This window comes from Arachis stenosperma, chromosome 9 (genome assembly GCF_014773155.1).
Source record: "Arachis stenosperma cultivar V10309 chromosome 9, arast.V10309.gnm1.PFL2, whole genome shotgun sequence".
NCBI classification, from domain to species: Eukaryota; Viridiplantae; Streptophyta; class Magnoliopsida; order Fabales; family Fabaceae; genus Arachis; species Arachis stenosperma.
Genome location: NC_080385.1, coordinates 158,285,874 through 158,341,471, shown reverse-complemented (window position 1 = coordinate 158,341,471; position 55,598 = coordinate 158,285,874). Strand labels below are relative to the sequence as shown.

At 35.1% G+C, this 55,598-nt stretch overlaps 7 protein-coding genes across 10 annotated transcripts; 4 read left to right on the top strand and 3 right to left on the bottom strand.

Moving 5' to 3' along the window:
- Window positions 1–6,769: 6,769 nt before the first annotated feature.
- Window positions 6,770–8,366, top strand: LOC130950281 (protein MAINTENANCE OF MERISTEMS-like). Its single transcript, XM_057878795.1, has one exon. The coding sequence runs from the start codon at window positions 6,780–6,782 to the stop codon at window positions 8,364–8,366; it is 1,587 nt and encodes a 528-aa protein (XP_057734778.1). The 5' UTR covers window positions 6,770–6,779.
- A 49-nt stretch (window positions 8,367–8,415) lies between these two features.
- LOC130951223 (uncharacterized) lies at window positions 8,416–11,335 on the top strand. The gene is made up of 6 exons (XM_057879857.1): window positions 8,416–8,609; window positions 9,199–9,326; window positions 9,627–9,796; window positions 9,927–10,004; window positions 10,410–10,554; window positions 10,658–11,335. Exons 1-6 carry the CDS (start codon window positions 8,492–8,494, stop codon window positions 11,072–11,074), a joined length of 1,056 nt encoding a protein of 351 aa, XP_057735840.1. The 5' UTR covers window positions 8,416–8,491; the 3' UTR covers window positions 11,075–11,335.
- Window positions 11,336–12,282: 947 nt separating this feature from the next.
- Window positions 12,283–14,431, top strand: LOC130948079 (uncharacterized protein At2g39795, mitochondrial-like). Its single transcript, XM_057876784.1, has 3 exons — window positions 12,283–12,526; window positions 12,609–12,952; window positions 14,043–14,431. Exons 1-3 carry the CDS (start codon window positions 12,338–12,340, stop codon window positions 14,224–14,226), a joined length of 717 nt encoding a protein of 238 aa, XP_057732767.1. The 5' UTR covers window positions 12,283–12,337; the 3' UTR covers window positions 14,227–14,431.
- Window positions 14,432–23,817: 9,386 nt separating this feature from the next.
- On the bottom strand, window positions 23,818–27,498 carry LOC130950918 (uncharacterized). 3 transcript variants are annotated; one of them, XR_009073769.1, is made up of 8 exons: window positions 27,184–27,498; window positions 27,033–27,079; window positions 26,468–26,636; window positions 26,174–26,363; window positions 25,603–25,732; window positions 25,258–25,428; window positions 24,908–25,170; window positions 23,818–24,202 (listed from the first exon to the last, which is right to left on the bottom strand). XR_009073769.1 is itself a non-coding variant. In XM_057879520.1 (7 exons), the coding sequence occupies exons 1-7, from the start codon at window positions 27,389–27,391 to the stop codon at window positions 25,012–25,014; spliced, it is 1,074 nt and encodes a 357-aa protein (XP_057735503.1). In that variant the 5' UTR covers window positions 27,392–27,498; the 3' UTR covers window positions 24,240–25,011. The 3 variants fall into 3 exon arrangements, 2 of the variants coding, with proteins under 2 accessions (XP_057735503.1, XP_057735504.1); XM_057879520.1 differs by lacking the exon at window positions 23,818–24,202 and having other exon boundaries at window positions 24,240–25,170; XM_057879521.1 differs by lacking the exon at window positions 23,818–24,202 and having other exon boundaries at window positions 24,243–25,170; window positions 26,477–26,636.
- A 715-nt stretch (window positions 27,499–28,213) lies between these two features.
- Window positions 28,214–30,613, bottom strand: LOC130948044 (mitochondrial pyruvate carrier 1). The gene is made up of 5 exons (XM_057876754.1): window positions 30,406–30,613; window positions 29,344–29,457; window positions 29,154–29,208; window positions 28,931–29,066; window positions 28,214–28,585 (listed from the first exon to the last, which is right to left on the bottom strand). The coding sequence occupies exons 2-5, from the start codon at window positions 29,437–29,439 to the stop codon at window positions 28,546–28,548; spliced, it is 327 nt and encodes a 108-aa protein (XP_057732737.1). The 5' UTR covers window positions 29,440–29,457; window positions 30,406–30,613; the 3' UTR covers window positions 28,214–28,545.
- Window positions 30,614–31,679: 1,066 nt separating this feature from the next.
- LOC130951765 (uncharacterized) lies at window positions 31,680–34,044 on the top strand. 2 transcript variants are annotated; one of them, XM_057880488.1, is made up of 6 exons: window positions 31,680–32,194; window positions 32,300–32,348; window positions 32,476–32,527; window positions 32,880–33,040; window positions 33,161–33,274; window positions 33,583–34,044. In XM_057880488.1, exons 1-6 carry the CDS (start codon window positions 31,836–31,838, stop codon window positions 33,742–33,744), a joined length of 897 nt encoding a protein of 298 aa, XP_057736471.1. In that variant the 5' UTR covers window positions 31,680–31,835; the 3' UTR covers window positions 33,745–34,044. The 2 variants fall into 2 exon arrangements, with proteins under 2 accessions (XP_057736471.1, XP_057736472.1); XM_057880489.1 differs by having other exon boundaries at window positions 31,686–32,194; window positions 33,586–34,036.
- A 65-nt stretch (window positions 34,045–34,109) lies between these two features.
- Window positions 34,110–47,041, bottom strand: LOC130951764 (protein transport protein SEC24 C-like). The gene is made up of 25 exons (XM_057880487.1): window positions 46,797–47,041; window positions 45,677–46,617; window positions 45,105–45,341; window positions 44,719–44,793; window positions 44,198–44,296; window positions 43,623–43,734; window positions 42,874–43,001; window positions 42,200–42,319; window positions 41,715–41,795; window positions 41,121–41,198; window positions 40,890–40,982; window positions 40,388–40,442; window positions 39,573–39,649; window positions 39,382–39,453; window positions 39,166–39,249; window positions 38,713–38,832; window positions 38,562–38,630; window positions 37,949–38,026; window positions 37,666–37,804; window positions 37,320–37,484; window positions 36,569–36,714; window positions 36,056–36,235; window positions 35,494–35,582; window positions 35,372–35,403; window positions 34,110–34,748 (listed from the first exon to the last, which is right to left on the bottom strand). Exons 2-25 carry the CDS (start codon window positions 46,529–46,531, stop codon window positions 34,639–34,641), a joined length of 3,294 nt encoding a protein of 1,097 aa, XP_057736470.1. The 5' UTR covers window positions 46,532–46,617; window positions 46,797–47,041; the 3' UTR covers window positions 34,110–34,638.
- Window positions 47,042–55,598: the final 8,557 nt, after the last annotated feature.

The following is a 55,598-nucleotide window of genomic DNA, read 5'->3' as shown; positions in this document are numbered from 1 at the left end:
AGGAGAATATGTTTCTTCATAATCTATACCAGGCTTTTGTGAAAAATCTTGTGCCACGAGTCGAGCTTTGTAACGTACAACTTTATTTTTCTCATTTCGTTTTCTCACAAATACCCATCTGTATCCAACAGGTTTTACATCATATGGTGTACGGACTACAGGTCCAAAGACTTCACGTTTTGCAAGTGAGTCTAACTCAGCCTTCATAACTTCTTCCCATTTTAGCCAATCATTTCTTTGTCGACATTCTTCGACTGTTCTTGGCTCAAGATCTTTACTTTTATGCATGATATTTAGTGCCACATTATATGCAAATATTTCATTGACAATTGTCTTATTTCGGTCCCATTTTTCTCCTGTAAAGACACAATTTATCGAGATCTCGTCATTTTCACAATTTTCAGGTACCTGAACGTCTTTTGGCGTTGAAACTATATCAGAATTTTAGACAACTGCATGTGTCTTTACTATGTCTTTATCTTTTTCAACAGGAATAGTATTTACCTCTTTTCTTTTTTGAGGATTTTTGTCTTTAGAACCGACAGGCCTAACACGCTTCTGACGTGAATTTATTTCGGTGGCTCTTTGTCTGACTGAGACATCAATTCGAATTGGAGCATTTTTAGCTGGTATATAGGATTTAGTTATCCTTTTCATATCAAAAAATGTATCAGAAAATTCATTTGCTATTCTTTACACATGTATAATCTTTTGAACTTCTAGTTCACATTGTCTTGATAGAGGATCTAAATGTATCAAGGATGATGCATTCCAATTAATTTCTCTTTTAGGAAGCTTATTCTATTTCCCTAATGTTGGAAATTTTGATTCATCAAAATGACAATCTGCAAATTGGACTTTAAATATATCTCTAGAGATACCTCATTATAGAGGGAGAATCATATCCAACATATATTCCCAATTTTCTTTGGAGTCCCATTTTGGTGTGAGAAGATGGTGCAATGGGAATATATATCGCACACCCAAATATTCTTAAATGAGAAATATTTGGCTGCTAGCCAAAACTAATTGCATGGGAAAGAACTGATGGTAACTTGTTGGCCTCAAACGAAGAAGTGCTGTGGCATGTAAAATAGCATGCCTCCAAACCGGGGTTGGGAGATTTGTTCTCATAAGTAAGGGTCTAGCATTTAATAAGTGATTCCGCTAACCTATTTTGTGTGTGAACATGAGCTACTGAATATTCAATGCTTATTCCGTTATCCATACAATAAGCATCAAAGGCTTGGGAAGTAAATTCACCAACATTATCAAGACAAATTGCTTTGATTGGATTTTCTGGAAATTGTGCTTTTAATTGAATAATTTGAGCAAGTAATCTCGCAAACGCCAAATTGCGAGAAGACAATAAGTACACATGTGATCATCTCAAAGATGCATCTATTAGGACCATAAAATATCTAAAAGATCCACATGATAGATGAATAGGTCCACATATATCGCCGTGAATCCTTTCTAGGAATGCAGGAGACTCAAATCCAATCTTTACTAGTGATGGCCTTAAAATTAACTTTCCCTGAGAACGTGCAGCACAAAAAAATTCACTAGATTTAAGAATCTTCTAGTTCTTTAATGAATGTCCATGGAAGTTTTCAATAATTCTCAGCATCATAGTTGTTCCCGGATGACCCAATCGCTTATGCCAAGTTATGAATTCATTTGAGCTGGTAAACTTCAGGTTTACAATGGCATGTGATTCAATTGCACTAATTTTAGTATAATATAATCCAGATAAAAGTGAGGGTAAGTTTTCTAATATAACCATTTTATTTGAATCATGAGTTGTGATACATAAGTACTCATAATTTTCCTCATTCATTATTTCAATATGATACCCATTTCGGCGAATATCTTTAAAACTCAGTTTCTTAGAGACTTGGTAGACAATAGTGCATTATTTATTATGAATTTTGTTCTTCTGAGAAAAATATTATTTCTCTTCTGGAGCCTTCTATCATATTGTCTGAGCCAATAATAGTATTAACATATTCTTCTTTTGGTACAATATGTGTAAAATATATATTACTTTTGAGAATGGTATGCGAACTGACACTATCTGCAAGGCAAACATCTTCATTATATGTCCTTGTTATTTTCTTCAAAGACAAATAATAATAATAATAAAATGAGTAAAAGTATATGTGTAGTAAAATTATTTTCTTGATTGTTTTTCTAAAAAATACTATGCATAGTATCATATACTAAAAATTTTATTATTATTATTTTAGAACTTGGCATATTTAGTAATTTTGAAATTCATAAACATAAATATTTTATTAAATATTATTTATATACATCACACTTGAAATTCAAATACATAGGGAATAAAACTTAATTTTTATTTTATTTTATTTATTTACATGAGTACTTAACAAACCCACATATTAAATTTTTTATCATTGATTAAATGACCAATATTTCCTTCAGGACCATCAAAGAAATAAGATACATCATAATGAGTGGTATAATTTTCAGCAGCATCATTTGAAACAAATTTCGTCTCCTTTCCTTTGTCGTCCTTTTTCAAAGATGCTTGATAAAGATTGACTAAGTGCCTTGGAGTACGACAAGTACGCGACCAATGACTCTTTCCATCACAACGGAAATATTTATCCTCTGTTGATTTATTTTTCCCATTGTTTCTTTCTTTATCCGACTTTTGGTGATATCCTTTATTGTGAACATAATTTTTCTTCCTTCTATAATTTTTCTTGTTTCCAAAACCTTGCCATTCACCTCTTATGGGGTTATGATTTGCAACATTTGCTTCAGGAAATGGGATGGCGCCAGCTGGACGCGCTTCATGATTTTTTGAAAGCAACTCATTGTTGCCTTCAGTAACAAGAATGTAAGAAATTAATTTAGAATATTTTTTAAATCCTTTTTCTCGATACTACTGCTGCAGGAGCACATTCGAGGCATGGAAGATCGAGAAAGTTTTCTCTAACATATCATTATCAGTTATCTTTTCTCCACATAATTTCATTCGTGAGGAGATTCGAAACATTGCTGAATTATATTCATTTATGGATTTAAAATCCTATAGACGCAAGTGCGTTCATTCATATCGGGCTTGAGGAAGTATCACTGTCTTTTGATGATTATACCTTTCTTCAAGATTTTTTCACAGATCTATAAGATCTTTTAATGTGAGATATTCATTTTTCAATCTTTCGTCAAGATGACGATGAAGGAAGATCATGGCTTTGGCTTTATCCTTTTGGGATGCATTGTTTTCAGCCTTAATAGTATCTCCAAGATCCATTGAATCAAGATGGATTTCAACATCTAATATCCATGATAAGTAGTTATTTCCAGATATATCAAGAGCATTAAATTCAAGATGAGTGAGTTTTGACATAATGAAAATTTATTACCTGAGTCTTCCTAAATTTTGATCAAGTCTCGTACTGATAACATGTTGTAAAATAAATAAACAAGGAAGATATAATATAAAATAAAAAATATAAATAGAAGAGTAGAGTATTGATATTCACTAATATAATTATCTCATTATAATATAAGTAATTTATATATTTACTAGTATATTGCAATTTTAAAAAATTCACGAAGAGAAAAGAGAATTTTATATGTTATTGCAATGTAATGGGAGAGAGAGAGGAAAGTATTTGTTATTATTATTTTTCTGTGTTATTAACGGAGATTTAACTTCCTATTTATACACATATTAGGCTTTGATTTTTCAAACTTCATTAAAGCCTTCTTTCATTAAGAAACTCACCCGCCCAAATATTAATGAACATCCAACTCATCCCTTATCACAACATTTATTTCTAATTTCGTGAGTTTTAACTTTTATTGACAAAATTATTGATAGATTCTTGATTCTATCATTGGAATTTCATTAAAAATTCATCATCTTACTTTTTTATTGATGGAAAATCTGTTGCAAATCTTGACGATAATTTCAATTGCCAAAATTTGTCGGTAAAATCCATCGGGATAGTTAGTTATTTTCTAATAGCGATTACCATTAAATTTTGGAATAATTCTCCACATACAAGTGTTTTTTTATACAAGTCTTTACAAGTCATTTATATTAACGCACTTCGAACCATTACTACACTTTTTCACTGGACTTTCTTCTTCTTCTTGTTGCACGTTCTTCTTCCTCTTCCTCTTCTTCTTCTTATTCTTCTTTTCTTTCGTTTCTTGCATTCTCTTTCTCCTTCTTCATTTACGTGCTTTTTCTTTCTGTTTTCTTTCTTCGTTATTCTTGATTTCCATTGTTTTTTGACATCAAGCTCTGAAATCATTTTTGAAGAAGAAGAAGCAGCTGAAGATGAGGAAGAGAAAGAGGAAGAGTTCTGAATTATGCATAAGGTGTACTTCAACAAATTTTGGGTGTATTTCTTAAATCCTTTGGGTGTATTTCTTAAACCCTTTGGGTATATTTTTGTAATCGTTTGGGTGAATTTTTGTAATCCTTTGGGTGTATTTCTGTAATCCTTTGGGTGTATTTCAGTAGCTCATGTTCACACACAAAATAGGTTAGCGGAATCACTTATTAAATGCTAGACCCTTACTTATGAGAACAAATCTCCCAACCCCGGTTTGGAGGCATGCTATTTTACATGTCACAGCACTTCTTCGTTTGAGGCCAACAAGTTACCATCAGTTCTTTCCCATGCAATTAGTTTTGGCTAGCAGCCAAATATTTCTCATTTAAGAATATTTGGGTGTGCGATATATATTCCCATTGCACCATCTTCTCACACCAAAATGGAACTCCAAAGAAAATTGGGAATATATGTTGGATATGATTCTCCCTCTATAATGAGGTATCTCTAGAGATATATTTAAAGTCCAATTTGCAGATTGTCATTTTGATGAATCAAAATTTTCAACATTAGGGAAATAGAATAAGCTTCCTAAAAGGGAAATTAATTGGAATGCATCATCCTTGATACATTTAGATCCTCTATCAAGACAATGTGAACTAGAAGTTCAAAAGATTATACATGTGTAAAGAATAGCAAATGAATTTTCTGATACATTTTTTGATATGAAAAGGATAACTAAATCCTATATACCAGCTAAAAATGCTCCAATTCGAATTGATGTCTCAGTCAGACAAAGAGCCACCGAAATAAATTCACGTCAGAAGCGTGTTAGGCCTGTCGGTTCTAAAGACAAAAATCCTCAAAAAAGAAAAGAGGTAAATACTATTCCTGTTGAAAAAGATAAAGACATAGTAAAGACACATGCAGTTGTCTAAAATTCTGATATAGTTTCAACGCCAAAAGACGTTCAGGTACCTGAAAATTGTGAAAATGACGAGATCTCGATAAATTGTGTCTTTACAGGAGAAAAATGGGACCGAAATAAGACAATTGTCAATGAAATATTTGCATATAATGTGGCACTAAATATCATGCATAAAAGTAAAGATCTTGAGCCAAGAACAGTCGAAGAATGTCGACAAAGAAATGATTGGCTAAAATGGGAAGAAGTTATGAAGGCTGAGTTAGACTCACTTGCAAAACGTGAAGTCTTTGGACCTGTAGTCCGTACACCATATGATGTAAAACCTGTTGGATACAGATGGGTATTTGTGAGAAAACGAAATGAGAAAAATAAAGTTGTACGTTACAAAGCTCGACTCGTGGCACAAGATTTTTCACAAAAGCCTGGTATAGATTATGAAGAAACATATTCTCCTGTAGTGGTTGAAATAATATTGCATTATTTGATCAGTTTATCCACATACCATAAACTACATATGCATTTAATGAATGTGATAACAACCTACTTATACGAATCATTAGATCGTGATATCTATATAAAAATTCCTGAAGAAGTAAAGATATATAAATCGTCCAATGAGTATTCACAGGGATTATACTCAGTCAAATTGTAAAGATATTTATATGGTTAAAAGCAATCTGGATGAATGTGGTACAATCGTCTTACATAGTATCTGGCCAAAAACGGATTCAAGAATTATGATATCTGCCCATGTGTTTTCATAAAGAAATCTGCATCTGGCTTCATTATAATTGCTGTGTACGTTAATGATTTAAATATCATTGGAACCCCTGAAGAGATTCCAATAATTATAAAAGTTCTAAAAGAAGAGTTTGAGATAAAAGATCTTAGAAAGACTAAATTTTATCTCGTCCTGCAGATCGAGCATACAAAAAATGGGATCTTTATTCATCAAACAGCATACACAGAAAAGATTTTGAAGAGATTTTATATGGATAAATCACATCCCTTGAGTACCCCAATGATCGTAAGGTCTTTAGATGTGGAAAATGATCAATTCCATCCTAAAGAAAAAAATAAAGATATCCAATTATATTAGTTTTAAAATTTAATTACAAGTATGAATTAAATATGATTATATTATTTTTAAAATTTTGAAGTTTGGCTATAAATTGATATTTGTTCTCTATTCAACAAACTTTCTCTTTTTATAAACAAGGTTAAAAAAAATTATGTTTAATTATTCTTAATATTTTAAGTATTAAAAATAAAAAATTGATATTTGTAATGTATCAAATTATTAATCCGAAAGATTATCGAAGACGCCATGCCGCCATAACCCCTTTTCTTTTTGAAAAATCCCTCCTTTTTTGGACTCAATAACTTCTTCGATACACCATTCATCATTTTCTGAGCTATTTTGCTTGATCATTGCGTTCCTTCTCTTTATTCATCTCACAAAGGGGAAAACCAAAATGGTAATAGAAGATTCTATAAGATTCTGCGTATTCGAGTCTCTGAATACAACAATGGTTGATGAAGGTGGAAACAACACTGTAAGAGTGGCCAATTTCCTCAAGCCATGTGCAAAGAACACCGGCGAAGCCACAAGATTCCCAACGGTTTCTTCGCCGCCGCGTAACGGCGAAGAGGTGCATCCAGCTGTTCAGTTCAAAGGGTGGAAAAATCCTCAGAGGAAATGGAACGATTGGATTGAAATTATGGCGGGAAAATACGGATTCATGTGGAACCAAACAGGTATATGCGATGCTATTTTGAGTTCTATGTATAAGATTCAATGTAATCAAAGTTTGATTCTTGGAATTGTTGAGTATTGGTGTATAGAGACAAATACTTTTGTTTTTCCATGGGGTGAAGCCACAATCACCCTAGAAGATGTTATGGTTCTTGGTGGATTTTCGGTCCTTGGCGAGCCGGTGAATCTTCCTCTCACCGGGGATATGGTTGCGATGGAAGCCGAGATGTTACGGCTTTCGAGGGAAATGGATGGTGGAAAATCAAGGAGAGACCAAAGGACATGGATGAAGTTTTTTATGGAGGAGGGGCAAAGTCATGATCTTGAGCATGTAGGTTTTCTCTCCCTGTGGTTGTCAAGATTCGTGTTTCCCTCGCTTCCCTACGAGGTAATTGCGACGCGTGTCTTTCCAATTGCGATTCGCCTGGCTCGTGGGACAAAATTGGCTCTGGCCCCTGCTGTTCTAGCTGGTATCTATGAGAGTTTGAGGTTGCTTAAGCAACAAGTAACCTCTTCTTTGGGTGAATCCGTGAAGGCTCTAGGCCTATTCCAACTTGTGCAGCTATGGGCTAATGAAAGGTTTTCGATTTTCGGATCAAATTGTCCCATAGAACTAAAGCCAGGGGAGCCTAGAGCTGCAAGGTGGCATGGAGTGATATCGAATGCTAATGGCTGCCCAATTTCGTCAGCTTTGAAATTTGCAAGGAGTTTCCAATGGCGTCCTTATGCTGCTGATTTGAAAAATTGGTGTTTTGTGTCCCCTTACAAGGACAATGAGCAATTTGTTCATGTTGCTTCAAACTCGAACGACGAGTTAAAGTCCTTTGGGCAGTGTTTGTTTGCAAATGAGCTTGTTGGTTTGGGAGGTTGCATTGAGAAGTATATGCCGTACCGGGTTGCAATGCAATTCGGCTTCGATCAACATCTTCCTGGGGATTTTGCTGTTATGAACTCAAATTGCAGGGAAAATTTTATGTTTTATGTTCCTTCAAGAGCTTACAAGCCTTGTGTGTCATTGGAGTACCTCAACTGGTGGCGAGCATCAAAGGTGAATCAAGAGAAACAAGAGGGTGAGATCAATGGAATGAGGTTGAACTTGAAGGATGATGAACCTTCTCAGATAGATCGTATAAAAAATGTGGTTGGAGATTTTGCAGGATTGCTTAGTGATGAAAAAGGGAGAGTAAAACTTGCTAAAGGAACTTTATGCAACCCTTTGGATGTTGAAGCCTATGCATGCAGTATTGTAGGCACTTTGTCTCACCCTATTGATGTTGATAAGTATTGGTGTATATATGAAAGGAACCGGATGGTAAGTCAAGTCGGCATCGTGTGTTTCTATTTTTCTGAACATAAATAAACATTTTTTTTTTAAAATCCCTAAATACTAAGAACCTCTTTCTGGGCTGTTGTGTTGTGTGTGTGTTTTTGATTCAATCGTGTTTGCACATACTTGTCTCTGGTTTTTGCTGTTTGCTTTTTTTGATGGATAAAGGTAAAGCTTCCAAGGAATTAGAAACCTCTCTGCAAAACCTCGATTTGAATCCCCAATCCAACGTCAAGAACAAAATTTCCATTGCAACTAACCACCATCAATTTCAAGGTAATTTGGTTTTGTATGTAATCAATTTTATTTTTTCCTGAGGTGGGGTGTTTTGTTTTTGTTTGTTTATTGGTAAAGCTTCAAACTTTCTGAGCTCTATGATGAATTGCACTTGCTTTGTTTTTGGGGTATGGTCAATGAAAATTAGAAGAAAAAAAGAGGGAGGGGGGTTGGACAATTAATTAGCTTGTGTGACAATTTCAGATTCAGTTCCAATTTACAGAAAATTTGGGAATGGTGAATAAAATTCATTTGGAGCTTTTATTGAAGTTTGATTCCATATGATTATATACCTGTTTTGATTATGGTAGCTGATGTTGTGAAAGTAGCAGATTGTATACTTGGGATTTTCCTTTGAGGCTTAGAATCTGTGTTTGTTTATTGTGACTTGTGCTAATGATATTCAAGGAAGTTCAGTTTGAGTTTTGCACCTTAATAGGATTGTTAAAATGTGTTTTATATTATTTGATGGAGCCAGTATGTATGTTCTTGGTTGTCTTGAGGTTTAGGTAGTTAACTCACGGATCATAGGTTTTGAGCCATGGCAGCGCCTTAATATGGTTCGATTTCGGGATAAAATTATATGCAGGACTACTGCCTAAGAAGATGAAGCCTCCAAGTTTGGTTAGCCTATGCATTGGAGTTATTGGAAAACATTTGGAGGATATTATTACGGATTTGCCGGAGATTGCTATCGGTTTGCCAGCTGAGATAAAGGTAGTTTTCTAGAGAATGATTCTACCTGTTAAATCTATTGATTGGTCATTTATTCATGCATATATTTCTGTAAAGAAAAATTTCGAAGTTGTAGCCTGCGCAATGCGAATGCACGTAAGAAATGTTTGTAAATTTTTTCTCTAGGAGAGCCTTTTTGTGGGTAAAAAAAAAAAAAACTGCTTTATTGCTTAATTTCATGAACAGCTTTATTCTTAAGAATCTTTTATTGTGCTTTGTACGGAAAAAGAGATCATGCATAAGATGCATTCTTACGGTTAAAGAATTAATTCTAAATGATAGACGGCAGTGGCAGCTATTGCGAGACGGAGAAAGTTGTTGAATGATGATGTCCTGATTGCATTAGCTGATACTTCTTGGGAATACCTTGATGTCTCTGGATCAGATGTTTCCGACGTTGGCTTGATTAAAGCAGCCGAAGTATGCAGATCAATTAAAGCTCTGGATATAAGGTATAGGATTATGATTCTGTCGAAACAATTACCAAGCAAACACGTTTGCCGCCGTGTCTAGTGTGCTTTTTTTTATATTATACTTCTCTCTCTTTTTCAGAGTCACTTGATATATTGAGACTATTTGCAGCCGATGTACCAAAATCACTGCTACTGGTATATCCGAACTTGTGAAGCACTGCCGTTTATTAGAGACATTGAGATGCGGGTACGTATCTCTCATCATTCATTGTTAGTCATATTTCTATGTTATAACGTTTGCCTATTTTCAATGCTCAGAAGTTGAAAACCAGAAATTTTCTTAAATGGCCCATTTTAGTATCATGTTCATATGCCGGATTTCAATAGTTCGTATAAGTAAATTGAATTCTTTAAAAATGATCAAGATTCATGACATTATTACTTGCTTTTCTGTTCATAATGTCAAGATTTGACTTTGGTGCTTGATTTCTCCTCACAATGGTAACATTCTCTAAACTGGTGACTGGTTAGAGTTGTAGATAGCGAAAAAGTTCTCTCTTAACCTTTTTAAAAAATAAAGTATATTCAGAAAGTGGAATTTTTTTTTTATGTAATTGAAGATTTAAGACAAGATTATTGGATAATGTTGCAGAGGGTGTCCGAGGAGCGATCATACAGCTCGGAGGTGCTTGAGTATATTTAAACCGAGGCTGGACTATGTCGAGGAGGATTCCTGGGAGGAGCTCGATACGAAAGAAATTTCAAGTGGCGCGCAATCACTCCGGTGGCTAGTATGGGTATGAACTATTAAATCTTTCTCTTTTGTAATTGAATGCAGATCTTTGTCCTCACTAATGCATGAGTCACGAGACGCTTAATTTTATGGTTTTCTTTCTGCAGCCAAACATCGACAATAATTCGTTAGACGAGATATCTACCGAGTGTCCGCGGATCATAGTGAACCCGAAGTCATCTCCGTTCGGGTTTATGGGAACTCAGGTTCCTTGGGAAGCGTTACGAAATACTGTATTGGATGATGTGGCTGTGAAGGATATTGATCCCAAGACATGGAGAGGGCGTGGTTTTGCAGTGAAGCCCGCTTCGCCCTCTCCTTCAACCTCCCCTGAATTATCAGTGGCCGAGAAATTACGGCTCGCCTTTGAGGAAAGGGACAACCGGTTAGCTCCAAAGCGAGCGAAAAATGCACGGCAACACCAGCGTCGCGCAGTGCGAGAGTTGATGTTGATGAGCACAAGGGCTAAGGCAATGGTCTTGGCTTCACAAGCAAGCAAGTCTCTTCACAGCAGAAGCTCATAAAATTATCAGATCATGTGGTGTTTTATTACTCTGTATATATGTAAGAAATTTCAATAGTTCTTCACTAAATTTTTAGAAAATTTCCTTCAACAAGTTGGAAACATCACAGGCTTGAGATGAATGGAGGTGTGAGGTTTTGACAAAAGTGCAAATTTATTTGCATGCTGCTTGGTTTTGATGAAATTGATAAATTTAAGATGAAATCTAAACAGAGTACTCAGATAATTCAATATCCATTCTCTAGAGACTATTAACAATTTTTTTTCTTTTAATGTCAAATTTACAATAATAAATTAGCAAATGCTTGGTTTATATTCTTGTTATGGAGTTGTAAAAGCAAAGATCAAACATGACAACACAAAATATCACACATTGTTTGTACATAATAATAATGAGAAATATAAAAATTAAAAAATATTGAGTTCAATCGCATATTTATTTTTATTTCTTCCAGTATTTTCTAATTCGGTATTAGGCTGTGTTTGTTTCTGAAAACAGGATAAGACAAACTCTAAGAACAAGATATAAAGGCCAGAAATACAAAATTTTGTATTATTCTATTTGGTGATAAATTAGAACAAAGGATGAAAATATAATTTATTCTCATTTTTTTATTCAAAAAATTTGAGACGAAAATATAATAATAAAAAAGTATAATTATAAAAAATTAACAAGAATAATGAAAGAAAAAATAAAAAATAAGTTGTGTTTTTTGTTAGTGTCTTCATGTCTTTTTTGGACACAAAATACAATAATTCACTATTCTTTGGACATATTGTCTTTGTCTATATCTCCTTTGTCAAATACAATTTTGTGTTTTTGTCTAAGTGTCTTGTCTCTTCAACAAAGACAGCCTTAATAGCTAGTTTATTATAAATTTAAACTTTATTTAAGAGTATATTATTATTCAATGAATAAATTAATTATTTAACTAACTCAAATTGGTGAATTATAGAAACAAAATTATATATTCATGTATTAATACAATAATAAAATAATATTTTATGTAATGATGCCCTAAAAAATAAAATTTAATTGAAAAAATCGTAAAAAATGTTTTACAAAATGACAAAATTAAACTCAAAAAATATAACCACCTAGTCGTGAAGGCAGTATAAATTTAAAACTTTTAATTTTTGTAAACTTTTTTTTCAATTACTAGTTAATATTAGTCACCAAAAAAAAATTACTAGTTAATATTAAGCTGAAGCTTAGAAGCAAGCAAGGCAGAAGAGTAGTAGTAGTAACTAGAAACACACCAAGATGTGGAAGAGAGCCTTCGTCGGCGCCGCCACGGCCGCCGCCGCCGCCCTCCGCCGTCCATTCCTCTCGTTAATCCGCGGCGCCACCAGCAGCTCATCGTCCAACTCAATCTCTTCTGCCGTTAACTCGATGCTCCTCCGCTCCCTCAAAGACCACTATCTCGAAGTCGCCAAAATGAACATGCCCCCTGTAATGCTCTCTTCTTAAACCCTAAACCTCTCAAATTAGGTTTTATTTATTTATTTATTTTCTGATTCGTTATTTGTCGCAGAAAGTTGGACCTCCATCGCCGTTCACGATCGTAAAAGGCGCACTCGATTCTAACGGCCCCGTGCTGAAGCGGAACTACGGCGACGAAGAGATCACAATCTACGTCATGCGCTTGGCCGCCAACGACGACGAAGACGGCGACGGCGGCGGCGGTGGCGGAGTCATTGATCAACTGTTCATTCACGTGGATGTGTCGAAACCAAATCAGAACGAATGCTTGATGTTTCTGTGCGGATTATACGAAGATGCTCTGGGGATTCACTCAGTTTCAATGAGACCTAAGCTTCAAGAATCTGGTGGCGGTTACCTCCTCGTTCCTTCGCAATACGCTGGTCCATCTTTTGCGTAAGTTCACAATTTTTCTTTTTTAAATGTTATACCTTAAAAGTTTGTGTTTTTGGTTCAGTTCCTTTGCTAGGGCATGAAATGATGCAGCTAATTGTTTAATGATGTTAGTTTAAGCTCATTAGGAAGGTAATCAAACTCTGGTGTTCACAGGAACTGGAAAATTGAATTGCTGAACTCAAATTGTAAGCTCTTAAGAGTTTACTAGTAAAATTGTTACCTTGATTTGGGGACCTAAGCTTGTTATCAGTTTGATAAGCTTGCTAATTAGGGTTGGTTTTAGGTGGCAAATTAACAATTTTACCTTTTAGTGAAAATCGTAGGCAGCCCTTCATCTACTTGGATAAATGTTGAAGAGTTTCTAGTCTAAGATAACAGAGAAACTTAAGTATTAGTTTTCTAAAAGAAAAAGGTGCCTATTTTCTTGTTACTATGCCCTAAGGCAAGGAGGAGTTTGGTCGAATTGGAAGGGATGAAGCTTGTGTAGTGTGATGCATTAGTGGCGTTGTAAAGCTTAGACAAAGATTGTTTAATGTCTTTTGCCAGAGTAACACTGGATTCCAAAACATGCCAACTCATTACCCCGTTCACAGAGATAATTCCAGGGGCAAACGTGAGTCACAATTGCATATTTGGGGGACTAGATTAGGTAAATTGAAATTTGGGAGTTGAAAATGAGGCTGGGCTCTAATTTCACGGGGGGCCAAAATGGGTATTAACTCGCCACATAGAAGAAGCATTCATTTTGGTTGAGAGTTTGTATGGTCTTATTCCATATAGTTTAGGGCAAATTACATTTACATGATCACCTCCTCTAAGGTTTCACGAAATTCGACTGGATTCTCCTCTATTTATGAAAACCTGTGCTAATTTCCCTCCAAGACTTAGAAAATAATGTAGTTCTAACTAAAACACAAACCAGAGCTAGGTGGAAATCAATGGCACTTGAACGAATAGGAGAGTCGGGTTGAATTTTAGCAAACCTCAAGAAAGATTAATGCAAATGTAAATTTTGAAATTTTATATTTTGATGTTTGTAAGTGAGAATGGTTCATGCTATATTTGACTGATGAACTGTGTGAATTGACAGAGACTTAGATGAATCCATGAGGGATGCATTTCACAGTTACATAGAGGAGAGAGGAATAAACGATAGCCTCTTCAAGTTTCTACAAGCATGGCTCTATGTTAAAGAACATCGAAATCTATTGCGTTGGTTCAAAACCATGGGCTTGTTCATTGATGGCAAGAAGCCTCCTACGCCTTCCTCCTAATCCTCTCTGTTAGAGCATGTATTTTTGAAATTGACTCGTATAGTGTTCATTCATATCGGGCTTGAGGAAGTATCACTGTCTTTTGATGATTATACATTTCTTCAAGATTTTTTCACAGATCTATAAGATCTTTTAATGTGAGATATTCATTTTTCAATCTTTCGTCAAGATGACGATGAAGGAAGATCATGACTTTGGCTTTATCCTTTTGGGATGCATTGTTTTCAGCCTTAATAGTATCTCCAAGATCCATTGAATCAAGATGGATTTCAACATCTAATATCCATGATAAATAGTTATTTCCAGATATATCAAGAGCATTAAATTCAAGATGAGTGAGTTTTGACATAATGAAAATTTATTACCTGAGTCTTCCTAAATTTTGATCAAGTCTCGTACTGATAACATGTTGTAAAATAAATAAACAAGGAAGATATAATATAAAATAAAAAATATAAATAGAAGAGTAGAGTATTGATATTCACTAATATAATTATCTCATTATAATATAAGTAATTTATATATTTACTAGTATATTGCAATTTTAAAAAATTCACGAAGAGAAAAGAGAATTTTATATGTTATTGCAATGTAATGGGAGAGAGAGAGGAAAGTATTTGTTATTATTATTTTTCTGTGTTATTAACGGAGATTTAACTTCCTATTTATACACATATTAGGCTTTGATTTTTCAAACTTCATTAAAGCCTTCTTTCATTAAGAAACTCACCCGCCCAAATATTAATGAACATCCAACTCATCCCTTATCACAACATTTATTTCTAATTTCGTGAGTTTTAACTTTTATTGACAAAATTATTGATAGATTCTTGATTCTATCATTGGAATTTCATTAAAAATTCATCATCTTACTTTTTTATTGATGGAAAATCTGTTGCAAATCTTGACGATAATTTCAATTGCCAAAATTTGTCGGTAAAATCCATCGGGATAGTTAGTTATTTTCTAATAGCGATTACCATTAAATTTTGGAATAATTCTCCACATACAAGTGTTTTTTATACAAGTCTTTACAAGTCATTTATATTAACGCACTTCGAACCATTACTACACTTTTTCACTGGACTTTCTTCTTCTTCTTGTTGCACGTTCTTCTTCCTCTTCCTCTTCTTCTTCTTATTCTTCTTTTCTTTCGTTTCTTGCATTCTCTTTCTCCTTCTTCATTTACGTGCTTTTTCTCTCTGTTTTCTTTCTTCGTTATTCTTGATTTCCATTGTTTTTTGACATCAAGCTCTGAAATCATTTTTGAAGAAGAAGAAGCAGCTGAAGATGAGGAAGAGAAAGAGGAAGAGTTCTGAATTATGCATAAGGTGTACTTCAACAAATTTTGGGTGTATTTCTTAAATCCTTTGGGTGTATTTCTTAAACCCTTTGGGTATATTTTTGTAATCGTTTGGGTGAATTTTTGTAATCCTTTGGGTGTATTTCTGTAATCCTTTGGGTGTATTTTTGTAATCGTTTGGGTGTATTTCTGAAGTTCCATTATCTTCAAAACGATTGGCAAGAAACTCGTTTTCATGGAGGAAGAAGAAGAGTCATTCATAATGCATGGTGAGTAGCGCGCTTTGGAAACAAGAAGTGGTTGAATAACATGCATGTATTTATTCTTGAATGTGGGAGTGTAATGCGTGTGTGTTTTATTGGGCTTGTGCCAACTTGTAAGACTTGTAAACCAAAAAGGCTTGTATGTGTAGCAGGCCTCTAAATTTTGTAATTTTATCATGTGCAAATACTAAAACTTTAATTTAAAGGTAATTATTCATTTTTTTTTATTTCATCAACTTTCTCGATCGTTTTAGAAAAACTTAATTTCAATGGCTATTGGAGTAATTTTTTTACTCATTAGTAAAACTTTTACTAAGGTCCCTAATTAATTTCCATCTTTTCTTCATGTGAACTAAAACATTCTCTTGCTTTGTTATAAGAGTGAGACTTTTGGATTTATTGATTAATCAAATAAACAATAGAAGTCATGTTTATAGTGTGATCAAAATTAGGGATGTTCAAAACCGATCCAATCCGAACAAAATCGACTAACCGAACCAAAAAAACTGATAACCGAATAAACTAAAAACCGAAAAAACTGAAAAAATGAGATTTTGCAGTTTTTTTGCGGTTCGGTTTGGTTTTCGGTTCTTATAAGGAAAATTCTAACCGAACCGAACTGAACCAATTTTATGAAAAATCCTAAATTAAACCTACCCCAAGCCCAAATGACCTAACAGCCGTAGCAACAACATAACCCTAACTCTTCTTGCCCCCTTTGCCTCCAATCCTCTGAACCTTCAGCAACGCCTTTTGCTCTCCCTTTACCTTCCTGTTCCTTCTTCTGCTCCGCGCCTCCACCATTGTTGCCGGCCTGCCGCTGGACAACACCAACCCTGACTCGCGTCCCGCGGCCCTGTTCTCTCCTTCTCCCTTCCTCGTAGCACCGCTCTCTCTCCGTCGTCCTTCCCGGCACAGCTCCACGCAACACATCATCGTCCTCTCCCAGCAGCACGCCATCGTTCTCCATGGATCCACGAAGGCTGCAGCAACAAGCCGTCGTCCTCGTAGTGCCTCTCTCTCCATCGTCCTCCCTGCCCTCATCCAGTCTGTTTGCATCAGCAAATCATCAAGAATGGAGCCTGAGTCAGGTTGGTTCTTCTACTTCTGATCTGAGCTCTTGCTATCTTTTGCTTTTTGATTTTCTATGTTCTATTGATTTTTTACTTCTTGATTTATTGTTCTCTCTTTTAATATTTGCTGGTTGCTGCTACTATTATCTTTTTTTTTTCTAACAACTATGCTTTGCACCCAATGTTGGCTATATATTGGCTAAAGATTTGTTGGTCATCTGATACGTGGTCAGGAGTACATTTTCGTCATCTTAGAGCTAAGGGCTGGAATGATAATCTTATCATATTCAAGGATCTGAATGCTAGAAGAATTGTGTCATGCCAGTCTTGGACATCAAGAAGACCAAGAGTCCGTTTCAAAAACAGTGGTGCTGAAAGGGCAACAATTCATAAGGCCCATTGGGCTACGGCAAGATAACAAGAAGCCCAATAAAGCTTTTCAAATTCAATGGGAGGCATAATTTTTATTACTTTTCGAATTTTTAGTAATTTATTTTTAATTTGTTTTGCTGTCAGAGTTTGTTGGAAGATTTGAATTACTTTTGATTTGCTTAGTAGTATTGTTAGGGATTTTAAATTTAAATCAAATCTGATCTAATTTAATAAGATCAAATCTGATTTAAATTAGTTATCATATCTTTAGGATTTTAAAATTTAAATCAAATCTGATATAATCCAATAAGATCAAATTTGATTTAAATTAGTTATCTTATCTTATCTTTTAGTTAGCTTGTTAGGAGCCTATTTAAACACCTCAGGTGAGACCATTTGGAATAACTTTGATGAATAAAATTTCCTTAGTGCTTTATGCACGTTTTTTTAGTGTGATTAAGTGAGGTGAGTGATTTGCTTCGCTTGTCGCATGGAGAAGATTGAGTGATTCAATTTTCATCTCTCTGATCTAGATTGTCAAGGATAGGTTCTTTGAAGGTCTAGTAGGGAGCCCCTTCCGCTGACCTAGGTTGCCAAGAACAGGTATCTTAGAGGTATAGTAGGAAAACCTTTATCTATCTTTTATGTTTCCGCTGTGTCTTTGGGTCCTTTTATTTAATAATCCTTATCTATTGTGATATAACCCTTAACTCCCAATTAATTCTTATCATCATCGAATAAACTTCTATGTTATATTATTTTCCACTATTAAATGTTGGCTCATTTAATGCTTGGTTATCTTTCTCCGAAAAATGATCGAGAATCCTGGCTTATTTTCCTCTCATTATAACATTACCCATATTTTTCACCCAATGATGGTTATACATCCACTAAAAAAGTATGACTATATAACGTGTACAACAAAATCAGTCACTAAATCAGCCACCACGATAAAATACATGTTATAATACAAATACATATTGAAAATAAATTAAACCATATTTGTATTTATACACAAATACATTGGTGACTGATTTTAATGATTGATTTTGATGTATAAATAGTATTTTTAAAAAAATATTGGTCGTCTAATAAAATTTTATTTTATATTTTTCACTATCTAACGTCGACTCTCATTTAATGTCTTTTTCTTAAGTTAATTCTCATTTAATGTTTGGTTATTTTTTTCTAAACAATGATAAAAAATCTTAATTAAATCTCTTAATTATTTTCTAAATTTTTAAATGAAGAAATAATATATATTTAAATTTTTGTTAATTAAGTATTCTAATGATAACTAGAAAGATGAATTACTATTCTCAATTATTATGTGCTCAATTTTTTGGAGTCAATTCTTCATTCATGTTTTTATTAAATTCAAATTCCCAATAAAATTATGCAATTCATGTTTTACAAAAATACGTCTTCACACATGATTCATTATATTTTGCAAGAAATTTTTTTTTGAACAGTAAAAATTATAACAAACTTTTTTATGGTTTACATTGGACATGATGTCTTTGTTTATTTGCTCTATTGCAAAAGGAACAATTTTGGCTTTTCATTAAAAAACACTCCTTACCATAACATTATCCATACTTCGTACGATAGTTGTCAAAATCGGACCGAACTGCTTGGTCGGACAAAAAAATTGACAAACTAATCACAAAATCGGTTCAGTTGAGGTGTTCGAACGTAAAAGAAAAAGAACCTGTGAGAATTGATTCGAATCGGTCGATTTTGGCCAAAATAAGTGAACCAACGATTTTAAATAATCTGGCCAGTTCAAAATGCTTTTATTTTTGTACACCTCCCCAAATGTCGTTTTTGTTGGTAGCGTAATATATATGTTTAATAGTTTATTGTTTTTTTTTTCTGTTTATTGGTGTATATGGTTGTTTTTGTTGCTGTGCTATATTGTTGTTGTGAATTTATAACGTTATATTGTTGGATGGGGGATAGGTTCTGTGAATTTAGGATACCTCTTGCTTTTATATTGTTGTTGTTCCATATTATTTCTGACTATTTTATATTTTTGATTTACGTGAGACCGGTTCAACTAGTGACTCACTAGTTGAACCAATTAACCAATAATATGACTGGTTCGATTACCAATTCAGTTCTAACTACTATGCTTTGCACCCAATGTTGGCTATATATTGGCTAAAGACTTGTTGGTCATTATTTGTTGCTGTTTAATGTTGGCTCATTTAATGCTTGGTTATCTTTTCCCTAAAAATGATCAAGAATCCTGGCTTATTTTTCTCTCATTATAACATTACCCATATTTTTCACACAATGTTGGTTATACATCCACTAAAAAAGTATGACTATATAAAGTGTACACCAAAATCAGTCACTAAGTCAGCCACCTCTATAAAATACATGTTAGAATACAAATACACATTAAAAATAAATTAAATCACATATGTTTTTATATACAAATACATTGATAACTGATTTTAATAGCTGATTTTGATGTATAATTAGCATTTTTTTAAAATATTGGTCGTCTAATGAAATTTTAGTTTATATTTTTCACTATTTAATGTTGACTCTCATTTAATGTCTTTTTCTTATGTTTATTCTCATTTAATGTTCGTTATCTTTTTCTAAAAAATATAAAAAATCTTAATTTAATCTCTTAATTATTTTCTAAACTTTTAAATATATATTTAAAATTTTGTTAATTAAGTATTCTAATGATAAATAGAAAGATGAATTACAATTCACAATAATTTTTTGCTCAAATTTTTGAAGTCAATTCATCATTCATGTTTTCATTAAATTCAAATCCCCAACAAAATTATGCATTTAAAGTTTTACAAAAGTACGACTTCACACATGATTCATTATATTTTGCAAGAAATTTTTTGTGAACAGTAAAAATTATAACAAACTTTTTTATGGTTTACATTGGACATGATGTCTTTGTTTTTTTGCTCTGTTGTAAAAGAAACAATTTTAGCTTTTCATTAAAAAACACTCCTTTCCATAACATTATCCATACTTCGTACCATATTTGTCAGAATCGGACCGAACTCCTTGGTCGGACTAAAAAATTGACAAACCAATCACAAATTCGGTTCAGTTGAGGTGTCCAAACTTTAAAGAAAAAGAATCGGTGGGAATTGATTCGAATTGGTCGATTCTCACTTGTCGATTTTGGCCAATCAGTGAACCGACAATTTAAATAATCTGGCCTATTCAAAATGCATTTTTGTTGTACACCTACACAAATGACGTTTTTGTTGGTTTGTAATATATATGTTTAATTGTGGATCGTTGTTTTTTTTGTTTGATTATTGGTGTATATGGTTGTTTTTGTTACTGTGCTCTATTGTTGTTGTGAATTTATAATTTTATATTGTTGGATGGGGGATAGGTTCTGTGAATTTAGGATACCTGCTACTTTTATATTATTGCTGTTCCATATTATTTCTAACTATTTTATATTTTTTATTTACTTGAAATCGGTTCAACCAGTGACTCACCAATTGAACCCATTAACCAATTAACCAATAGTATGACTGGTTTGATTACCGATTCAGTTCTAACTACTATGCTTTTCACCCATTGTTGGCTATATATTGGCTAAAGATTTGTTGGTCGTCGTATAAACTTCTATTTTATATTATTTTTCACTGTTTTACATTGACTCATTTAATGCTTGGTTATCTTGTTGATCTCCTTATCACCATAGAGCACATGCAGACCATCCTCGAACTCAATAATAGTTGGGTCGTGCCAGTAGATTTGTTTGTATGTCAAGTACCTCAAACCCTTGAAAAGTTCCTCCAAGTCCTTCTTGTTTACGAAATCAATATCCATTGGAGGAAACTTCTCTACCTTCCCGTCTAAGTATTGTAGCTTACCATTAGCTCTAACAAGCTTTCTGCCATGGTTAAATACAGGGATCACAAACACAGACATCTGCAACATTTAAAAATAGTTTTACCGTAATGCACAACAATGCCACCAACATTATCATCACTAAAACCACTACATACAAATTTCATTACCCGGATTACTAACTACGTTTATCAACCCCTAGCATTATCAAACCCTAATTAAAAACAGTGTTTCTTCTTAACCACTTTATCCATTAATCATACTAATCATTTCGAACGTAAAGATCCTCACATCACACCCCGCATAAACATGCATGGAAAACAACTACATTCTTAACTAACACAATGTGAAAATCGAAAAACTGAACTAACCTTTCACTGCCGTCTCACATAGTGAACGTCTATGCCCTGCACACGTTCGTCGCAGATTCGTTTATACCAGACTTCCGTTCTAGCGTCGTGCAAAGGTTCTAGAGGGAAACAATGGTGGAAGATGAAGTGTTAGGGCTTTTTAGTGAATGAATGAAAAGAAGAGGGATATTACAGTAAATGTACTTCGAAAGTGAAGGGGAATATTAACCCAATGCAACGACGCCGTTTGAGTTGCAGGGAGGGGGTTTTAAGTCCCTGCAAGTCTGCAACAACTTCTACTTACACGTGGCACATTTAATTGACACCTCAGCCTCCACCTGACATGTCATCCAGGCAACCTATTAGCAACTGGTCACAGGGGTCGATTCGTTCACTTTTGTCGTTGGTTGAGGATCGGGTAGAGATTTCTGGATGATAAAGGTGCGATATATCCCAGTTTAAAATGTTCAGGGGCCGGAAAGGGTATTTATCCTTATTATTATTATTATTATTATTATTATTATTATTATTATTATTATTATTATACGTGTTTATGGTTGTCTTTGTTGTTGTGGTATATTATTGTTGTGAATTTATAATTTTATATTGTTGGATAGGGGATAGGTTCTTTGAATTTAGGATACCTTCTACTTTTATATTGTTGCTTTTCATATTATTTCTGACTTTTTTTTTGTGAGATCGGTTTAACCAATGACTTACCAGTTGAACCAATTAACCAATAGTCTGACTGGTTTGATTACCGATTCAGTTCTAACAACTTTGCTTTGCACCCAATGTTGGCTATATATTGGCTAAAGATTTGTTGGTCATGGTATAAACTTCTATTTTATATTATTTTTTCACTGTTTAACATTGGCTCGTTTAATGTTTGGTTATCTTTTCCTGAAAAATGATCGAGAATCCTGGCTTATTTTCCTCATGTTATTTTTCTCTAGTGTTGGTTATACATCCAATAAAAAAGTATGACTATATAATGTGTACACCAAAATTAGTCACTAAGTCAGCCACAAATATAAAATACATGTTAGAATACAAATACAGATTGAAAATAAATTAAACCACATATATATTTATACCAAAATACATTGGTCATTGATTTTAATGGCTGATTTTAATGTATAAGTAGCATTTTAAAAAAAATATTGGTCGTTTAATGAAATTTTATTTTATACTTTTCACCATTTAGCGTTGGCTTTCATTCAATGTCTTTTTCTTATGTTTATTCTCATTTAATGTTCGGTTCTCTTTTTCTGAAAAATGATAAAAAAATCTTAATTTAATCTCTTAATTAATTTCTAAACTTTGAAATAAAGAAACAAAATATATTTAAAATTTTATTAATTAAGTATTTTAACGATAATTAGAAAGATGAATTACAATTCCCAATGATTATTCACTCAATTTTTTGTAGTCAGTTCATCATTCATGATTTTATTAAATTCAAATTCCCAATAAAATTATGCATTTAAAGTTTTACAAAACTACATCTTCACACATGATTCGTTATATTTTGCAAGAAATTTGTTGTGAATAGTAAAAATTATAACAAACTTTTTTATGGTTTACGTTGGACATGATGTCTTTATTTTTTTGCTTTGTTGTAAAAGGAACAATTTTGGCTTTTCATTAAAAAACACTACTTACCATATCATTATCCATACTTTGTATCATAGTTGCCAAAATCGGATTGAACTGCTTGGTTGGCCTAAAAAACTGACAAACGAATCACAAAATCGGTTCAGTTGAGGTGTCCGAACGTAAAAGAAAAAGAACCGGTGAGAATTGATTTAAATCGCTCGATTTTAGCCAAAATCGATGAACCGACAATTTTAAATAATCTGGTCAGTTCAAAATGCTTCATATTTTTTTTCCGTACACCTCCCGAATGACTTTTTTGTTGTTGTAGTGTAATATATATGCTTAATAGTGGATCATTTTTTTTCTGATTACTGGTGTATATGGTTGTTTTTGTTGCTGTGCTATATTCTTGTTGTGAATTTATAATTTTATATTGTTGGATAGGGAATAGGTTCTGTGAATTTAGAATACCTGTTGCTTTTATATTGTTGTTGTTCCATATTATTTCTGACTATTTTATATTTTTTATTTACGTGAAATCTATTCAACCAGTTACTCACCAATTGAACCAATTAACCATTAATATGATTGGTCATTCCTAACTACTATGCTTTGCACCCAATGTTGGCTATATATTGGTCAGTCCTAACACACAAGCAAATTCAACTTAAAACAAACACAAACTAGATTCAATCATCCACAAAAATACACGCATGTAAATTTTAAATCCAAAAAATTCATCAATATGGCTTAAATGACACCAGAAATACTACAATTAACTTACATGAACTAATTACATCAAATCCAATTCAATGAGACCAAATGTACCTTATTTAAATCCAGAATGCACCGAAGTTACTTAATTATGACGACACACAAACAAACTCAATTCAAAACAAGCACAAACCAAATGCACCTTATCTAAATCCAGAATACACCAAAATTACTTAATGATGATGATACACAAACAAACTCAATTCACAACAAGCACACAAACAAGATTCAATCAATCACAAAAACACATGCATGTAAATTTTAAATCTAGCTAATATATTCTGCATAACTCAAAACATCTCCTCCTCATTCTTCTTCATCATTATCTTCTTCTTTTCTTGTTCATCTTCTTCTTGTTTTACCTTCTCATGCTTCTTCTGGTTTTACTCTCTTAACAAGAATAAAAACAAGAAAGAATCAAACAAAAAAGAAGAAACACATAATGCTGCAAAATCACTTGGAAGAGGAAGAGGAAAAGAAAAAAAAACGCAGCGACAACAGTAGCAATAAAAAAACGACGATGAGGAGGAAACACGCAAAGGAGGAGGAGGAGCGCGGGAACGCTCTATGTAGTTGGAGCGTGTATTCACGCTTTCACTAATGAAACTAATTTTTGTTGAGTTTGGACCAACTTGGTTAGACTTGGTAGTTGGAGCGTGTAGCATAACTGTAACAATTAACTTATGGATTATGACAATCAAACAAAGTAATAAACTTATATATACTGCATCACATCCTTATTACCACATTAATTGTCAAATTTATGGACCTCAGCTTGTAAGAAATAAGCTTCCTAACATGGTTTAATTACACCTGGACTACTAAATTGACTATACATCATGCATATCCGAAAATTCTATATCAAATGCAGACTATTTTTGGTTTCATCAATATACCATAAGATATTGAAATTGGTGAAGTACAACATATAAACCCACTCATGTATCACAAGACCATAGGGTTCCATTGTGTTTCAGTTTTGTTCACAAAACACATTCAATTGACATAATAGCCACATTATAAATAGGTGCAAAATTGACAGCAGGTTCTACTTGTTAACAGAGCCAGAATAATTTGTTAGGCTATTGCTCATACCTTCAGCCGAGTTTGAGAGGGGCTACTTTTAGTTGTATCAAAGAGTCATAAGGGATACGCCATGTATTCCAGCATAAGCCATCTGAAAGAATCACCGGCACTTCTCATTCAGCCATAGACCCTTCCTTTGTATTTGAATTCAAGGCCCTGACGCAGAGCCGAGGCTTCGTACTAACAAGGTTCCTAGGGAGGACAGAGACAGCAACCACAATCGACCCGTTTGGCACTCCGGAAATGGGGAGCACTTCGACAAGAACACACAGCTGCAACAATAGAGTCAATACCCAGAGTATGCACAAATGTGAGTAGCACAAGCTAGACTATTTTTGGGGGGCATACAACATGTTTACCTCTGGAATCCTGAGGTCAACTACTGAATCTCCCACCACGCAATTGACTGCAGAAGCCACTATGCCAAAGCACTTATTGCGGTCTAGCAAACTGAATGCATTGGAATCCTTTGATTTTTCTTTCACATACTTCGTCTCTTCAATTCCTCTTCGGTTGTACCCAACAGCAAACTACAGAATAAAATACAATACTGCTAAACATGGACTTTGATTGTCTAAAACTTATATCGTATGAGATTGGTTTAAGATTTTAATTCATCTACAAATATCAAGACTTGTTGATGAGTACAGGACTTATCATGAGGTGAGGCTCATTTGCATCAGAAAGGTAATATTGTATTGCACCTTTACAGGTCGTTCAAGTATGTTCTGTTTATCATCCACAAACTTTTTAACTAGCATTGATACTACTTCTTGCAGCTCTTTTTCATTTAAACCACAGGTAGCCTGGATTGGGAAAACGCGATGGCACCAGCTGCAGAGAAAACATGCTCACCCATTAGTGCCAGAAAAGATGTGAACTGAAATCACTCGCTAGAAGACTTTTCTAGTCTCCGTTCGCAAACCTAATATGCCCACTCAACAAAATTAGAAGCAAGATACGCAATTCCACATTTTTATCAATCATTTCAAAAGCTTAAAGTTACTGCATCAATGGTTGTTAGGGCTTGAAGGCTAAACAAATGTATCAGTGGAAGGGCAACCAATTATCAAACTTGTTTAACCACTTAGGATAAAAAAGTCAATCAGTGTTTTCTTGAACAAAAATCTTGGCTCAGCTTTTCTTCAAGAAATACGTCTTCATTTTCTTCCATGGCCAGGAGGGAATGGCATAAATCCACACCACCATTTACTTCCTAGAACCATGAACACGACATTTTGAACTAACACTAAAAGCATAAGCAAATTTACTTACGCTGGCGATTTCACACTCCCAGATTCATAAGCTTGAATGATATTTGACACAATATCAACAGTGTCGGGCAATGCGTCCTCTGGAAATGTAAAGAGAAGCAAACCACTCCTTGTAAGCTTAACCAGGGAAAGACCAGGAACTCCTTCAGCATCTGTCTCTGCTCTATTACCGCTCCCGCTTAAAAGCTTACCTGCCACCATTGAGGCCATGAATTTTCAGCTCAACAAACCAAAAACACTACCTCCTTCTCCCTCCCGAAACTGGAAGACAAAAAGAAAAGGTCCAACTATATACACTCAATACCGTCTCCAGAGTTAGAAGTGGCAGAGGCTGTTTCCTTTTCCTTGTTGTCCAAACACTCCTCAGCATCATCTTCTGTGCATACCCTTCTTTTCTTAGAAGCGTTATCATCTTCAAGGTCGTTCAAACTGTTATAAGAACCCTTGCTGAAGGGCCTGGCAAACTGTATGAAAAGTTAGAAGGTCTTGTTTGTGCATTAATATACTCCAATCTCTCTAATGAATGAATTCTATAGAGAATCATTATTTGCTAACCAATCATGCTACGTTTGCATAAAAAATCAGTCACCAATCCGCCACTGCGTATAAAAATCTGTATTTGACATCTCAATTTTTTTTTATTATACTACTCAAAAAAAGTTCGATTATTCTACTATGGCTGATTATTCCAGTAGCTAATTATTTAGTTAGAAAAAATATGTGAATCAACGTGTATAAATTTACACAAATAACGACTCTTTTTGTGTGCATGTAGCATTTTCTTTTGTTAATTAATAGCATTTAACATTGAAACATGAGAATAATAACGGTTAAGAGAAGAGGGTAAAGAAAGGGGGAACCTTGTGGAGTATAGAGATTGCTTCCTTGGTAGCGCTTTTCTCCCGTTCTGTAAAACATGATTCCAAATTGGTATATATATATATATAGAAAAGAGAGCTAACTGAACAGTGGGAAAATGGAGAAAGAAGAGAAGAGAAGGAAGTAACTGACTGATAGTACAAGTGATAAGAAAGCCCGAATGGGAGCCATGAAGGAGAGTGGAGGGGGCGTTGTAGTCGAACCGGGGAAGCTTGATCACCGCCGAGTGCTGCTCCCATGGAGACATCTCTTTCTTCTCTTTCGGTGTTTCTCTTTCGTCTTCTCTTTCTTCGTGTTCATTCCTTCCAGTCATTGTGGCTGTTCCGCCATCCTCCGCCATTCTCTGCGTTTGTTGTACTCACCGTCCGCCGCTACCTTCCTCGTCTTAAATGACACACCGTCGCGTCCAAAAGGAAAACTGAACCCTTTCTTTTTTAACTTCCAAAAATTACTTTATTTCTAATTTCGTGCGTTTTAACTTTTATGACTAGATGTATTTGTTTGCGGCTTATCTTCAAAGGCTCCATTTCTTCCTAATTAAATTCTTAAATAAATCTTAATTTTTTTGTAACTTTTTTTTTATAATTCAGTATTTTTCTTTAAATTTTTTTCCGGACCAAATTAGTATTACTTCCGTGATTTCTCAAGAATTAAATATCAAAACTGAATAATTTGGAAAAAATGATTGTTTAACATACTATAAATTAGTTGAATTTTCCATCCATTTTATTTACTATTTCTTGTATAATTTGAAGAGATTATTCAATTATGTGGAAATCAAACCCCCCACCCCCAAAAAGCCCTAAATTAAAATGTGCAAATTATCCAAATTTAATTTCTGAATAAAGATTATTAATGCTGCTGCTCAGAAGTAAGAAGTTATTCAAATATTTAATCAACGAAAAATTATAATTGTTAAAAATAACTTTTAGAAAGTTGGCTAGAATTTGTTAGGAAACTAGAAACTCCCCATGCCAATCAATTTCATAATTCAACACTCTCCTACCTATAAAAAAAAGGATTTTCATCCTTTTGAGGTCTGCTTTTGACAGAGGCAGAACTGTAAGAGGTTGTTCTTGAAAGAGGGAAAAAATGCTTTAGCTGAGAACGGAAATCTATTCAAACAAAGGGATTAATAGCAACTTGAAGAAAGAATTGGACATATGAACGTTCATTCACATAAATATGAAAGTCCAAATCATATAGTCGAGTTTTCACCTCCCAGTCTTGGAAGTGAATTTCAGCTATGGACAAATCCTTCGAAGTTAAAATGCTTCTGGGGGAGATACATACAAAACCCACCCATATATGCCTTTAACTAATTGACTAATTGTTTAGACCTTCCATTCAAACCCTCCCCAGATCAAACAAACTTGGATAATCTCAACCTCTCAGTTTCCACGAGCATTTCTTACAATCAATTATTCATAAATACGCAAATTCAAATGGAAAAATCTCTTCAAGTTGCTACATTCAGAACGTGCTAGCATTGAGTCACTGTGGTGAAGCTTCTTCCTTCTTATCCGAGAGATAACTATAAAAGAAATGAAGAGATGCAAAGGTTATTACATTAATTGGTAGTTAGAATAATGTCCAATATAATGCATATATAGATCAATTATTGCCAATTGATACTTCCTGTTTCTGGAAATGGCATGTTATTTTAAGAAACATATACCACCCTTGGTGATTAATTCAAAATAAAGGTAGAAAGAAGGTAACAGTGACTCCCAGCTAATGAGACTAAATGTGTATTCATGTCGAAGTATCTTAAAATTAGAAGAGAAACGATATAATATACCACAGTTATCCTCACATGGAGTAACGAGAATAAAAATTGGGTAAGATCAAAGTTTTGCTGGTTTGGTCAGCCACTTACCCCTGTCCCTTTGCCCAACGGGAGAGCTGATAGAGTTGTACGGTCTCATTTGATGCATGGCATGCAAGAAGTAGATAGTTACGCGGCTGTACCATCCATGCAAATCTCATGAATAATGCAGAGTAGACACACATTGCTGCAGTATCAAAAGAAGATGTGTCAATAAGACAAACAAAATAATAATAAGAAAATAATATCTTATAGAACTTGGGATTTTACAAACCTGCTGTCATGTTGCCAGAGATCATTTCTGGAGGTTTATTCATGTCAGCCAACCCCTACAAGTCAGAGTTTGGTGTATTAGTGTAGGAGAAGGCAATATTGTGAATGATCAATAACCATTTAAGTAAACGAATGCGGCGGACTCTTTCCATTATGAAGGTAATATCATATTATCATAGCATGATACTCACAGCAGCAACAAATCCCCAGTTTGCAACAGGTCCCCAAAAGTGAGCTGTTTTAGGGCCGACTGGACTGTTCAAAAATGCTTTGAAGGAGGAAGCCATTTGATACAAGTACTACTTCTGATTGCCATTAAAACATGTCAGGTAACCTCATAAGAGAAACAACATCATGTAAATACATATATTAAGTTAAAATCCGAATAGTTACACCATAGCACCAAAAGCAAAATGGTTACACCACAGAATGTTTTATCCATTGCAAAAAAAAAATAACAATAAAATAAAATCCTACAGCATCTTACAGCTCTAATTGCACAAAATATTCTAGATCACTCTACAACCACTCATTTATTCTCATTCACCTTTGTTTATTCTCTTAAATGTTTGTGATAATAAATCAAATCAATTTTGCAGAAGAATCAACCTTCCTCCATGGTGTATACAGGAATTTCTCCTATTGCACTCACAGATGCAAAAATAAATCACTGCCCAGCAAAATAACCCTCTCAATTTTTTTTTGAATTGAGGGAGTAAAATGTGAATTTTAACCTTTCAATGTTTTCTCTTGGTCCTGCCTATAAAATATATGTGATGAGAGATCACACTTTATCCCTTCAAGTGAGAAAAAAAATTGAGGATCCAATCCGTCTCAGGTCTTAAAAGTGTAATCTAGTTAAGCCATTGGAATTTATTAAATGATTATTAGAAACAACTTAAGCAAGCACTCTGTCCATCATAGTCTAACTTCCAAGAATAATTGAGCCAAATGCTAATCTCATCAGAGATCTAATCAAATAGAGCACCCTAAAGAGACAAATTTGATTACAAAGAATATTTACTTTATGCAAGGGCCATTGCTCATATAATCAGCAAATACACATCACATAACAGTTTGTGGATTCAAGTAATTAGTAAGCAATGAAGAAAATTCCTTAAAACAAGTAGCGTAATTCATTTGAACTATATAGCTAATCAATTAGGGTGAACACGACAGAAGAGAAGGAAAGCAGTTATACGAGGCGCGCGCATAGAAGAAACCTAAAACAGAGAGAGAGAGAGAGAGAGTACCGTGGCTTATACGGCGGGAGAGAGGGTACCGGCGGGGTTGAATCTGAGATGAGAGGAAAGCAGTGTACCAAAGACCAGACCAAGCATCCGGGAACTTGGGGCCTTACCTACTCTTTATAGCTTCTGACTACTTGGAGAACATTAGAACACTTATGGACCCTCAAACGACACCGTTTTTGTATTCATCCACCAGTTCTCACGTTAGAAGGGAAAATAAAATGCGGAATTAGTTGATACATGTTTAAAATTTAAATATTGAGAAAGTACAGGAACAACGCTCTTTCTGACTAACATAAATAATAGATTAAAAAATTAAAGTTAATTTTAATTTTAAAAATTAAAATTAAAATTAATTAATTTTAATTATAATTTTAAATTTGTTTTTTTAAATCACTATCGGTCTCTCGTAATCCTATGCCACCATCATCGCTACATCATGATTACGGTATCTCGTAGCTGCGGTCTCGTTATTTGTTTTTTATCAACTAAATCGCATGTTTATTTTATTATGTTTGCGGATTATTCTTTTCATTTTAAAATAGATATTTATTTGGATATACCATTGATATTTTACTTAATTTGCTTGATTTTGTATACACATATGCGGATGATTCTTTTCACTAAAATGTGAATGTTTATTTAAGTCATACTATTTGGGTGAATATAGCAAAATAGTATGCGATGGAAGTGACAAAGCAACAACATGGAAGCAAAGGTAGAGGTGCACTCGTTGGAATAGCGGGAGAACAAGGCTTCTAGCTCAGCAATGGTGCGACGTTACAGAAAGAAAAAGAAGGCGCACAGCGACAATATCACTTGCAGGGAGAACAGGAACAGTGTGACGTATGAAAAAAGGTGTAGCCGCAGTGTCAGTTGCAAGGAGCATAAGGATGGTGCGACGCATGGGAGAAGAAGGTGCAGCAGCGTGACGCGTTGCTTCTTCAAACGGTGATGGCAGTGAGGTGTGTTAATGATGGTGCTATTATAGTAAAAGAAGATAAATGTGGTAGGAGAGAGATTAGAATTGTAGTGAATAAATAGAGTAGAATATTTTTTTTAGTGGGACTTGAAATGCAATCCATTGTTCCAATTATTTGCACCCACATTGTCTACCTAACTGTCTTAGCAAAATTCTTAAATATTTTATTTTAAAAATAAATTTAATTTTGATGCATTATAAAGAGATTATGTCATTTGAATTATAATTCATTGGCGTATTTCAATTTAATTGTTTGCGTATACTTTCAAGAAATAAATCAGTCCAATTCAGTTGTTTATGTTCTTGTATTCCTTCTAATCTTGCTAATATTAGTGGTATATATCCTCCAAAATATATTTGTTAGATAAACCATTCTTTTATTGTTCAACAGAACACTTTCCTAAAAGAGGAAGAGGCATAGGCGCATTGCATTTCAGTTTCTGATACAGAAATGAATCAACAGCTATTACGGCCTCTAAGGTCATTGCCATGGTTGCACCACCACCACCCAAGAACTGCTGCTACTGCCACCCTTCTTCCACTTCAACATCATCATCTTCTCTCCTCAAAACAACCACCCACGAAATCATCATCATCCTCTCATATTGCTTCAGCTCAGCGAAACCTCAATACCCGTTCGCGGGGTCTTCTACGAACCAATGTTCCGCTACCATCGCCATCCACCACCGCAGACTTCGATTCCGAACTAAAGAAGAGCCGCAACCAATTGAAGCGCGAAGCAAAGCGTGCTGTGCAGTGGGCCATGGATTTGGCTTCCTTGTCTCCTCCCCAAATTAAACGCATCCTTGGGTCCGTTTTCTCGTTTTCGCTTCTACTCATTTATCTTCTTTTTTTGTTCAAAGTTGCAATCTTTGGTGAAAAAAGAAGAAAAAACATTGTCTGATTTGTTTGCAGAGTGGCTTCTTTGGACCAAGTTGTGTTCGAAGCTCTCATGTTGGTTAAGGTGCTCTTTCATTATTTTTCATTCAAGTAATCATGACACTGATGCAATGCTGATGACTTGTTTATCTGATAATGTGGTCATTTTGGATGAATTTGTTGAAGATAAGGTGTTTGTTGTTTTGCCACAGAGACTAGGACCCGATGTTCGCGAAGGAAAGCGGAGGCAGTTCAATTATATTGGTAATTGCTTTATCAACACTTTGATCTTTTTCTTCTTTTAAAAGAAATTAAACTATGTTTTGGATGGTATATTTAGTGTCACATTATCATCGTAAATAAGAATTTGTTTGCAACTAGTAGTCATTCAAAACATGATTGAGCATCACAGCATCGTATTCAAGTTGCATATATCAAATGTGTGTTTCATACTTTACAATTTATTTTGCGTTGGTTGGTATATGTATTCCTTGGCTTCTTGTGCTAACTGACTGATCATGTGTTATTGTCTTTCAATTTAGTTGTGTTAAGTTGATGAGATGTTACATACATTCTGCAGTGCAGATTCATGTTCTTCATGCATAAATTGTCTCAGGAAAATTGCTAAGGGACGTGGAACCTGATTTAATGGATCGATTAATTAAAGCAACAAAAGATTCTGATCAGAAGGAGCTACAGGTTTTAACTGGATTAGGGGCCGATGATCTTGAGGATGATGATGACTTGATAGAAATTGAATCGGAGGAGGATGAAAAGGTATCATACGATCATTACATCTCATGCCAAACTAGACATAATTAATTGGAAAAATCTTTATGATATACTTTTCATTGGTTCTATTGATAGTGTACAACTTTTTCTTGCACATTTGATCAGGAATCTAATTCGTATGATAATCAAGTAACAAAGTGGTTTGATGGTTTGATCGATAAGGACATTCAAATCACCAATGAAGTTTATTCAGTTCAGGGAGTTGAGTTTGATCGGCAGGTAATATTTTGATCCATGCTTCAAAGCAACAAAAGTTCCCTACCCAGCTACAGGCTAAGATCACTTGTTTACCTGGTAGCTCTGTTCACTGCTACGTTCCTATCTCCAGTTTTACTTTAGCTTCGAACTCATAACTATTAGGCTCTCTTAATACATAAAGTCAAACTCATTCATAAGGATTATTATTTATAATTGGTCTAGAATAGGTCAAGTAGGCGTCACTAATGCTTGCTTGTGCCTTCACAATATATTGGCACAGAGGATTTTTGTTTCTATTGATGTTAATAAGTTAACGTCTCTAACTTTAGCAGGAGTTGCGAAAGCTTGTACGTAGAGTGCATTCTACTCAGGAAATGAAGGCTGCAGATGATGAAGAGGAGAAAAAGAAAGAGATGGCATCAACTCGGGCTAAGAATGCGTTGACTCGATTCCTTCGTGGTCTTGCAAGGAGTCTTACTAATGATTATTGAATATTATTTGAGAGATTAATTTGATACCGACAAAATGGCTGAAATGTATGGAAAGTAATATACCCTGTCCTGGGTGGGCAACATGCTAAGGAAACGTCTATTCTTTCTCATTTGAATTAAACGTAAATTAGTTATTTGCAACTAGACCATGAAGTGGTGAATATTTGATTTCTGATGTACAATCATTAATTTAGAGAAATTGTACGATAAGAGATGAATACGAATAACTTCAGCAGAAAAAATACTGACAGAAACATTATCAATTTATCATCTGCAGTTCACCTGTTGAAATTCTTGTATATCGGTTAACTGGTCTTTTCTTGAGCTTATTTTTTGTCAGAAGTCTTGTTGAACAAAGGGTAAAATAAAATGGAACTCGAGTTAGTAAAATTATATTCCCACAAGGTCTTTTATCTGTTGCTCGCTTGTAAATTATCGTCTTTGGTTCGCTACGGTTATTGATCAAAAGATTTCGTGTCTAAAATGGAGAAGGGGAGAATTTGTTGCAACTATTAAAAAAATCACTTCCTTCACAGGGGCTAGTTCCGTACATAAAGATTTATTCAAATAAGACACACTATAATAATATTTCTCATGAAGAACACATAATTGCGCATAGAATTTTGTATTATCAGTATGGCACCCAACTACAAAACTTCAGAAAAAGAAGAAAGAGGGGGTGGGAGATAATATCAAACTATTACCAACATCAACTAACTTATACATGTACGCCAACAAAATTTAAACAACAAAAACGTATTTTCTGGTTTTCCTTTCACAAACGCAAGGCAAATGAATGCGCATAAATGGGCAGGATCTCACCTATTCTTGGGGCTTGGGCTTGCTCTATCATTTACGTCTAAAGGCTTGCAAAAATGAAGCAGCAGATCTTGGTTATGATGTCATTTTATTCTGGATTTGCCTATGGACATGGATAAGAAACTCCACATAGGAGTAACCACCGGCGCTCTTATCTTCTACCATATACGAGTAAAATAACATTCCTGCAAGATAGGTAAATAGATGGCTTCGGTTAAAAAATAAGATTAATGCAAACTACACAGGACACTATACTAAGGTTGGAATATATCATGAAATGCATAACATAAGATGGTTTCATGTTATATAAAGGCATTTTGGTAAGCTTTGTAGAAAATACAGCATCTAAAGAGCTTAATAGACATTCTAAGATTTCGAGGAAAAATAATAAATCAATAAAGAAAAATCAATTTGGGGAAACAAAGCAGACAAGTTGCTAAATCAAAACACGATTGACCTATTAAAGCATGGATCTCTTCATGTGGCAGGTTAAAAAGAAAAACTTCTAACTCTTAAAAATATATATCCAACAAAAAATTATTTCAGTTCCACCCAAGAAAGTTTAGCATGAATATATATTTTCCAATACAAGGAGTTCTCTATGGAATAATCCCCGTAAAGGTTAACATACCAAAGCATCCTCTTAGGTTTCCCCCAAAAAAGCAATGAAAAAACAATGGATTCAATGAGAATGTTTAGTACATCAGAAAGACTACTTGGTGTCAAGAAATGAAATATGGCGAGAGAAGAGCTGCAAGTGAAATTTGAAATATAAAAGAAATTGATGGTATGACGTTAGCACACTTACCTGATTGATCTCCTTTCCTGCACAACTTCAACCTGCCAGAAAGGATAAAAAATTGCTTAAATTAAACTTCATTTAGTAAATATCATCTTATATTTATTAACAAGGTTTGAAAAAGACCTTACCTAAGATAGGAACATCTTTGCCGCCGTATCTCATTGACCACTTCATTTAACCTCTTAGACAATGGATTGTCATGTTGCTGCAATACAAACTGAATAAATATAATTGTTAGCTAGCTATACATTGCAAGTTCTGAACAATAAAGTACTACAAAGGTAACTGCTGCTTAATGTTAACCATTTGTCCTTTTTGTTTTTCCTCCCTTTTTTACCTCAGAGTGAAGTCATTCAGTAATAAAAAAAAACATTAACCACTTTGTGGACAGTGTTAACCCCTTGAAGTTCATATACTTGCTCTCTTACCCCAAATTCCTCCTCATTTTTTGGAAACGGGAAAGAAAAGAATGATTGGGCATCTATGGAAAGATGAGAAATCATAAAAAACAAAGGAAAACAAGCAACCATGATGGCTAAAGATTGCATGAAAGCTGTCCAATCTCTTTTTCCCTCAACATCAAACATTCCCTTCAAGACATCCACTAAGGGAGGAAATTGATATCTTATAAGCCATTAGACAATTGGGGCTAGAAACAATCAAAAAACAAAAGAGGATAATAGAAATTACCAGAGTAGGAATTTCATCAATAGAAGCAACACCAAACAGTCTCCTCACAGTCTCCGGACTCGCAGCTTCTCCAACATATATCAAGCAATCATAACCGTTCTCAAGAAGATATATTCCCTCTTCACTAATGTGTTCACTAGAAAGTGGAAGAAAGGAAGGAATAACGGATTCCTCACTTTCCTGCAATTGATAATATGGTATGAGTATCTTTAGAAGTAATATAATGGCAGGTTCAATTGTCGATGGTATAAAACAAAGCCTTACATACGATGACTTTGTCAAAATATTAACCATTGAATTTTTTCATCAGTTAGCTTAAGTTCACAAAATTTCATATTGTCAAATAACATTTACTACTGGTTTGTTTTTTAAGATAAGAATGCAAATCATTTTGAAAATGATCAAATTTTGACTGAGCACTTCCTACTGTGCAATTCATCTAGTTTTCGTCATGTAGAATCTCAGTTTCTCATAACGTAATTATATATTTCTGAACATCATTGATAAACAAACCTTTGAGTCAAGATCATGGATAGCCACCATCCTAGGATACACAAGTGGTATTGCCAATGGACAGGAGAGAGAAGATACATAATTTATCCAAAATGATCGTTCATCAATCTTTCCATCTGTTCGCAACCCTGTACTCTTGGTTAATGCTGAAAAAGAAACAGAAAACTCAAGTTAGCCCCCAATTACATTGGCCTTCTAAAGGAGGCCATCATCAACGTTAGAGATGGAACAATCAATTAATCATTGACAAAGCTCTAACAGCCATACTCACTTCACAGCCCCCATAAAAAAAGGACGCCATGCTTAAAAGCAAACAAGAGATGGGGAAATATCATATAGTAAAAAAAAAAAAAAAAACCTTCCCATAGCATGTCTATTAAAATGAAGAAAATATTCTTCTAAATTGTATCTTTTACTTTAAAGATCTTTTAACTCCGCCTATGTTACACTTGCGGTACATAGCCGGTCCCAAGCCCGGATAAAGGAGGAGGGTTGTGTTAGGTCTTCGGCAACCAACATAAGAATATAGCCGAACCCCCATGACTTTTAAGATCTTTTAGCATAACAATACAACAAAGGAAAAATATACACAACATAAAGATAAATAAAATAAATAAATAAAAATAAAAAAGTGGTTGAGGAATATCCATGTAAGGTAGATGGCAGATTAAAAAACTGCAACAAATAATGACATTCACAGAAATGTTCATCATAAAACTTGATGCATAGAAGCACGAAAAATTATACATACCAAGTGTGTACAAGGGCAAAAGCTTTAGTGCCTCTGGCAGAATAAGTTGTCCAGATGAGGATACTGTTGCACAAAATTTACGATACGAGTACAAGGCATTGATGCAAAGGTTCGTCACTTGTTCCCGAACAAGCGGAAGTGGCTTTGAAGGAATTTCACTAGCAGCTACATAAAGAAAACAAAAGGTTATTTCTCTCCAAAACATTACACCTGCAAACATATCTTCTAAACTAGGTACAGAAATTAAAGCCGACAGAATCCAAAATAGAGTTTTTAATAGGCAATATATAGCATGCAGAAATGTTAAAACCAGAATATGACAACACACACCAAGGATAAATGTCACCTTGCTTTAAGAAACAGCAGAATTGGGTATCCAAGTCAGCTGCGCGGAATAGATTACTAAGCATACTAGTGACAGGCAGGGATAAGGTGATGACACGTATTCTTCTTTGACCATACACAGTAGTGTAAAGAAGAGCACACTGAAAAATGAAAATGATCCAATCAGAACAAAATTAACAGAAAATTTCAGTTGTGGCAACTATTAAGTTTCCAAGCGTAATATAATATATTCTAAAGATCATGAGCTACTTGTAATGAAGTGAAGGAGTAAAATTGCTTAATACCTGAAATGTGCATTCTGATCCATCTTGCAACTTATCATCATGTTTCAAAGTTACCATGAAAGTTTTGTCACAGTCAATCTGCAGAAATAATAAAAATTAGGCAACTAGTCCAACATGACATAGTAATGACTTGATAATATGACCAACTCTCCCTTTTCTTTAGGATATGAGACAAACAGAAAATACGGACAGACGATGTTTGAATTTAATATACTGATTTAAAATATTCTTTTATCACCCAAAACAATCCAAGAAGAAAACTGACTCAAAGAAAGATAATATCCAGAACTACAAAAATTAAAGTAAACCCACAAGGTGGTAAAATAAAAGTTAAAGATAAAATGAGAAAACAAACATTTTTTGACTCCAAATTTATGGAAGGCCAGCAGGATAAACTATGTTAGTTGACCTAGGTAATAGAGTAATACTGTAATAGCATTAACTCAAAAAGACTGAAACAAAGTCAGTATAGTTAACCATGGTCTAGGATATCTCAACATGTCATTCAACCATCAATCTGTCCATGCATATATTCACAGGTAAAAACATGCTTGGGTTGCACATATGCATAGACACATAAAATCATATCCAGCATCTAAAAAAAATTACAAACCCCAGGTAGGTCAACATCAGTTGGGATGCGTTTACAGAAGTTGCCATAGTATTCCTGAACTTGGATTCCCTGAAAAAGAAAACAAGATGAAAATTCAGGTCTATCTGTTTCATGAGATGGCTGCAAAATAGATACTAAACAAGCACATTACCTGGCTGCATCTCACACGCATCACAGCCTCAAAACCTTGTGGCCTGGTGATATTCCATCTTAGATCATTGAAAAGCTTTGCAGGATCAGAAAGTGCTGAGAATGGATAATAGTAGTAGACCTGAGGGAAAAAAAGGGGTAAGAAGTTCAACAGCTAAACATCTGATGTGCGCAACACATCGGCATAGCTACTTTTATAGGTAACATGCTTTACAAAAAGACCATCAGGGGTTTGAAAGCATTTTCAGACAGACAGCTCTCTATAAGTAGAAAATCTGAAAAGATCACACTAAGTAACATATGAATTCATTATTACTGCAAATTTAAATATTATCAACTTCAGAAGAAAATAAGTAATCAGCTCTCATATCTTCAAAAACCAAATGTCATTAAAGCTTAAATTTCAATCATTTACTTGGATCACGAGCCGAAAAAGGATTCATGTATAGGTTACCTGTCCACCAGTAGTTCTTGGGATGACAGATATGGACGCAATATCAACGTAAGTCTGGGTAGTCACAAATAGATCAACACAAACCTGCAGCATTACAAAAAAAAAAGGGTCTAAATCCTCCATGCCAAGAAGATTATCAAACAGAACCAGTAATCTTAACTGACAAAAAAATGATGTTCAAAGGCAAAGCGAAAGAACACAAGAGTCAAGATTGACCTGGTACTCAGCAAATTCAACTGCCAGTTCCTTGAATGCTTTATCTGCTGGTTGAAGCAATTTATGGGCTTCCTGAAATTCAACAAACATGGAATTTCCTATAAGAAAATTCTAAAGATGTCTCCAGTAGAGGATTAGGAGGTAGAACTGAAAAAAATGATGCAGAGTATCATATGAACCATGGAGAATACCTTTTCCCCAGCAGACATGTTTGTTCTACCTTCAGCCTCCCGAGCAGAAAGGGCACAAATGCCTACGGATGGCAAGACTGAAAATAAAAGAACAAAGTCATGAGAAACAGCAAACATACTTGATGAATCAACCAGTAAAACAGATATCACACAGAAAATGAGAGAACCAAATAAATTCACAAAGATAAAAAACAAAGTAATGACAAGAAACAGAATAAAAAACTCAAGGCAAGACCAGAAAGAAACATACAAAGAGAAATATAACCACAAAGTCCAAACACAAATGATATTATTTAAACTGTAAATATAATAATAGTTCCAGCCTCGGACCAATTACTGTTGAAATAGTAGAGTGAACCTTGAAGATAACAATCATTTGAGGACAATCAAGGATGTTTACCAAGTATTCCTATCATGCTTCATCAAAGACCCACACAAACTATTTGTGGACATTAAAGTGTTAACAAACTAGGGTTTTTATAAATAAATTAGTCGTGAAATTCAAAAAATAAAAGTATTCCTTTGGTAACAATCGTTGCATCATGCATGTTCAGAAGTGACATAATTTCAGCTTCCAGATTTCACCCATCACAGATCACTCAGGGTAAGAATTAGGTTTATATAAATAAATTAGTCGTGAAATTCAAAAAAATAAAAGTATTCCTTTGGTAACAAACGTTGCAGCATGCATGTACAGAAGTGACATAATTTCAGCTTCCAGATTTCACCCATCACAGTTCACTCAGGTAAGAATATACATATGATTGAACATGTTGATGCTTGATAGCAACAACTATATAAGATAGAAAGCTCACCTGACTGGAAAACCAAGAGCTTTCCTCCAGTGCTCTTCATTGCAAGGAAAGCTGCCTAAAAGAAGAAAACAATCTTGTAAGCATTAACTTATTTGTAAATACAATGATGGATATAATGATCTGCCTTGGTAAGATGAACACATCAAATTGTCAACCTCTTTGAGATTATAATGAATACAATGGTAAATGCCAACATTAGGTCATTAGCACGCTAGGCATCCCTAGTTCCTAAGTGTATGTTACAAGAACCAGAAGACGTAATAACCAAGGCAAAGCGAACAGTTTAAAGAGGGATCGCACTGTAACAACTAACAAATTAGGGAATGGGCAAGGTAAACCACGGAAAAAACAGGTAAAAGAGTAAAAAACAATGAAATCGAGTGAACATAATAAACAGTAACTAAATTGATAATGGTACTTTCATCTCCATACATATCACAGCAAATAAAATGTCAAACATCATAGAGACATACAATTATAACTTGAAAACTTGATGTCATACCTTGATAGCTGCACCAAAGGCAGACTCTGAGGTTCTATTATTCTGAAACATTGTAGGAATGCTTTCCAAAAGTAGTTCTAAGTGTTGACGGCACTAACCACAAGAAACACAAACCAAATTATTAAAGCATCATAAGGATAGGTAAACCAAGAATAAGAAAAATAAAACAATCTAAATACATTCTTTACCAATTAAAACTATATGAGAAGAGGGAGCAAAATTGAAACTAACCTCAGATAGGGGAACAATGACATCAGTTTGGAGTGGAGTATAGACATCATGTACATCAGGAACAATGAGCATCAAGGGCTGAAAATTAAAATTTCAAAATCAGTAGTATAACACTCAATAACTCAGAACCATAAACAACTATTTATCAAATTAGTTGTAAAGGCATACTTTCGCAAAGCAATCACAAGTGGGAAAAAATGGAGAAAGAAAGATAGATAGAAAAGAAAAGAAAAGAAAAGAAAAGAAGCAAGATAAATGCAAATAATAAAAGAACAGCAACTTTCCCATTACTCCAATACGTAGATTACATCAACAAAACCATGAAAACATGATTCCTCAACTTCCTTGACACTACTAAACTGCAGTAGATCAACCCAAACTGTCTCTCACCATGCATAAACAGAATAGTTAAAATTTATTTTGGTCCTCATACGTAAAAATTCTCTGATTCAAATTCACGTAAGCAGAGTATATTTTCTTTAGTTTTTTAATTAGTGTACACAGAATTAAAAAAAGAAGCTTCACTAAAAGTTCCCAAATGAATAGAAAGGATTTTATGTATTTGTTTAGTTAATGTACTCATCTTTTATTTACCTGCTGCAAAGCACGTTTCAAGTTGTAGAAGTGAATTGTTGAATCAAAAGTTGCAACTCCCACCAATGTGCGAGGACCTTCCTGCAGCAACGAGATCAAAAAACCCTAGCTAAGTGCAATGATGGGGGGAAATGGGATGATAGCAAAATCTTACTTTTGGCAGGATAATGGGTGAACAATATTCATTTCTCCTAATTATTTTTCAGCAAGATTACTAATCAGCTATGAGTTAAGAGATTTGTCAAAGAAGTAAAAAAAAAAAGGATAAATAAAAAGGCAATCAATATTCTGCTAATATAAATGGAGGTGGTGTTGAGAGAAGAAAGAATATCTGAGCTTTTGACTATTGGCATTAAAGTACCTATAACTGCAGTTTAACTAGGCAATATGAGTTTCAGACCAAACAAAGGGAACATGGAAAACATAAAGCATCAGAAAGATATAAATGATTGACAATAATAAAGCTGTTTACAGTCAGAACTCACAGGAAGGTCAGAAATAACTTGATTGATGGCACTGCAAGCTGCAGCCGTTGCACCAGTTTGAACAGCATTCATGGATACATCAATGAGAAAGAAATACACAGCAGGCATTGGCTCGCGGACCTACACCAAACAGAGTGAACCTGACATTATCATCACAAAAGGACTAGAGAAACAACAATTAGATTTTGTGTGTAAAGAAAAGAGGGGGGGGGGGGGAGGGGGGAGGGGTGAACACTTATTCCAGCCTGAAGCTTAAACTTCTTACGTTGTATTTCAGCTTAGAGCCATAAAACAACTGACTCAATCATATAATTCATCATATGCATACTTTATCAATCCAGTGTTACAAAAGAAAAAAGAAACTTCATTCAATATGCAAAAACAAGCAGTTATAAAATCAGGTAGAAATAGCACCAACAAACCATAGTACCGTACACTTAAACATCAAATTGTCTCAATATTTTGAATTAGATCTGTGATCTGATATTTAGACCAAGTAATATTCCATCAAACTTGTTTAAGAACTATCAGAATTGCTAAGCTGCTTTTTGTTACCATCATAATTCATAATTATCAAGATTTTCTTATAACTAGCACAGTCCTTTGTTGGAATATTTTCAGATGTTAGTGAACCTAATCTTGAAAAAACTTGTATAGTTTAAAAAGAAACTAACCATAAATTCTTTAGTAGCAACAAACTCGACTGTTCCTCTACATAACTCAGCCCTTTCATCAGCATCCCTACGCCTACCATCTGGACCCAAATTGCAGTGGTAGTCCCGCGGAGTTTCATCACTAAATCCTGTCAAACAAATACATAGTCATAAATAAATGGTTGGCCATGCCATGAAAAGCAAAACAGTGCATAATCCCACCATATAGGTACAATTTGACTTAGGTTGAACCCACTGCAAAAGGCTTTGACACATAAGCACAGTGTTTTTTCTTTTCTTTTCCGATTCACACCTAAGCACATCGATTGTTAACAAGCTCTGCTCCAATGAAATTTGATGATGCTCACTCTTTTGCATTTATTTCTTTTACTTTTCTTTTTCTATTTAGGAGGACCCCTTATCCTATAATTTCTTGTATTCCCTTATCTCTCTTAAATAAGATTTTTCTTTTATCAGAAAGAGATAGTTTCATGAGCAACAACAATCACATTTAAAAGTAAGCTATAGATAACTAGTGCATCAAACATAAAGGTTTCTATTTCCCCTCCCTTCATTCTATGGGAATGAATTGTCACCAAAATAAATAAAACAAAAAATAAAAATAAATAAATAAATAAATAATCCCTGCAGACAGTCAGCACCATAGTTACCGGAAAAAGACAGTCAACAGCATTGGCACCCTCCATACTATATGTAAACAAAAAAATAGTAGGATAGGCAATTGTGTAGCAGATATTATTGGTACTAACCACATAAGTTGCAGATGAAACGCCTTCCCTGATCAACAAATTTCATAAAAGGATTTATGTAGGCCTTGCAACGTGAGCAACGGACAGGACCACTCTCCCCAAAATCAACAACCTGTAAGAAGCATTAGGTAATAAGCCAAACAGATATTTTTTAATAAATACAGAAATTCTTGATTGAAAGCAGCATGTTAAAAATAACAAAACACAAATATATGACAAATCTCAATAAATGCAGAAAATATGCATAAGAGGGGGAAATACTAGGAGAAGGGAGGATGAGGAATACTCTTAAATGAACAGAACAAAAAACAACAACGAGAAAATCAATCACACAAAGGCAGGGAACAATATAAAGTGGCTTAAATCCACCACTACAGCTATACAAAATATGATTTTCAGATAGTAGTTACTGGGCTCACTGTCCCAAAGTCTGAAAAAAGCATTAGTCTATCTTATAAAGCATTCTTCTCTTGACAAAAGCACAAACTGTTTTCATGAATACTTCCGCTGGAAGGAATGTTTTCCATAATTACCAAACAACAAAACAAAACAAAAAAAAACAATATAATTGTTACTTGGATGGGCTCTTCAGATGGATGTGGAAGGGCCAAAGGTTGAACTATGACAGCCAACTGCATTCCTGATGTTCCCAAAAGATCGGCAGTGAAAGGAATCTGTTTTGTTCAACACAAAAAGAAAGAAATGAAAAGAAATCAATATGTAACAAGAGAAACACAACATTTAGTAACCAACCTTTGAAAACTACTGTAAGACTTAAACTTGAGTTAAAAAAAAAAGCAATTTTTTATGGAAAGAATAATAGAGCTAAAATGGGGGACTTGCTCTTAAGTGAAGGATGAAAAACAAATAAACGTTAAAGCATAATAAATAAATCAAAAGAGTAAAGTCTGTTCCCTCTGATTTACCACCAAACCACTAAAGTAACAGTAAAATACTATAATATCAAAGCTGCAAAAGTAACTATAAAACAAGTGAATAAATGATATAGATAGGCGAGTACTTATCCTTAACAATTCTATCATTTCTCAACAGCTTAATTAAAAGGTAAAATCATATTTAAGATTTTTAATGTGACCTGATTGATTGTGCACCTCATGTAACGTGGACTGCAGTTCCCTGTATCTCTTACAATGTAATCACTTGTAGCAGGCTGGACTCAAAAAATAAAATTTTAAAAAAAGATCAGAACAAGCATGAGAAAAGATTAACGCAATACTTATATATAACTTTCAAGAAAATATAAGACATAGCATTAGTTAATAAATCTACATATTTAAAAATGTTTAAAGAAAATTAAAAGGATGATGGCGGAGAAAAGGAAGTTGATAAACGTAATAGAAGCCACTAATACCAAAGACAAGGACATGCAAGCACATTTAACAACCCCTGATTAGAATATAAAGCTGGTTCTCTCTTTCTCCCATATACATATTTATATATGAAGAATATTTGGATGAATACCGGAGGAATGGTTGCCTGATTGCCTTGACGAGTTTCATGTAAGATCACTGAGGAACCTGGGGAAGGCCTTGGAATTTGATTGGGATCTATTTTGGAAGGCCCTACCAAGGGGGCTCCAGTTTGACCAACCGCAGGTGATATTGTAGTAGTCATGGATTGATTTGGCAGTGGTGGTGACATGCTATACATCCGAGGAGGAACCTGTGAAGGACCAGGAACAGGAGGAGGTGGTGCCACCTACAAAATTCCGAATATTCAAAATGCAGATTGATTTTCAAAAAATATGTAAATGCTGTAGCGCATATGAAACACAATTTGATTACAAGATATAGTGAGATATTTGAGAACATTTACTGTCCATAGATGCTTAAAGTAAAACCTGTAAAAAATGCTCATTCTTTTCTATGATAACAAACACTAGTTTCTCAAAGATTATATGATAAACAGCTAGCTACAGATTAATCAGATAACAGCATAATCATATTATGTCCGTGATTCACCTTCAAACTATGTTAACCTATATTTATAGGCAAAAAGACATCCAAATATTGTATAATATTAGAGAGAGCTACCTGCTGCTGGGATTGCATCTGCCAAGAAGGTGCTGCAAAAGGAGAAGCTGGGGGCTGCATTATTCCTTGAGATGCCATGGGATATGGGGGCTGTGGTTGAGCAACTGGTCCTGGAGGAGTTCTCATTGTTGGAGGTCCAAGGGGCGGCTGTGGCATGCTGCCACCAACTGGAGGGAAACGTGGTGGACCAGGTAAAGTACCACCGGAAAATGCAGGCGGCCCATTACTCATCAAGTTACTTGGTACACCTGTTTGGGGCACCGGTGGAGGGGCGCTCATCGGTGGTGAAGTAAAAGGACTTGGACTTGGGCTTAGGCTTGCACTTGGACGGGCACCTAGAGTTGGGGGCGGTGGAGGCCCAAGTGGACGAGCTGGTGGAGAACCACCAGGTGGAGGAACCCCAGACAATGGTGCTGCTGGAGCCCCACCCAGAGATGACGAAAAAGAGCTATGCGGTGCTGCTGGTCTCATCCCAAATGCTGGAGGTTGACCAGGAGGCGGGCCAGTAGGCCTTCCAGGGCCCAAATTTGGAGGTAATGTAGATACTGGTGGTCCAGAAGGGGGCCCTGCAGGCCTCACCATTGCTCCTGGAGGAGGACCAGGCCGTGCAAACGATGGAGAAGGACCAGGAATTCCCTGCGACGGAGCCGAAGAAGCAAATGGCGGTGGTTGGCCAAAAGGGGGAGGTCTAGAAACAGGGTTTGAGGTCATAGGAGGCCGATAAAGATTTAAATTCTGCATATTATCAGCTAACCCATCAGGTGTACCCCTTATATTGGGAACATAATTAGGGGGAGGTGCTTGAGGTGTGTTACTTCCGGGTCTAGGTGCCCCTGGAGGCACAGGAGCAGCCATTACTGAATCAAATCAAATCAAATCAAAGCTCGTTCCTCTTCCACAGATTACCAAACAAACATCAGAAGAAAAAAACCGATCCAAATCTACAAATGAACACAGATTCGCAAATCACTTCAATATTTCATTGTCACACGAAAAAATCAAATGAGGAAACAAAGACAGACACGTAAACCCGATCGATCGATCCAGCTAATTGAAATTATCGAAGCTGACAGGAATTCAAAAAATGAAAGACAAGAAAAAAGGAGGGAATGAGCGAAACCTGTAATCAGATCGCTGGAATCTGCAAAATTTGGGACCAAAATTGAGGTTAGATCGGAAAAGAGGGGTTTTAGAGATTGGGAAATGGAACCAGCACCTTTGTTTCTTTGGGCATGTGTAACTGTTTAAGGGCGTTTGGTTCCGGTTATTTTCCAATAAACAAAGGCTGCACAAAATTTTTCTGGTTTATATATTTATTATGTGGAAAGCTGCATAAATAATATTTCATCGTCAACTAGTCTCTACTCTCTACTTACTCTACCACTACCGGCACCACAGCACCACCGAGGGAAGGACATTTTGGTCCATTCAGAGACAAATACCATTAGGTGCTTGTCATCTCTACTAATGACAGAGTGACACCTGGTACTTTAGTATGAATTATAGGCTGTGTTTAAATTATTTTCTGTTTCTCTCCCGAAAATTCAATTTAAGGAAATAATTAAAATCATGACTCAATGATACTAATTAACCAATAAAGGGTATAAGAAATTCCATTTGGACCAACGATATAGGCCCAAAGAAGTGCTTAGAGGAGCGCGAGTTATTGCTCTTCTACTACTGTTTCAATTATCATCCACAAAAAAATATCTATATCTACACAACGTGAAAAACTTTTCATGCAACAAGAAAATAAAGAAATCATCCATTATTTACAGATGAGAAGCGGTGACCAAGCTATTATTCTTCTCAGTAAATATCTTATTATACTCGGTGTTTTGAAGGTTACCTGATTCGTGTTTAGGTTTGAGCATGAGGTCTAAGTCTTTAGTAAAGTAGTTTTTGACTTAGCTCGCGTTAAGTGATCCTCGCTTGAGTTGTTTGAAAAGAGATAGAGATAGTATTTGTAAAATACTCCGATGTCTAAACCAGTAAAAATATGATGAGTAGGTTTATAGTGTATTGAATTTTAAATATATCTGAGAGCAGGGACGGATCCAGAAATAATATTATGGGGGGGCCAATAACACATATAATATTAAAAATTACGTAAAAAAATAATATAATATAAGATATATTACAAAAATATACTAATAAAGAATATAATTTAAAGTAAAAAAAATATATGTATACTTTTTGTTAATAAAGTGGTCGATTTTTCGTATTATAAAATTCATTGATAATAGAATTTGTGTCAAATTTTTCAGTAATTTTTTTTAATATAATTAAAAGACAATTAGCAAGAAATTCATCTTTTATTTTGTTTCTAAGTTATTTTTCGCAATATTCATAGTTGAAAAAGATCTCTTAATTGTAATAGTTGAGACAGAGAGAATTAATACCAAATGAATAAAAAAAGACGGCCACAAAAAGAAAAATAATTTACTTTATGAGATTTAAAATTTTTTATTTAATTAAAAAATATTAGTAATAATATCCTTTTTTTTTATTTTTTAATATTGTTACTTACTTTTTAGATATTAAAAACCATAAAAATATTTACATTAGACTGAACATTTATTTATACTAGACTAAATATTAAATATTTTTTAAAAAAAATTAAATTATACATAATAACTTATTACTATTAAAAAAAGTTGCGGGGGCCGAGGCCGCCACTCGCCCCCCCTTGTGTCCGTCCCTGTCTGAGAGATCAGTATATTTATAAGTGATGAACCAATAACCATCGTTAGAGTAGTTCCATTATTGATGGTGAATAACCGTTCCTTTTAAGTAAGAGTTGATAAGATTTTTCTTTTGAAAAATAATAGGGATTAGTTATAACTCCTTTAGGATAGAGTTACTCCTTTGTGGCGCCCGACCTCTTAAGAGATCGGTTGTTGGGTGACTATTTCATGGACTTTTCTCTGCTTTTAGACATGACTTATGTTTTGGGCCAGATACCAATACTAAGATATTTTTTAATTCATTCAACATGTAACATGCTTAAATTCTTATTAAAATTTCTTACAAATATCTCCACGTCTCATTTTAGAGCTAACAAAACATTTTAAATACCTTTATCACCATCTTTAGGCTCATTTTTTTCGATATGCCACCAGTGTGTGAGTTGTGCTTGGTTATGAAGAACACAGGTGTTAGACACCGGTGTAGGACAGATTTTTCTGAACAATGGTAGGGAGAAATCGGACCATCTGATTTCTTTGTTCTAAAAATAGTTGCAAACGGTCCAAGTTGGTTGGAGGGAGAATTTGAATTTGGCCGGAACTAATCGAACCGTTCGAGCAAAATATATATATATATATATATATATTGTTCCTACCCTGACCCAATGGTATGGCCCAGGTCCAAATACACCAAAAGGCCCAATCCAAAGATTGGCCTTCATTATTCACCGACCTCTTCAAAAGAGGTCAGACTCAACACAGACTTCTTTCCAAAGAAGTCGGGCTCAAGAGATAGCTGGCAGATAACACTTATTCAAATAAGTAACTGCCCCTAAAATCTCTCTAACCACTTCTAGAAGCCATATCCCAACAATCCCTAGATAAAAGGGACGGTTATCCACCTAAAAAGGTGGCACTACTCCAACGGTGGTTATTGGATCACCACTATAAATACCCTGACACCCCTCAGGTATCTCTAAGTTCCAATACATTCTAAACCTGCTTTACCCCATGCTGACTTAGGCATCGGAGTGTCTTTGCAGGTACCACCCCCCATCTCTTGGAACACACAACTCGGAGGCAGCTCCCAGACGTAAACCAAGTCGGAGACCACACTCCTCCAGCGCTTGGGCCTCAAACAAGTCCAACCACCGTCCGGTTCTAGGTAAGCCCCGGAACATTGGCGCCGTTGCCGGGGACCTGAAGCTCAATCCTTGATAATGGCGGATAATCAACAAAATGGTCGGACAATCACTCGACATGAATAAGATGAAAGCATGTTAAAAAGAAGCTGGAGTACAGTTTCTATGGATACCAGAAATCCCGTAAAAACTTCTCCCAATGGGCAGAGGATATCAAATAGGGATGATGATTCTACTTCTACAGTTAAATTGGATTAAAAGAGAAGAAAGCACCGTCCCAAGGCCATTGTAGAAAGCAAACCAAAACGAACTCGAAAGCCAATTGAATAAAAGAATTTTCAATTCAGAAAATTCAATTGGCAAAAGAAGTTACGTGAAAAAAAGGACGAACTCAAAAGCCAATTGAATAAAAGAATTTTCAATTCAGAAAATTCAATTGGCAAAAGAAGTTACGTGAAAAAAAAAGGACGAACTCAAAAGCCAATTGAATAAAAGAATTTTCAATTCAGAAAATTCAATTGGCAAAAGAAGTTACGTGAAAAAAAAAACGAACTCGAAAGTCAATTGAATAAAAGAATTTTCAATTCAGAAAATTCAATTGGCAAAAGAAGTTACGTATAAAAAAAATAAAAAATAAAAAAAAAGAGGGGGAGAAAAGGGAACGTGACTAATCCCAACCTCTTCGTGGAATAGGATGGACAATGACATCTGTGCCGACTTACAATCTCGAAAAAATCCATGATACCCACTCATGGAATAGAGCAGTTGCATGTTCCAAATACATCAGTAATTGAAAAAAGAAGAGAAGGGAAAGCATTGTTGATAAAAACAATGAAACCTTTCTTTTCAACTTATGCCAAAAAGTGCAGCATCAGTCCATTTGAATGCAACCCAATCCGACAATGAAGTGATGAATCCTGTTCTTTCTTCACTGGATTCACATATAAATTACAACAGTGAATAACACAAAGAATTCTCATGGTACATCTTTCGTTGGATGCTCACAAATTACATCACTGCCAATGAATATGAAAAAAAAAATATTCCTGTGGTAGAATTTGATGTTGTTTGCACACCAATAAAGATGGATGTCTTCCAGGAAGAAAACTGGAATCCGATCCAAAGAAAAAAGAAAGTCGGGGTGTCAAAGGCCCAGTCTTCATTAGAGAGAATGATGGTCAGACTTTACAATAAGGTCGGATGAGTTGGGAGCTCACCAAAGAAAATCCGACCTCTTTTAGAGAGCTCACGAATAAAAGTCCGACCTCTTTTAAAGGTCAGACTTTACAATAAAGTCGGATGAGTTGGGAGCCCACCAAGAAAAATCCGACCTCTTTTAGAGAGCTCACGAATAAAAGTCCGACCTCTTTTTAAGGTCAGACTTTACAATAAAGTCGGATGAGTTGGGAGCTCACCAAAGAAAATCCGACCTCTTTTAGAGAGCTCATGAAGAAAAGTCCGACCTCTTTTTAAGGTTAGACTTTACAACAAGGTCGGATGAGTTGGGAGCTCACAAAGAAAATCGGACCTCTTTTAGATTCCATGAAGAAAGTCCGACCTCTTTTAAAGGTTAGACTCTACAATGAGGTCTAAAACCTCATTGCTCAGAAGAATCCGACCTCTTTAGATCCGACAAAGAAAAAATCCGACCTCATTTTGGAGTCTGTAAAAAATCCGACCTCTTTTACGATCAACTCTACAATGAGGTCAAAAACCTCGAAGAATATCAGAAAGAGGTTCCGACTTCTTTTAAAGATCAGAGTCTACAATGAGGTCGAAAACCTCCAAGTCTAGAAAGAAAGTCCGACCTCTTTCCAAGCTTAGAAAGAAAAATCCGACCTCTTCTAAAGATCCAAGCTTATGAAGATAATTTGACCTCCTCTGAGGATTCAAGTCTACAAACAAAAATCCGACTTCCTTTAAGAGCTTACAAAGAAAAGTCCGACTTCTTTCTTGAGGTACAACTTCGAGAACCAGATTCCAAGCATAAATGGCCATGAGAAGGTCATACGAAGAAATTTCTCAACTGACAACCTCGTCTTGATCCAAAATGACATCGGACCAAAAGCGGACGAAGAAAAGCCAACACCAAAATGAAAAGATCCAACAAAGTCACTTAAGACTTGAAAAAGAACTACTACAACATACTCAACTTACTCGAAAACAATCTACCTAGATTGTGCCATGTTTACAACAAATGGGATACTACAGCTAGAAAGTGCACCTTACTCCTTAATGCACACTTTTTCTGACTTGAAGTGATGAGATCCAAAGTGGCGTAAGAAGTTATAAATGCAAATCGTGGTCCGACCCCATTAAGCCACTTGTACTAAATCAAACTGGCAAGGGGCAAAGCCTAAAACGAATTGCACAAATAACTTAAGGGCAACGTGATCATAATCAAACATCAACACGAAGAGGATGTAAACCCGACATCACAACAATTTGTTTAAAACAAATTGAGAAAGGATGGCGATTTATAAGGATGCCTCCTCAAGCCAAGAGATAAGTATCCAACCTTGCTAAGTTGACACAACAAGTATAAAACAAGTTATCCGACCTCCCAAAAAGAGAGTCCAAAATAACTTGTAAAAGTCACATAGCAACAAATAGTAAGATTCAAGAATGGCATGACTGAATACTCGAGTCCGACTTTATGAAGCTCGACCTCGAGTAGGGGCACTGGCTTATCATGAAAGCTAAGTCCAAAATTATTAAAAACTAAAGACAACATTCTACAATGATGCTAGAGCACGAAAGAAGAACGTGACCCCCTTCCAGAAACCTGAGAGCAAACTCAGATAAGGAAAGAGCTCTTGAGACAAAGGATGGCTACGAGATTCGCCGCAACAGACCTCATCTTGATAAGAAAAAATATCAGGCTACTGAGTTCGGGCGAATGAAAGCTGACAACAAAAAGGATAGGACCCTACAAGATTACTGAGATCTTAGGAAAAGGTTATTACAAGGTGACTGACTTAAACAGCCCCGAGCTACCAAGGTCGTGGCATGCTTGTAACATGAAAAGGTACTAAAAACGAACTCTACTCCCTGATATACTCTTTTTCCAACTTCATGATTTTTTCCCAAAAATTAAAGGATTTTTTCTGAAGAAGAGTTTTTAACGAGGCATCATAGTAGGGACTAAGGGATCATAGATAGTGAAAAACCCTTAGTAGCAGTGAAAGTACCTTCGCAAATAAATAAAGATCTTTTATCTCTTATAAATTCCTTCTCGTTTTTCTTTCTTTCTACGAAACGCGCCGACTTAAGCTCGACAAAGCGTGAAAATCCCATGAACCGACCTAGATGGTTGTCAGGATAAAACGACGAGGTACAAGTCGGTGTAAAGAGGTTATAAAAGTCGATCGTAATAAACTCGGAAATTATCTGACTTACAAGTCGGAAAAACCGAGAAAAAAGGAAACGCATCGCAAAAATAACCTAAATCATAAGAGCTCAATAAATCAAAAATTGAGTATAAGGAATACCAAAAAGAGATCAGGAAACCTATTGAAAGCACTAAGGCAAAAGGCTGTCCCGAGTTGTTAAGGAAAACTTAACTTAAAGAAAGGGACAGTCAGCCAAGAAAAAGGTTTTTCAAAACAAAGATCAAAAAGGTTTTTTCTAAGATTACTGAAATCTTAGAAAAGGGCTACTACAAAGTGTCTAATTTCGAGGGTGAAAAACTACCCAGGTCGCAACACACCTCCAACATAAGGAGATAAAACAATTCCTTATGAAAATTGATCTTCTACAATTAACACACACCAATTGAAGCTCGATAAACCGCGAAAGTCACGGGCCGATCATATAGAAATCGCCTGGATGAAGCGACGAAGAACCAATTGGTGGAAAGAAGTTACATATGCGAATTGGAAAGAAAACACCTCGAAACAGCTCGGGCCAAACGGGTTGAAAAAGTTGTGTTTAGAACAAGTCGCAAAAGTAACTTAACTAAATATGCCCCTTAAGGCATAAATACGATCTAACAACTCGATCCACACGGATAACAAATGGATCGTACAAAATCTCAAGCCCACAATCTCATCTCTACAAGTTCTAAAAATAAACGACCTAGTCGTATAAAATGGAACACTTTCACAAAAACAAGTTGTTCCAAGAAAACTCGTTCTAGCATTCACAACAACATAAGGATAACTTGGATTAAACGAGTTATGCCAGTCAACCATATTTTCAACGAAATTGTGCCAAGCACAAGTCGTGTCTATCTAAAAGCAAAGCTTTAAAAGTGATTTGTATCAAAATGAATCACTTCAACCAAGCGACTCGTATAGAAACGAGTTAAAAAGGAAGGATTGTAAACGTTTTTGAACAAAATCGAAACGTAAAAACTATCCTCCAAAATAACTTGGATAAAACAAGTTGTATCATACACAAGGACGACAACCTTGTAAAAACTAGAAAGGGGAGGGAATAAGCATATAATCCCTTCACCTAAGGCGCCAATTTATGCTCGACAAAGCGCAAAAATCACGAGCTGGCCTTTTCAATGGTCGCTCGGATAAAGCGACGAGGTATAAATTGGTGTCCAATGGTTATAATACGGCTTGATGATTTAAAACAACTCAAGCCCATGAGTTGAACAAAATCGAGTAAAAAATAACCATATGATCTAAGTAATTTAAATTGCGCAAAACAACTTGATATATAACGAGTTGTGCTTCAAAAAAGTGACTCGTATAAAAAACAAGTCATCTAGAAAACTCAAAATGAATGAGTTCAACAAAAAAAAGGCTTCATTCGAAAATCCTTTCTGCTTGATTGCTCGAGTCCGACTTCATAAAGCTCGACCTCGAGCAGGGGCATAATGGATAAAGCAACGAAGTCCGATGGTTATAAAGATGATCTGATAGTTTAAAAGGGCTCAAGATAAACAATTTGTACTTGAAACAAGTTGTGAAGTCCTAAAAAACAGCTCGAATTTGAATGAGTTGTATGAAATTAGATCAAGAAATAGCCACGTTTTAATTAAACGATTTGAAATGAAACAAATCGTAAGACCTTAAAACTACTCGCATCGAACGAGCTAGATGAGGTTATACTAAAAATTACGAGTTTTGAAATAAACGATTTGTATCAAAACAAGTCGTAAGAAATCAGAATAAGTTTCAGAAAGGTGATTTGTATTAAAACAAGTCATGCATCCTCAAAACAGCTCGAACTGAACGAGTTGTACAAAATTAGGATAAGAAATGTTTTCTGGTTAAGCATGATGTGCTAAAACCAGTCATACAAAGCCTACAAGCCTTAAATAACTCAGAAAGAACGAGTTGTACCAACCAGTCTTAGAAAAAAGACTTGGCAAAAAACAAGTCGTTTAAAGAGGGAAAAGTATTTATAGCACGTCAGGGGCATAAGGGTAAATTGACGCGATCATTAAAGAAACGCGCTGTTACCAATGTAACTGCTCCCACGTGTAAATGCGAAAACCCTAACAGACGCGACGTTTGACTAGACTTGGCGGTTAAGAAATTCAAAATCACGTCAGTTTTAAAAGTCACGTCAGCTACAGACCAAGTTCAATACTCGAATCCAACTCATAAACAAAAGAGATTGGACTCGAGTAGGGGCACTGTTCCTACCCTGACCCAATGGTATGGCCCAGGTCCAAATACACCAAAAGGCCCAATCCAAAGATTGGCCTTCATTATTCACCGACCTCTTCAAAAGAGGTCAGACTCAACACAGACTTCTTTCCAAAGAAGTCGGGCTCAAGAGATAGCTGGCAGATAACACTTATTCAAATAAGTAACTGCCCCTAAAATCTCTCTAACCACTTCTAGAAGCCATATCCCAACAATCCCTAGATAAAAGGGACGGTTATCCACCTAAAAAGGTGGCACTACTCCAACGGTGGTTATTGGATCACCACTATAAATACCCTGACACCCCTCAGGTATCTCTAAGTTCCAATACATTCTAAACCTGCTTTACCCCATGCTGACTTAGGCATCGGAGTGTCTTTGCAGGTACCACCCCCCATCTCTTGGAACACACAACTCGGAGGCAGCTCCCAGACGTAAACCAAGTCGGAGACCACACTCCTCCAGCGCTTGGGCCTCAAACAAG

Coding starts and splice junctions, on each gene's coding strand:
- LOC130950281 (XM_057878795.1), top strand. CDS start 6,780: ATGGTTGATGAAGGTGGAAACAACACTGTAAGAGTGGCCAATTTCCTC.
- LOC130951223 (XM_057879857.1), top strand. CDS start 8,492: ATGGATAAAGGTAAAGCTTCCAAGGAATTAGAAACCTCTCTGCAAAAC. Junction 9,797..9,926: donor ATTAAAGCTCTGGATATAAG/GTATAGGATTAT, acceptor GACTATTTGCAG/CCGATGTACCAAAATCACTG. Junction 10,555..10,657: donor CACTCCGGTGGCTAGTATGG/GTATGAACTATT, acceptor TTCTTTCTGCAG/CCAAACATCGACAATAATTC.
- LOC130948079 (XM_057876784.1), top strand. CDS start 12,338: ATGTGGAAGAGAGCCTTCGTCGGCGCCGCCACGGCCGCCGCCGCCGCC. Junction 12,527..12,608: donor CCAAAATGAACATGCCCCCT/GTAATGCTCTCT, acceptor TATTTGTCGCAG/AAAGTTGGACCTCCATCGCC. Junction 12,953..14,042: donor TACGCTGGTCCATCTTTTGC/GTAAGTTCACAA, acceptor GTGAATTGACAG/AGACTTAGATGAATCCATGA.
- LOC130950918 (XM_057879520.1), bottom strand. CDS start 27,391: ATGGCGGAGGATGGCGGAACAGCCACAATGACTGGAAGGAATGAACAC. Junction 25,733..26,173: donor GGGAGTGTGAAATCGCCAGC/GTAAGTAAATTT, acceptor TTTTCTCTGCAG/CTGGTGCCATCGCGTTTTCC. Junction 25,429..25,602: donor TACTTGAACGACCTGTAAAG/GTGCAATACAAT, acceptor TTTATTCTGTAG/TTTGCTGTTGGGTACAACCG.
- LOC130948044 (XM_057876754.1), bottom strand. CDS start 29,439: ATGGCTTCCTCCTTCAAAGCATTTTTGAACAGTCCAGTCGGCCCTAAA. Junction 29,067..29,153: donor CTCTGGCAACATGACAGCAG/GTTTGTAAAATC, acceptor TTGATACTGCAG/CAATGTGTGTCTACTCTGCA. Junction 28,586..28,930: donor CGTTGGGCAAAGGGACAGGG/GTAAGTGGCTGA, acceptor TTTCTTTTATAG/TTATCTCTCGGATAAGAAGG.
- LOC130951765 (XM_057880488.1), top strand. CDS start 31,836: ATGAATCAACAGCTATTACGGCCTCTAAGGTCATTGCCATGGTTGCAC. Junction 32,528..32,879: donor GAGGCAGTTCAATTATATTG/GTAATTGCTTTA, acceptor AAATTGTCTCAG/GAAAATTGCTAAGGGACGTG. Junction 33,041..33,160: donor AATCGGAGGAGGATGAAAAG/GTATCATACGAT, acceptor ACATTTGATCAG/GAATCTAATTCGTATGATAA.
- LOC130951764 (XM_057880487.1), bottom strand. CDS start 46,531: ATGGCTGCTCCTGTGCCTCCAGGGGCACCTAGACCCGGAAGTAACACA. Junction 39,650..40,387: donor GCTCTTGGTTTTCCAGTCAG/GTGAGCTTTCTA, acceptor TTTTATTTTCAG/TCTTGCCATCCGTAGGCATT. Junction 39,250..39,381: donor TTGAATTTGCTGAGTACCAG/GTCAATCTTGAC, acceptor GTAATGCTGCAG/GTTTGTGTTGATCTATTTGT.